Here is a 72,089-nt window from a genome sequence, read left to right on the forward strand (position 1 = left end):
AAATTCGTTGCCTCCAATTTTAAAATTTTTAAGTTTGAAAAAGAATTTATTAAAATAATATTATTTAACGTTCCTTGCTCTACAATATCTAATTCTAGACTCTTCCTTTTGGACGGCAAATTAACAAAAAATAAGATAAGACTTTTTTGTCATTGGCCTTGGGTAACAATTTTGTCATTTAGTTACCTTCATCATTAATCTTGACTCCAGGCTTACCCCTAAGTCTGATCCTGGCTGCCAAAGTTGGCCCCATTTACAGCCTATCATCCTACTTTTGAATATTGTCTCGAGGTGGGATGACTTTGAAAAAGAATAGTTTCTGTATAAAAGATTTTTTTGAATCTTATTTGAACCACTATTCGAAAATATGTGAAGATTAAACTTTCTCCTATTCATAAATGCTTCATGGAATTTTTTTTTTTTTAATTTCTATAATGTATTTTTTTTGTTACTTAATAGGCTTTAGAGTGATATTAATATTTAGGTTTGCAAAATGAGGGGGCTTATCTTTACAATTCATGTCCCAACAACAGCATTTATTGCAGTTAGCAATAGCACTCGTGGCATGCAGTGAGCAGTGGTGCAGTGTTCTTTTAATCATTGCACAAGCATTAATTTTTAAGTAAATAGTCCTGGTAGTACATGATTTTTTGAAATCAATTGATGCATTTGATACGATAAAAAATGGATAATTGATGTTCAAGCCTCTTGATGAGGTGATTGAAGAAATTGAAGAGGAGAATGTTGTACAAATTATTATTGATAATGCATCTAATTATGTGTTGTTCATTGCATAGATTTGATGTTAGAGGATATTGAGAAACTAAAGGTTCAAGCTAATACACTTTTACGAGCTAGGCAAGTGGTGAAGCTTATATATGAACATACTTGGGTTCTTAGTTTGATGAGATCATTTACAAAAAATCATAAACTTATTTGTCCAACAATTACACAGTTTACTATTACATTTCTTACTTTCTAAAGTCTTTATAAGCAAAAAACAAGCTCTTATAACAATGTTCTCCTCTAAAAATGGTGTTCTAGTACATGAGCCAAAAAGGTAGAAGGTGTAAAAGCTAAAAGTACAATGTCGTTTGATCCAAATGTTTTGCCTCATGTTGTTTTTTGTATTAAGACCACTAGTCCATTAGTAAGTGTTTTGAGAGAGTTTGATTTAGTGTAAAGACTAGCCATGGGTTATATTTGTGAGTTGATGGATTCAACCAAGGAGAAAATTGCATTTAATTTAATTGTGGGGGCATGGAGAGGAAATATGGCCCAATTTGGAGAAAAATAAATGCAAGGACTTTGCAACTTCATCGACCTTTACATGCAGTAGGTTATTATTTTAATCCTAAATTGTGCTATGAAAATAAGTTCTCTAATGTGGATGAGGTGAGGTAGGGATTATTTAAATGCATGAATAGGATGTTGGATTACCAAAAACATTTAAAAGCTAACATTCAATTGGACTCATATGACCAAGTAATGGGTGAATTCGGAAGTCGTATTGCAATTAATTCTTAAAAATTAAGAAGTCCTACAAGTTGGTGGATGCATTTTAGGGGTTTCACATTGGAGTTGCAGAAGTTTGTTGTTCGAGTTCTTACCCTTACTTATAGTGCTTCAAAATGTAAGAGAAATTGGAGCACTTTTGAATCAATAATACTTCTATTTTTTTTTAAAAAAAATAGCATATACATTTTTATTCTAATGTTAGAGAACTTTAATTTAATTTCAACATATAAATTTGTTTTTATTATTATTTATAAATTTCTACCAAAAAGAGAAATAGACTCAAACATAAGAGGTTAAATGCTCTAGTATATGTGAAGTACAACACTAGATTGAGAAAGTGAAGTCTACAAAAGAAACAAAATGTTGATCCGATTTTGGTAGATGAGATTGATTCGGATGATGAGTGGATTGCGGAGAAAGAAGATCCCCTTCTCTCGCTTGATCTTTGTTGGTTTAAAGATAATGAACTATTTAATGTTGATGCCATTAGAATTGTGTCATCCCAAGACTAAGAGACTCAAGTGTCATTGGACAAGATGGTTTCTTCACATTCCAACAAAAGAAAACATAATGAATTTGCAAGTAAGTAGTAAAAATTTTAAGTTATAAATTTTCTTAAATTTATTACTGAACTTGTAATATTTAGTCTTTCCTTGTTGGCCATGAAAGTTTTCTTTTTGGATTTAATTAGGTAATAATAACCTCTTTTCATCTTCTTCCCATGCATTTATTTGTCTTTCTTTTTATTAGCTTTTCTTCTCTACTTATATTGAGGAATATTGTATAAAATGTTTGGTTCAGACTAGGGGTAGGGGATGGACAAAACCATAATAATTTGGAAAAATTTTAGTTTTGGATTTCATTTACACAACTTAATCCTATGATAAAGGGATTTGAGAATGAGTTGCATTGGTTGCTTTTAATGAATTTATAATGCTAATAATTTTGTGTCTAAACTTGCTTCCTTGTCAAAAAAAAAAAAAAAAAAAAAAAAAAAAAAACTCTCTACTCTTACTCAAATATCTACATATTAACAACTAAGTATAGCTTAATTTCTTCATATTGATGCTCAGGTTTATCTAATTTAGTTGGTCATAACTAAGAATATCATCTTCCTAAAAAATGAAGAGAAAACAAAAAAAGAATAGAAAAAGATACAACACAGCACTAAGTAATTAGGGTTTTTTTTTATGTAATTAAGAATAAGATTTCATATAAAATAAGAGAGAAAGAGGAGAAGAAAAAATGATATGAGTATACTTAATTGTCCATTTGGTAATCTGAATCTCTTACCTTACTAATAAATGATAGATTGTGATAAAGAATATATACTTAAAGCATTTTGAATATAAGGTACATGGTTTGGTGTAATAGCCTCTTCGTTTCTAATGAAAGGCTCTTATGGATCTTCACATTTAATAACATAAAACCACTTGATTTGTCAATCACTGATCTTAGACTCGCTACATTTAGAAAAGCTTAATAAATTGAATTAACATTGCACCATAATCGAAAAAGAAAATACCAAAAAAAAATGTTTAGTTCATGAGAGAATAAAAACATTTACCTAACTCATCCTAAGTAGTCTTTTAAAATTTATCTAGTTTCAAGTTTATCTAGCTTCGAGTTCTTAGAGAAGAGATACTTGTACTTTGATGTTGATAATTTATCACACTAAAGTTGTTTGAAGGTTCTAATTACAATGAAAAGAAAGAAAGACTCGGAGAAATTTAGGATTAAAATGCTAGTCGATTGCTACTAAACTCATGAGTGTAAGTATATCTTATTCTTGAATTGGTTGTCTTTTATATTTAAATTGGAAGAACATTCATAGATTTATTTTTATTCTTTACTTTTATTTTCATCATCATAAGTGTCAGTGACTAGCAAATAACTAGTTAAGGGATGATGATCACTTAAAATTGCTACTTTTTATAGACATATTCATGAATAATTAGTTTTCTTCAACTCAAATTAGGTTAATCCTTTAGCGAAGGAATTTAATATTTTCTCTATGTTTTTACGTCTTTTAATGAGCTTTCATACATAAGAAGAATTTTATACTTAAGGCATTTGAAAGGTAAGCAAAAAATGTAATGAACTTTATATGAAGTGGTAGAAGAATGAATTAAGACATGCAAGCAACCAAATATAACAATTAACTAACTACCTACTGCTAAAATACATATTTGCTAAATAAGCTTATGCATTCACTAATGAAGATCATAATTTGCAGCCTTGATACTAAGTTGTCTAACTTACCATTTGATGGAATAATGTGAATCTCAACCTTCCAACTCAGGGAAGAGTTTCATTGATGGAATCTCAAAGGAAACAATAATGTTTTTAATTTGGATTTTGAGTTAATGTAAAGCTTCTTTTAGTTCAAATTTATCTCTAAATGATGTTATTCAATTCTTGATTGGACTAAGATTGTATTTAAACCACATTGATTTTTAATTTTCCTAAAATTGATTCAATAACTTTGAAATCTCTTTTTTAAAGAACCAAAATAATGATTTTCACAAAAAAGAAAAAAGAATGATAAAACTGAATTACAATCCAAGGCGGTGTTTATTTTTTCTTAAACCTAAAAATAGAACTCAATTTAACTTAAGAATAAGTAGTATTTAATAGTGTTAAATATTAAGTTGTTTATTTTTAATGTTTTATTTTTATTAAGTATTAAGTTGTTTGTTTTTTTATATTCTAAAAATCAACATTTTAATGCATTAAAAAATAATTATTACATCAATTCTTATTTGATCAAAAATGCAATTTAACATATTCCTAAAATTCTTAAAATAGTAAAATTATAAAATAAATAATTTATCATTATCCTCCTCATAAAAAAAGAAAAAAAAAAAAAAGCCATGATCTATGTACCTAAAAAAAAAAAAGGCAAGCAAACAAAAAACCCTCTCCTCTTATACAAACAAACTCAACACAATTTTCACTATTTCATTTCAGTATTGATGTAAACCAGCCATTTAGCTTTTTCACAATCTCTTTTTCTTTACCAAAAATACTTTGCAAAACTTACAAAAGAATCTCCAAAACGTTTTTTCTTTTCTCTTCTATTCTTTGGACTTTCTCTCCCTTGATCAAAATTCCTCTTTATTTTTTGTGAAAACCTTGAAAAAAAAAAAACTAAGTGTGAAAACCCTCTATAGTTCTCTTTTTCTCTTTCAAAAATAAAAAGCTTAGTCTCCTCCTTCATAGCTTCCCTTTTTGCATTCTTGCAGTTGCCCAAAAAGTTTACGTTCTCAATTATATTTACAATTGTTCATAACTAGAAGATGTTTTTGCAATTGTGAGTATTATCTAATAAGAAATTATATTCATCTACCTAATCTCTCTTCGTTATGATTTTTTTTTAAAGACAAAACTACTCTCAATGAAAAAGACCAAAATGCTCTTAAAGTTTTGTACACCCTCATATTCCTCATCTATTTCCTTCATTTAGTATTTCCAATTTCTCCAAAATCCTAACTGAATTTTAATTAGGCAAGTTGTGTTTTTTAAAGGATAGATAAACAAATAATCATCTCTAATAATGCTAGAAGTGCATTTTTACCTTTTTTTTTTTTTCAATTGTAGGAAAAAAAAATCCAATAGAATGTCTAGAGTTGTAGGATTTGATGATATTTAAAGTGTTCAACTCTATATTTCCGAGCATTTTTAAGGCATTTGACATTACCTTCGGATGGACACACTTAAGGGTGTCTCTTGTGTGTGAGTTCAATTTTTTTTTCATGTAACAAGAAATTAAATTTTTACTTTAACATTTAATAAATTAAATAAATTTAAAAAATGACTAATTATATTCAAATCTAAAACTTCTACTAAATTGAAAATAAAAATGGAATATAAAAAAAATAATGCTTTAAATAAAAAAGACTCAATTAACACAATAAATTAAAAACAAAATATGAAACAAACATCGATATATTCGCTACACAAAACAATCATGGAACAAAGATTAAAAAAATAATTAAAAGGAAAAAAAAAAACCACCCAAGCTTTGGGCAACTCATAGTGATTGATCACTTTAGCATTCGAGACATGAATAGTGAATGGTGTCTTGGTGAATATTTAGTAAAATTTAATACTTAATACTTAATTACTTAAATTGATTTTATGTTAAATTATTCTTAAGCTATTAACTTAATATTTATTACTTATTTTTTTGTTTTAAGAGGTAAAATTAATATAAAATTTATTTTAAGTTATCAAATTGATATCTTTACCCTTATTAATTGTAATTAATGTTTATCATAATTAATTTTAAATAATATTTATTTTAATCAATCTTAAGGAATAGATTTCTTTATTAAACATCTATATTAAAGTATTATAAATATATAAAATAGCCTTAAAAATAGTTTCTATAGAAAATGAACCATGAATATGAAGTGAGGATTGTTAAATATATTCTCATTTGATGTGGGTAAATAAGATAAAAAAGATTTGAGATTAAGAATAAGTTAACTATTTTGACTTAATACTTAAAATCATTTTAAACTTTAAGTTGTAACGAACATTTATCTTTGCAATTCATGTCCCAACAATAACATTTATTGCACCTAGCAATAGCACTTGTGGCATGCACAGTGCAATAAGCAGTGGTCCATTGTTCCTTTTAATCATTGCACAAACATTAATTTTTAAATAGTGTACACAACATATTTTTTAAATAATACATAACATTATTTTAAAATAGGCACACAACAATATGTTTTAAACAATGCACCAAACACTACTCTTTTAAATAGATGCACAAGACAATTTTTAAAATAGGGCACATGATAATATTTTTTAAACAATGCATGTAGTACTGCTCTACACCCAACATTGTTCTTTCACTCTTCCATGCTTTATTTTTATATTTTAATTGTTAATTTGATATTTCAATTATGTCTTTTTATTATTATATAATGAAACAAACATCAATATATTCGCTACACAAAACAATCATGGAACAAAGATTAAAAAAATAATTAAAAGAAGAAAAAAAAAAAAAAACCACCCAAGCTTTGGGCAACTCAAAATGATTGATCACTTTAGTATTTTATCGCATGAATACTAAACGGTGTCTTGGTGAATATCTAGTAAAATTTAATACTTAATATTTAATTACTTAAATTGATTTTATGTTAAATTATTCTTAAGCTATTAACTTAATATTTATTACTTATTTTTTTATCTTAAGTGGTAAAATTAACATAAAATTTATTTTAAGTTAATAAATTGATATCTTTACCCTTCTTAGTTGTAATTAATGTTTATCATCATTAATTTTAAATAATATTTATTTTCATTAATCTTAAGCAATAGATTTGTTATAAATATATAAGATAACCTTAAAATAGTTTCTATAAAAAATGAGCCGTGAATATGAAGTGATGGTTGTTAAATATTCTCATTTGATGTGGGCAAATAAGACAAAAAAGATTTGAGATTAAAAATAAGTTTAACTATTTTGACTTAATACTTAAAATCATTTAAAACTTTAAGTTGCAATATTAAATTATTTTATTAAACATACTTAATTTACTTAATAACTTAAGTTATTAAGTCATTAATTTAATGAGTATTTGATAAACCAACTTAATAACTTAAAGTGACTTGATAACTTAATTTAAGTCATTAAGTAAATTAAGTATGTTTGGTAAAATAATTTAATGGTATAACTTAAAAATAAAAAACACTTTAAGTAATAATTAAAAATAATTAACTTATTTTTAAGTTCATATATTCGTTTTATTTTTTATCCCTATTTACCCTAATTACATCCGCGATCTCTTTTAGTATTCCACGATCTCCATTATTACTCGACTTTCTTTTCCCTAGTTATAATTTATGTGAATAAATATGTCAATTTGATAATTTAAAATAAATTTTAAATTAATTTTATTAAACAATCTTAATACTTGAAGTAAGAATTAAGTAATAAGTTTTAAGTTAATAATTTAAGTATAATTTAACTTTAATTCAACTTAAAAATAAATATTAAGTTTTATTAAACACCCATTTTACTTTAAGTCATTAAATTGATTTACTAACCACCCTCTTAGTGTTACTAAGAGGTTCGACATTTAAGGTTTAGAAGGTAAATAACTGATAACCTTTTTTTTTAAGTTTTAAAAGTGTTTTCACTCTAAATCACGTTTAAATTATTCCTAAATATTTTACACTATTTTTATAACAACTTTTTTTCTTTTTTAAAATGACATAAATAATAAACTGCAAAATATATTCATATCGAACATACATTAAATTAATATATGAATTGAAAAATGCATAAAAGAAGTTGAAATTAATTTTGAAAGTAATTCAAATACTTTTTTTTTTTTTTACAAGCAAATTTTGGAAGAAAAAAGGTTTTGCATTATTTATTGACAAGAAGGAAAAAAAAATGAAAGAAAGAAAGAAAAAGAAGTGGTGTGAGAGGAAAGAATGAGAAAGACATTTTAGGTATATGAATAATATTTATGTAAATATATTAATAAAATCACATAAATAAATAAAATTTATGAATAGATACGATCAGATGGATGTATTTATAATTTCTCTTTTTGGTGGATGCATTAACCATAAACTTTTGTAGTTGACCATCATATGCTCCTTGTAACTTATTCAAAGCAAATCATGAGTGGATTGGAACTAAAGCCCCGTGATCCTCCCACTAACCAAGCACCCAATCCCTAAATCCGTGACCCAACATGGCTGAAGTCTAAATCACTGTGCGGACCGCCCGGTCCAAGCCGGTCGAGACCGGCCCAAACATTGGGAAAAGAGCACATATTTTCCAACTAGTCTTGGTCGACGAAAGGCATTTTCACATGGGAGGGATTTGGGGACCCAGATTTATATTCCGATTCCAAATCCAATTCCAACTCCAACCCATTGATCTTCTCCTGAATCAATTTCAATAGGTAGTGAGTGGTAGCATTGGTTTTGATCTTGATTTGTATTCAGAAGAAGCCGTGGGTTCATGTACCTTCAAGCTTGGGGACGCATTTTTTCTTTTTTCTGCGATGCCCTGCTACTGAAGAAATCGCATATATATCTTCTCCTTAATCTTCAGAGCTCCATGGCCAAAGGCTTTGCCGCATCAAACTTGTGAACAGGGGATGCAAGTGTCGTGGGAATTTGCTGGAGGAGAAGGTAAATGTTTCGACGTCTCAGATGGTTCATTGGCATGAATCATAGAGCTGCTGCTTCTCCGAAGAGATTGCCCAATGCGAAGCCCAAGCCGCCTCCTGCTATGTTGGAGACTGTACAAGAGATTGCAATCTACATTCATAGGTTCCACAACCTCGACCTTTTCCAGCAAGGGTAAAACATCTTCATTGCTTTTGCTTTTGTTCTAAAACAGCTCCTTTTCTTTTAGTGTTTTTATTTATTTATTAAATGAGATAGGATTTCAGGTGATTTCTTGTTGTTTTTGCTATGAATTTCAAAACCCAACTCATTTTTAATGGGTTTTGGGTTTTTGGGTTGATCCATTGTTGTTTTTTGCCATGATTTTTGAAAACCCGACTTTTCTTTGTATTCAATTCTTTTGCGTGGGTTTGAATTTTGGGTGAATTTTTCATCATTGTTGCTGTTGGAAATCTAGCTTCTTTTTGTTCCTTTCTTTTTAATGGGCTTAGTTTTTTATTGTTTGTTTATTTTCTTTTCCATAATAGATGGTATCAGATTAAGATTACTATGAGGTGGGAGGACGAGGAATTTGAGTTGCCGGGAACTCCGGCAAGAGTTGTTCAGTATGAAGGTACCTTTTTTTGTATTTTGATTTAAGTTGTAATGGGTATTTGTAGCTTAACACCATGTAAGTTGACGAGTTTTGGTTGACAAGTAAAGTTGCATTTGTTAGTATGGTTCATGTGGGATTGAATTGTGCCTTAGTTGATTGTTATTTGTTAGGGAACAGCTATGCTTTCAGAGTTTTATATAGAGTTCAAACTGTTAACTAGCTCAAAAGCATAAGCTTATAGCCAATGGGCTAACAATGTATGTAACACTCAACACTGCATCACTTCCCTCTTTAATATGGGGGTTTAACAAAGTGAGAATAAACAAATAGATGGGTAATGTGACATTATTATCTTCATTTACCTCCAGAAACACCATGTAAATCAGTTGTCTTGAAACATTAAATGGTTAGGTAATGAGACAATATTGTATAGGGAGCAGACTACCACTTAAGCATGGTAGTTTATGTTTTTAGATGGTTGCCTTTTTATGGCCTTTGATGGATATGAAATGCTACTATATTACTCAATGACTAAAGAAACATCATAATTTCATTTTACAAGTGTGGTTCTGATCAATGCTATAAATATTTAATCCAAGTACCTTAGGTTTGGTTAGATGAATCTTCTTTACCATTAATCACTATGACACCATCTATGTGCAGTGGATGATGGATGGAGTGTTCCAATATTTTAGTTGTTCATTGATTTGGCAAATATTTGGATAAGGAGCACTAAATTTGATTTAGCAAATATTTAGTTCCAATATTTTAAATAAACTTGTTTTATTTAAGATAATCTGTAAGCCTATAACTTCTAGCTTCTTAGGCATTGTTTGTATACTTTGTGTGTACTTTTCGCCGCTTCTAGGCATTGCTAATACAAACTCTTATTTACGTATCAAAAAAATCTGTAAGCCTATAATTATAGCTATTCAAGGAAACCTGGATTTATGAATCTTTGATAGCTTGGATAGATCAAAATTGCAGTTGAAAAATATTTTTGTGAACACTTTGTTTGAATGGTCTGGAAGATTAGTAGGGGATTGAAGGCTTTCATTTATAAATTTTTTTGATGTTTTAGGCTGTACTTAAGGAGTGAAGATATATTTATTTAGTTATTTTTCTTTTCTTTTGTCTTTTTGGTCTCTATACATGGGTTGAGCCTCATTCTGGTGCTTATTGTATAAAATTTTACTTATAAAAGAAACATATGAAAAATGCCATTCAATTTGCAACAAACATGTAAAGCTGATACTTTGAAGATGACATATAAAAACCTATATATCGATGTCATTTATTAATAAATGCATAGTTAGAATTTGGAACTAAGAATCATCGCTAAAAATTCAAAAAAATTATTTTTGTGGATTTTTGGCTGAACCTATATGCATTAAGCTTATATTTTGGTAAATTAAACTTTTAAAAACTATAGGATTCACTGTTTTCAAATGGTATAACATATTTTAAGTCTTTAAATTTTACTATCTTTTCATGAAAATGGTTATGTTACTCTCTACTTCATGTCTCCAATATATATGCATTTCAACTTAAGATACAAGATACATGATAGGGAAAAATAAAAAAAATGATAGATAATATAGTTCTAAGTTAACAACTGCAGTATCAATATTTGTTAAATTAATCAGCATCCTTTTAGAATCAATATTAATTTAAAAAGAAAATATGAAATTTGAGAGAATAAAGTTGAAACATGATGCCTATTTAATTTTCTTTTAAAAGCAAAACAGTATAAAAATAATATACTAACATGAGAAAATCATAAACTTCAATGGAAGAAAGCAAAAGAAAAATATAACCTTACCTTGTGAATACATGGTTGAGTGTTATTAGTAATTCTACCTTCCAAATTAGTAAACTCTTTTTTAAAAAAAAATGAAAAATTGGAAATAAAAAGTAAAACAAAATCTATAAAAAGAAACATGTCTTTTGAGTAGAAATGAGAGAATAGAGAAGCATGCAGAGTTTGAGACACTGATCTGTATTCAAATATGTTAGTAGCAGTTACATGTTAGCGACTGTGAAATGGGTGAAATGATAGGAGAGTTTGGGTAATTGCAAAAGACAGGATAGACATATGAGAGCGACTTTTTTTTGTGAAACTGTTGAAATTAACAACAGGTGGAGGGAGAGTTATTTGGTGTTCCAGAAGTTGAGAGAGCTTGAGAGTAGGAGGAAGAGCTTGTGGAGGGATATTTTAAGATAATGAATTGTTTAATTTGGTAAGGCAATTTTAATCTTCTTTTGGAAAAGTTTATCTGAAAGATTGTAAGAGACTAGGGTCTTGCTGATGCGGCAGTAACTTCCATTTAACTGATTTTTGGAAAGATGTGATCATGTGGAGTAAAAAAAGGGTTTTTATTTGATATTTATAATAAAAATAATTAAATATTGAAAACTCTTCCTGTAAACTTTTCTACAAAAGTATTTCATTTGTGTATGCATCTTTTTTCTATTTATTTTTATTATATAACTTCATTCTTACTATTTAGAGATGCACCCATTCATTCATGTATAAATCTTTTTTCTATTTATTTTTATTATGCAGCTTGTTGTATACAAGATGTAGTATGATATACCATATTGGAAAATAGTGGAATGATGCATGATTGGTTTCCATAAGACTGGTTAGCCACACCAAGAATACCAAGAATGAGGGAACTGCTAGCAACACATTTTCAAGAATCGATATGGAAACTATTTTTAGCCTAATTGGTCGCTTTTGGAATTTTTTTCAGTTTTCTTACTAGTAAGGACTCAGTATTAACAGTTGAAGTTCATTTAGTGTTGAAATAAATTATATAGGTTGAATTTTGCTTCTCTAGGAAGTAATCTAGTTGCTTCTTTTGGAAGTTACTCCCTTCTGCAGGGAGCTGGTGTTGAATTCTCTGAAAGCAATGTATAGTGTGTACAATAATTGGGATGTATAAATTTTGCCAAAATTTTTTGGAGTGAATGAAAGTTTAGTCCATTTAAGGGCATGTTTGGAATGCTAAAATAGAGAATGGGAATGAGAAATTCATTCTATTTCCCACCCATTACTGTGTGGATTATTTTTTAGAATGAGAATAGGAATGAAAATAACATTTTTATCAAAATAAAATCCTACCCTTACTTTTGATTCCTCTTTTCCACATGTTATCGTGATTTACCTCTATTTCCATCTTTTTTCCGTTCCTAATCCCGTGTACCAGATGCATCCTAAGAGTTATCAGGTTATCTGTTCCTCTCTTTCTCATTAATTTCCTATGTGTTCCTCTCTTTCTCACTAATTTCCACTTTAACTCTTTTTTTCCCCCCCCTTGTTCTTCTATCTGAATTCTGCCTAATCATGCTTTTCTCCATTCTACTCACACACTCGAACCAATTTTTCCTTATTGATAACCCTCTTCCACTTAAATTACTTAATTCTCATTATTCTCTTTCAGGCAAATCGTTTTTATTTTTATTTTTATCAAACTTTTTTGGGCAAACCTTGCATTTTTCCTCCTCCTTTTATAGAATTGATGCTTTGTTGGATTTTAAACACATATGGTTTGCATATCCAACCTGCAGCAAGACATAGGAACACCACTACTTACATTCATACCCACCCTTGTTTTTTGTTTTTCTTTTCTTTTGTTTTCCTTTTTCTTCTTTCTCTTTCTTTCTTTCTTTTCCTAAGCTATATGACATATAGGTTAGCTTAACTTAATAAATTAAAGTTATGCTTTGTTTTAATAAACTACTGTTTAATAGTTTAACATGTGAATGGATTTTTCTTATAAATGTAAACTGAGTACGAGCAGTCTATATATTTGTTAAGTTTAATGGGTTATATTTCTTATTTGAATAAGATATAGTATTTGATGGTTGAATTGATTCATGATGTTATAATATTGGTTAATAATCTTTATACACTTACTGTTGCTCACTAGTTTTGCATCCTACAAATCGTGTGCTTGTCATCTATGTATGTCATTACATTTGACTCCAAATAATGCATTGCTCTGTTGGCATTTTCCAAAGTTTCATTCAAATTTCCTCATTTTACTATGAATTTTTTGTTATTTTTCTTGCCAAGTCGAAATCAACAGTGAAAAATTTTATGTTTGTTAAATCTATTAAACTAAGTACACTAAAAATGTAAAAACATAACTAACAAACAACCAATAAATAAAATAAAGTATTTCAACATTTCATTAAAGGAAAAAACATGACTAATTTTCTCAAAATTAATAAAATACTACATATATTATAAATAATGAAAGATTCTTATTAATAAAATAAAATAAAATCTCAGTTGGACTTGTGGTAGTAATATGATGATTAGCAGACTGAATATGGAAAATAAATGCGATACATTCTTAAGGGATCCACTCTTAGCTTGGTCTACATTGTTGGTCCAATCCCTAAAAGCTTAAGCTATTGGGAGAAATAGTAGTTTAATTGTATCAGCACTGTGGCTAATAGGTCTCATGTTCAAATCCTCTATCTATTTATTCTCTTGTTTATTTTTTGGTGATTAGTTTTTAGTTTAATATACATTATTGGTTGATTACCTACAAAGCTTAATCTTTTGGGATGATTGATAAGTTTGTCATGGTACCATAGTTTTGGTTTCCCAAGGGCCTCATGTTGAAACCTCTTTATCTATTTGTTTCCTTTGTTGTTTGTTTATGATTGGTTACTATCATTTGATGTGTGAGTTAATGTGTCACAGGGGGAATGTCTTAACTTGATACACGTTATTGGCACACTTAACAACTTGAGCATTTTTAGGGCAAGTATTAAACTTCTAGTTATGCTAGAAGCTTAAGCTTTTAGAAATGAGCAAACACCAACCTGCACAAGGAGTGCAGATGACCAATAATAAAAAACAAATAGGGAATAATAAATCGGGTGATCTGAACTAGAGACCTCTGGAACTGTAGCTTTGATATCCTATTAAACTACTGCTTGCCCAAAATGTCAGCTTTCATGGAAGGGATTTACAATATATATCAAGTCAAGCCAACACGCTAATCTCAAAATATATATCAAGCTAACACTAACCTAGAAATATCTTATCCAAATGTAACATGGCAATAGACCTAGGTTGGAGTGGATGTTATATAAGGGTACATTGCATAGTTTAGACTTGTTTATTTTTGCTAGATTCTTGCTTTTAGGTAACATATTCAATGTTTTGGAAGTTTTAATTGATGTTTCTTTCAAATGAATGCAAAGCTAAGAATAGTGGTGTCTTTGTTCAAGCTGCAGCTCCTGAATTGGGTCCAGAGGATGCATATGGAGTTTGGAGGATTGATGATACAGACAACAGTTTTTCAACACAACCTTTTCGCATCAGATATGCTAGACAGGATGTTCTTCTATCTCTCATGATCTCTTTCAATCTATCTCTCAGAAAATATGAGGTTCCTCTCTCTCTCTCTCTCTGGGGGTATGTGTGTGTGTGCGCATGTGCACACACAGGTGTGGGGGGTTTTGTGGGATGAGAAATTGACCATGTTTAAAAAGGAAACAGATATACACTTGAAAGAAATGAAGGATGTCCTTTTCAAGAGCAAATAAACTCAAGACAAAAAAAAAGGAAAAAAAAAAAGGATGAGATCAGCAAAAAAGGAAAAGTGGTATTGGCATATAGTTTCCAGGAAAACCTTCAATATCAGGCTAGGTCCTCTTAGCAAGAATTTGGGCTCAGTGGATGGTCTTTGCACCCAGGAAATAGGGTCCCCAGTGACAAGAGCAAGATTATCTCTTGGAAAAGGTGCTTGTATGTCCATAGGCACCCAAGCCCCTTGCTTTCATGCAATAGCAGCAGCATTGTTGTAGTTTACATCAATATCACAAAGATGTCTGAATGATATAATTGTGTTCTTATGGTATTTTTTTTTTGATAGGAAACGACAAAGGAATAAATTAATAGAAAAAAGAAGTACAAGAGAAGGATGAGGAATCCTCCCACCAAAGAAAACTAGACTACAAGAATACGAAAACAAAGAAATACAATGTAATAACGAACAAACACTCTAGACTAGACCAACCCAAAGGAATTACACGCCACTAGCCAATCAAGTTGTAACACAATAAAGGGAGTCCCCTTAAAGACCTTGGAACAAAAAGCCCAAAGAGAAGCAAGAAAATGAATAGAATCCCAAAGATTCTCTAAATTCCTTACTTTATCCTCAAAGATCCTCACGTTTCTTTCCCTCCACACAACCCAAATTATAGCTATGCACGCAGCTTGCCGCGTATGAGAACACCTATGATTTTATTTTCAGGTGTTGTTATAGTATTTGACCTCTTACTTCAAGAGAACACCTATGAGAAAGCTAGTGATTATCTGTCTCATCTTTGTAGCATATTCCCATTTGTCTTTAGATTGTGATACTGTTGATTTTATGTCTTGTCAACTGATATGATTTTATTTTCAGGGCTTATCAACATCAGCTATTATTTTGAAGTTTGAGCTTATGTATGCTCCCATGTTGGAGAATGGGTTAGTTGTCATAACATATTTTTTGGTATTTTTTTATTAATATAGTTAAGTTAGAAGTTACTATTTTTTCTGTGCCTGCTTGGTAACTTGGACAGTGGTATTAGATATCGAATTGAATTAACATCTTAATGCAAGAATAACAATCATAACACACTGCACAGGTCTGAGTTACAGGCTTCTCTGGATGCATGCCCTGCTTCAGTTCATGAATTTCGGATTCCTCCTAAAGCTCTTCTTGGATTGCATTCATATTGCCCCGTTCATTTTGATTCTTTCCATGCTGTGCTTGTTGATATAAGCATACATATCACTCTGTTGAGAGCTGGTATTCATGCGCCTTCATCGAAGGTACCCAGGTTTGTTACATATTCCAGTTCAAGATGGATAATCTTGTCACAATCACATTCTTGATAAGTCAGCTTTTAGTTTTGATTGCCAATCTATCTTGCATGGACTTGGATATGATGCAATACAGACATCAACACGGAAGTTTTTTTGAAGAAAAAAAGACATGAACCAGTGGGGACATGTCAATTAATGAAGCTAATTGATGTATGTAAGCATCATATCATCCTGTCTCATTAAAAATTTTCGTGTTGTCAATTATAATTTATTTATTTATAGAATGAAGTAAAACAGTTTTGTCTCAATCAGTCCACTTTGTTATGTTTCTAATATTTGTCAATTTGTTACCTGGTACAACTCAAAAGATTTATGTAAAGTTCTGCTGAAAGGCATGTCTAATTCTTGTCCTGGTGTTTTGGAGGAGTGTTGTCTTGGCACTATATGTTTAGGAGACAAGGCTTCTATTTAGAAGTCCCTTTGCCTTTTAAGTTCTCATCCAACTATGGTGCAACATTAATTTGTCAAACTAAAATGGTAAATGGAACCATTTCAGCAATTTTCATGCTGTTGAAGATGTTGCCGGAGAGAATCTTGACGGATCAATTCAAGTAAGTTTTTACACAACCAATTCTGTTTTTTTGCCGGACATTTTCATTTGAATTTCTTGGTCACTGTACATTTAAATTGCACACCTGTTTGGATTTTCTATGTCATTTTGTTTGTGGTTTCTGTTTTCATGAATAATAGGTGTCTTGCACATCTGCACCATCTCAGAATATTTTATTTCTCTATTAATACTTTATGTGCTTGTATGGAGTGCTTGTTTGAAGAAGTGCATATATCCAGGTAGTAAATGTCAGTGAAGACTAGGTTGAGATTTCTCCATGTTGTTTTCACATTGTACTGTCTGCATAAGCAGTAGGTTCACTGAATAACTTGCGATGTGGTTTTTGATCTCTAGGGCTATGTTTGGTTCCCAAAAAGTACTAAGGAAAGAAAAAAACACAAAGGAAAATGATTTTCTTATGTTTGGTTGTGTTATAGAAAATATCAAAGAAAATCAAATGTAATAAAAATTAGTGAAAAACTTGAGCATTTTCAAATTATTTCATTTTGTATTGAAGAATTAAAATGAGTGAAATAAGTTGGAAGTAGAATATAAAAATAATTTATTGACTTTAAATCCATTTTCTATTTTTCTTCATTTTTTCCTTCTTTCTACTTTTCCTCTTTATTTTCTTTTTCTTGTGTTTTCCCCCAAATTTTCTATGAACCAAACATAGTCTAAAGAAATAAGAAACCAAGTTACCCAAGTATTGAATCATAATGGAGGACAAAATTTCTATCTGATTGACTAAGGGACATTGCATCAGCATTGCAAGACCTGCCTTCTTTATGCCATAGATATGATGAGCATTTTTTAATAGTTGTGGTGAACTGAACAGTATGCCATCACTTATCAAAAAAGAAAAAAAAAGAAAAAAAGAAAAAAAAAACTGAACTATGCCATCTCCATTAAGAGCATTTTTTGACATCTGTGGTATGTTGGACAGCCTTCTACAATTTGTGTAAAGATTGTATAATGTGTGCATCAGTTCCCTTATCTTTTCTCCCCCAAATAATAAAATTGTAAAATTTTACACAATGAACACCAAAAGGCAACTGACGTACTCGGGAAGTATACAAAAACCAAGAAGACTGAAAAAAGGAAAAGAAAACCTCTTTTCACTGGTTGATCACCGCCTAAAACATCAATGGAATCTATAAAAGAAAAGCTTCCATCTCCTTCTTGATCTTCCAGCCCATTCAAACAAAGAATTCATAAAAACATTTTACAGCTGCTATTCAGATCCCATCAAAGATCCTTCTATTGCAGTTCCTTCCAATAAGAGAAAAAAAAAAAACCAAAATAAGCATAGTGGGCTGTAAGTTTACTTTCCTTTTCCCCTTCCTCACCACCACCCCTCTGCCAACCTCTCAAGTGGCCTTAATTGTTTTAAGAAGCACCAAAGAAATATGAAATGTTGAGAATAATGAAGACCATAAACTATGTGTCATCTAAACGAAGAAGTAAATGGTTGGTTGATTCTTCTGGCTGCTTACACAGACAAAACCGATCAGCTAAAATCCTTTCCTTTTGCATAAGCTGGTCCAAAATATGAATCTTTTTTCCAGATTGCTTCTCATAGAAAGAAACCAAATTTGTAGCGGGTAAGTAAACTTCTTGTTCTATGAACTAACATTGCTGAGCTATGTGATCTAAAGCATTCTGTTAGGTAGCTGCTCGATTTTGTATTTTTTCTTTACCTCTTTTTGTGGCTGCTCTTCAAACTTAGTTCTTTCATGTATCAAATGGTTGAATTTAATAATTGACCAGGGGATGGGTCATGTGGCTGATTTAAAACAGGTCTTTAAAGCATTATTTGCTGCCCGTGACAGACTTCTTGAAGAGCTCCAGAAACTTAGCAAAGAGATTAATCAGACAATTGATTTGACTGATTTCATTTCCAAACTGAATGATACAAAGTTAATTCATACTTCTCTGCAAGCAGATGTAGTTACTACAGATGCTCAAGCTTCAGGACAAGTATCAGGCGAGCCACAAAGTGGTCTTGAGGTACTTGCTTGATCTTAGGCAGCAGAGTATTCTTCATCCATTTTTCAAATTTGATGCTTTTATGTCTTTATTTGAATGATGTTTTCTTCTATCCTTGGCCAGAAAGCAAATGGTATTGTTGAATTGCGAAGTGATGGACCACTTAACTCCTTATCTAAGGATGATTTGCTGAACTCTTTCCATTTACTTGGCAATCAAATTTTATATTTATGGAACACATTTCTGAATTTCCACAGGTTTGTTTCTTACTCTATCAGTTGAGATTTTGATTTGGAAGTTTACTTTTCTCAATCTTTATATGCATATGGGTAATGATCAGTGACAACAGAGGAATTGTATGTAAGGTGGCCTTGGTGACTAGCTGACCTTTGCCTTTTGTTTTGGTAATATTTGAGCTTTGCTTTGCATCTCATATTTCTGAACAGTCAAGTTTACAATTTTTTTCACAAGTTAACTTTACTATTTTAAAAGGTAATCAAACTTTAGAAGTAATCATTTTGTGCCAATAGAAGAATTCTGAAGACGGATTTGTGTGGATATTTAAGAAGGGGGGGTGGTATGGTCCCTCTTGTGGGAGAGATAGAGAGGGCTTATGAGTGGAGTTGGGACCCACTAAGGGTCTTTGGAATGATCCGTGGTGCATTGGAGGTGACTTTAATTTAGATTTCTAGGGGAGCGAAGTGGTGTCAATAGGTTTTATGTAGCCATGAGAAGATTTTCAGAAGTCATTGAGGATCTTCAATTGTGAGACCTTCCTTTACATGGGGGGCTCTTCACATGGAGTGGGAATTTAAATAAACAGTCCCGGTCGAGGTTGGATCAGTTGCTAGTTTCAGAGGGGTGGGAAGGCCATTTCAGTGGGGTAATTCAATGTATTTTACCTAGACCTATCTTAGATCATTCATCGATTCTTTTGGATGGGGGTGGTCTGAGACGAGGTGCTACTCTTTTCAGATTCAAAAATATGTGGCTTAAGGAGGAAGGAGTTAAAGATTTAATGAAGAGATGGTGGATGAGGTTTAGTGTTAGGGGTTCTTATAGATTCATTCTGGCAGAGGTATTGAAAATGATGAAATTTAATTTAAAGAGCTGGAACAAAGAGGATTTGGGTAATGTGGCAATTAGAAAGTATTTGGCTCTTTCTTATGTGAAGTTTTGGGATACTAAAGGGAGGATGGGTGCCTTATCCTAAGAGGAGGTGGTTGCTAGAGAGGAATCAAGGGTGAAGTTTCATAAATGGGCTCTTATGGAAGAAATGAGTTGGAGGCAGAAATCAAGGGAGGTTAGGTTAAAAGAAGGTGATAGAAATACTAATTTCTTTCATAAAATGGAGAATACAAACATAAGAAGGAACTTTTTGGTTCAGGTTAAAATTAATGGGGTTTGCTTGACGGAGGAGACCGAGATTAAGGAGGGGATTGTCTGGGCTTTCTAGAATCTCTTGTTAGAGCCAGGGGAGTGGCGCCCCAATATAAGGAATGTGAATTTTGGCACGTTAATTGGGTAGGATGCAGCAAAGTTGGAGGAGCCTTTTTTTAAGGAGGAGGTGTTTAATTGGAAAGATCTAATTAGGGACAAAGCTTAAGGCCAAACGGTTTCTTAATGACATTTTGGTAGTTTAATTGGGACTTTGTAAAGGATGAGGTGATGTGTTTTGTTAATGACTTTCATGAGTAGGGTAGACTTGTGAAAATTTTTAGTGCGACTTTTTTGGTTTTGGTTCCAAAGAAAATGAAGGGGGAGACAAAAGATCTTAAAGATTCCAGGCCTATAAGTTTGGTGATTAACATTTGTAAGTTATTACCTAAAGTGTTGGGGAATAGGCTTAAGAAGATGGTGAGCAAAGTGTTCTCTAAATTCCATAATGCTTTTATGGAAGGAAGGCAAATTTTAAATGACATGCATATAGTAAATGAGGTAATGGACTCGTTGAAAAGCAATAATTCTTAGGTGTTTTGTAAGTTTTACATTGAGAAGGCCTATGATCATGTTAATTGGGACTTCCTGTTTACAATTTTGGATAAGATAGGGTTTGTTCAAAAGTGGATCAACTAGATTAGATGATGTATTTCAACAGCTAGTTTCTTGGTTCTTGTGAACAACACCTCTTCTAGCTTTTTTCCAAGCTCTAGGGGCCTTTAGCAAGGTGATCCACTTTCACCATACTTGTTTGTTCTAGCCATGGAGGCGGTCAATTGCCTTTTGAGGAAGGTTAGGGACGGTGACTTTTTGTTTGGTTTCAAGGTGAATGGGAGAGATGAATTGGAGGTCTCTCACCTATTGTTTGGTGACAATACTTTGGTGCTCTATGAGGCCTCTTTAGCCCAAATGACTGACTTAAGCTGGCTACTTATGTGGTTTAAAGTCATTTCAAGCTTGAAAATAAATCTAATCAAGAGCAAGCTCATTCCTGTGGGGAGAATGGAGAACTTGGATGGGTTGGCTTTTGAATCAACAACGTTCTATAAGATTTAGGTGCCTCTCATAACCCTTTGGCTGCTTGGGATGGGGTGGAAGAGAGGTTTCATAAAAGATTGACAATGTGGAAAAGACATTATATCTCCAAAGGGGAAGACTCAATCTAATTATGAGCACTTTGTCTAACTTGCCTATCTACTTTATATCATTGTTTGGGATGCCAAAGATAATGTGTTTGAGGTTGCAATAGATTCAAGGGCTCTTCCTTTAGGGTGGTGGGATTTTAGAGAGAAAGTCGCATTTAGTAAACTGGGCTACTATTTTAGACAAGAATAAGGGGCACTTGGGTGTTAGACGTCTTTTCTCTTTCAATAAGGCCCTTCTTTGGAAATGGAGCTAGTGTTTTGCAATTGAAGGAGAGATTTTTTGGAAGCAAATTATTAGTGGTAAATATGAGGAGTTTGAAGAGGGTTGGTCTTCTAAGGGAGTGAGAGACAAGTACAAAGTGTTGGAAGGCCATAAGGAGATTGGGGGAGGTAGTCAACAATAGAGTCTCCTTCTCTATGGACAACATGAGGGTACAATCTTGGAAGGATATTTGGTGTGGGGATGAACTCTAGTGTATTTCCTTTCCTTATTTGCCACAGCTAGTTCAAAAGAGTCATGGGTGGTGAATTTATGGTTCCAATTTGGTGAAAGGGGTGTTTAGACTCTTGGATTCTCTAGGCAGCTAAATGATTGGGAGATCAAGATTGTGGAACATTTCTTTTCAAGGCTGCATGCTAAGATGGTGAATGGGAGAAGACATGGTGGTTTGGTTGGAGACAAAAAGTGGAACTTTCTCCGTTAAGTCTCTCTACTTTGTTCTAGAGCATGGGAGATAAGAGCCTTTTCCTATAGGGTCTGTTTGGAATGGGTGGGCTCCACTTAATGCGAGTTTTTTTTTTTTTGCTTGGGAGGCATCTTGGGAAAAGCTTTGACCCTAGATCAGCTTCAAAAGAGGAATTGGATGTTGGCTACTAGATGTTTCCTTTGTAATATCCAGGAGGAGACACTTGACAACATTTTGCTACATTTGTGGCATGTTTTGTTCTCCCTTTTTGGTGTCTCTTGGGTGTTACTTTCCTTAGTAAGAGAGACTTTGCTAGGTTGGCATGGTTCCTTTGTTGGGAGGAAACAGAAAAAAGTGTGGGGAGCAACCCCTTTGTGCTTCTTTTTGACAATTTGGAAGGAGAAAAATAGAAGATCCCTTGATGACGAGGAGTTTTTTTACCAAGGGCGCAAAACTATGTTTCTTTGTAACTTGTCTTGAACCAAGTTGTATATAGCTGAAGGTCCAATGCCCTTATTGACTTCATTGATTGTTTGGGTTCTTGTTTTGGGGGGGTGGGGTTTAGTTTTTAGTTTTTTGTTTTCCCTTGTTCATTTTTAAGTGCCTTATTACAGTTGGTGTATATGTTGTGTGTGCTTTGGCATGCCCTCTTTGGCATTTTATTTATACTATTTCATCTTACCTATCAAAAAAAAATATTTGGTTGCATTATTTTACATAATATTGAACTTATGATTTGGCCTATTGTAGATTTAAAATATGTAAATATCTCCATTATTTATTAGTATCTATATATATTTCTTAACCTTTTACCCAAATTTCCATGTTCTAGTACTAATTTCTTCGATCTTTTTCCTATTGGTATTGATCTGGTTGCAATATCTCTTGGTATTTCCATGTTTTTAGAACAATTTTTCTATTTCTACTTTAGATTCTGCTTTTATCAAAATAATTTAATTTTCTAATAATGTTTGATTTTATGTGTGAATAGTTGGATTCTTTAATGAAAGGAAAAAAAAAAAATGCTCTTCTAAAGCTTTTATTTGTGGTTTCATCTTTGATTACTTAATGCTTGATTGGAAAAACAGTGTTCTAATTATTGAAATTTCATATCAGTAATATATATATATATATATATATATATATATATATAAGTGTATATATAAAAAGGGGCATCAAAAGAGCATCCCAAAGCATATAGGAATTATACATTAGTCACCTAAAGTCATAACGAAAAGCAAAGAGCGGCTACAAAAAACAACACTTGACATCACCTAGAGCTTAACCAATAAAAAAAAATGGTTAAAAGCAAAGAACCGCCATCTATAACAGCTTAGTGTAAGACTACAAATTACAAACAAGAGAGATTTTTAGCCTTTGGATCGAAAGCTCCTTATTTCAAAAGCAATTCTATTTCTTTCCTTTCAAACTATCCAAAAGATACATAATGGAGTTGAAATGTTGACATCCAACTGAAATTTATGATGGAAAGTTGATAAATTTATTGATATGAACAAAAGGAGAGAATTCCAAGAAGAACAAGAGATCCTCCATGTTCGGGGAAGAAAAGAGATACCAAGTTTGGCATTGACAAAGACAGGTTATTGACAACCTATGTCATTAATTTTCTCTTCATCAATCAAACAGTATTCTGGAAGAGACCATATTTGTTTGGGTGAAAGATCTTGCATTTTATGAGAAGACCTGGCATCAGTGCATCTAAAACATAGGCAGCTAAAAGTTTGCTTTAAAAATTTGAAGATTTTCGTCAAGATACTAAAATTTCTTCTTATTCTCCTTTCTTTTTGTTTTGTTTTGTTTTTTATAAAGACAATGAGAGCATCGCCAAGAAAAGAATATGCCTGCCTCTAACAACTTATTGGACAATTAACAAAGAATAAGGTTTCTGATAATATCCCACATAAACTCCCTTAAACAAATTTAAAAATGAACAAACATAGCCCACATACTGTTTTACTGTTTACTAATCCTAGGCAATTCTACCCTGTGACTTGATAATTTCCAAATCCTAATCCATTTCTAACGCATACCAGAACCTTCATTCTGTGTTATTACCATGAGAATTTTTGAACATTGGGATGTGTAAGAACAAAGGAATTCAGAATCTTGTGATCTGTTAAATATATTGTTCTTCTATCTTTTAAAGATTAAATTTTTATTGAGTTGAAGTTATGATCTACGTTATATAGGAGGTATGTACTTTTGGAGTGAGTCACAGATCAAAGTTAAAACCAACTAAAATCAATCTGACTCACAGTGTGCTTTTATTTTTGTGATTTTAATCATATCAGTACCTTTTGTCTGCATGATGGATGAGACCAAACCCTCTTGTGACTTTGAGACCCTCAAACAAAGCATTTAATCTTGCCTTCATGATCTTCAATGACTCCTCCAATATCAACCTTTTTGTGCCTAATAACAAACAAGGCCCTTTGAACTTCATTTCTGCCAAAGATTGTAACCTTCCAGTCTCTGGATCCGATTACTCAATGAATTGAACCTGCTCAATTCTCATGATTATCCAGATGCTAGAGGTTGATTAGCATAGTTCTCCTAGAAACTCTGGTATTGAGAAACTATTTTAGATTGTGATATGAAATTAATTACAAGAGTCTTTTTAATTTTTAGGCAAATCTTCACTACGACACTCTCTACCCTTCTAGTTTTAAAGGCTGAACCATGGGGCTTGTGATAAAATGTTAAGAAAAAGATTTCTGTCTGTTCTTGTTTTGAATTTTTATGTTTAAAATGTTCATATTTCTGTACTTTGTTATGTACCCCTGTAATTATGTAGGTTTTCCTTTTTCACATTATTATATTTAGATTCTGTCTCTCTATGTGTCTCTGTTTTTGAATGGCATCAAAATGAATAACTTCTGCCTTAGGACTTGTAAATTTGTAATATTTGATTTAGTCATTCATTCATTTTTAGGTTATCCAATTCTTTCCCTGTTCATGTTAAAGCTCAAGTTGATAAATGTATAAGAACATATCTAAGCTGTTAATAGGAACTAACGGAATTATGTTCTAGCAACTACTTAGGCCTCATTTGGGATAGCTCCATCTAATTTGAAAGGGGCAATCCTAATATAATGAAAGTTTAATTAAACATGAAACAACTTCCGCATGGGCTAAAAAAGGACTTCTACAAGAACCAACATTGTTTTGATTAAGCTCTTTTTAAGCCATAAATCCTTTTAGTAAAACTATCCAAACATGTCTGGAAGCTTTTATTGAGCATCAAAAAGAGCTTTTACTTCTTAGAAGTCAATCCAAACAGGGTTGTAGTTCCTCTTACTGGAGAGTGTCATGGTTTTCTAAGGTGCTGCACAAAACAAAGCTCAGTTCCAGATCTGGCATTTCTAAAGAACAAACTCTTGATTGGAGAAAAAGATGTATAGCTCCTTGTAGGAATATGAACTATTTATGTCTAAGATAATGGAATTATTTAGAAAATTGTCTTAAAAGTTTATCATAAAAGAAAAGCCTGCAGGGTTCATAAAAAAGGGAGAAATAGTTGAGCATGTGGATTTTGCACTACATGATTTGTGCTTATTTTTCTGTGCCATTAATTCAAATGCTGATGTTATACTTTGTTCCAGGGCTAACAAAAAAAAGATACTGGAATTTCTGATTGATGCATGGGCGAATGATCGGAGAGCTGAATGGTCAATATGGATGGTATACTCTAAGGTCGAGATGCCTCATCATTATTTAAACAGTGTGATTGATGAGTCTTCCTTCCAGGGTGGCCGTGGAAAAGTTCTCAGTTTGAAGAAGTTGACTGATGATGTAATTATTTCAAATCTCCAATTTGCTTGTTTTATTTATTATTTTTTTTTCCAATCAAAATGTTACTTTTTCTAATCTGTAGGTTAGAACTAAGAATTTTTCGGCCACCACATAACACTTCCAGTTATGAGCACCAATAGATTATTTTTTTGATAGGTAGCATCAATAGATTCTTGAACCCTGAAACTAGAGTATTTTTCTTGTATCCTGTACAGCCTTCCCATACTGCAGCTATGCGTGCGGAACTTCATCGACGAAGTATTGCACAAATGAAGGTGACTTATAACTATCACACGGAGCATTATCCAATATTCCATATAGATTGGAGCTTATGAACAGACATCTTTTCCATGCAGATCAACAACCAGTCAATTCAAGACATGCACATATTTGGAGATCCTTCCCGTATTCCTATTATAATTGTAGAACGTGTTGTGAATGTGCCACGGCGTACTACCAGTGGAAATTCCTACTTCAGTCAACTGGACCAGAAAGATACACCTAACTTACTCACTGCCCCTCTCTTTAATGCTGTAAACAAGTCATCAGTTGCTAGCCCACAACAAAATGGACGTGTCTTGAAGATTGTTGTCTTTGTGCACGGGTTTCAGGTGTGTTCTCTTCTGAATGTTTGCATAAATTTATTTATTTATTTGTTTATAGGAAACTGTACAGGAATCGTGTTAGAAAGAAAGAATTTGTACAAAGAAAAAGGATGAAAAATCCTAGAAAAGGAATTTGCATAGTAAATATAGAAGAGAGATTAAAAAAGTCCAAAGACAGGAAACCTTTGCCTTCCGACTCCCAAGGAATTAGACTTCCGAAGACCTCAAGGGGGCATGAGATCCTTAATAAGAGGCTCCTCTCCTAGCCAACCTATCAGTTTCATGGTTTGCCTGTAGGCTTCCACCCTAAAAGAGCAATCCAACACCTTACCAGGGTCAGCAATCTTCCACATCTAATGAATGATGTCCAAGACCTTTCCAACTGCTAGCCACCTAAGACAAGATTGTCATTGAATCCTACTCAACCAGGATATTAGTGACACCTAACTTCTTGTAATTTTTTTTTTTTTTGATAGGCAAACACACAAAAAGCATATATTAGAATAGGGCACCTTGAGGCTGACCCAAAAGCATACAGGGAGTATACAAGAGGCGCCAAAGGGCACAAAAAGAAGAGGAAATACAAAACCAGCCCTCAACTAGCATTTAGCCAATAAAAAAAACTGAGTAAAGGAAGAGGACCATCATTTACAACCGACTTAGTCCACAACCAAAGGTTACATACAAAAGAATTTTTTAACCTATGAATCGAAAGCTCCTCATTATCAAAAGCAATCCTGTTTCTTTCCTTCCAAACCGCCCAAAAAATACACAAGGGGCTGCCTTCCACACCTTTCTACGCTTCTTGCCCAAGTTAAAGCCACACCAACCACTAAGGGTATCTTTAACCGAAAAAGGAAGGACCCAAGTAACACCAAAAAGAGCAAACAGTAACTCCCATAACACTCTTGCCCTAGAGCATTGAATAAGAATATGATCAATTGACTCTTCTTCCTCACAGCAAAGGAAGCATTTGTTAGCTAGAAACCGGCCCCTCTTTTTGAGTTGATCCAAAGTTAGCACCTTACCCCAAGAAGCTTCCCAAGCAAAGAAACACACTTTAGTAGGCACACAAGGACTCCAAATAATACTATTAGGGAACTGAACAACTCTTCTTGAAGCTAGAGTACTATAAAGAGGTTTAACTGAGAAAAACCCATCCTTAGTCTCTTTCCACAGCATTCTATCTTCCAAAAGAGGATTAAGCCTCCTACCCCGGATTGTCAAAAGTAATCTCTCCTCCTCCTCCACCTCCCAGTCATTAAAGGGCCTAGAGAAGCTAGGACTCCAAACCCCTTCTTCTCCCGAATGATCCCACAACTCCTCTAACCAAGCCTCTTTATATGATGCAAAGGCATACAAAGAGGGAAAGGAGTTACAGAGAGTGAAATTCCCACACCAATTATCTTTCCAAAATTTCACTCTTCTACCATTCCCCACAGAAAAGACCACTTTGTTTTGCAACAGAGCGCCTTCCTTCCTAATGTCCTTCCAAAAGCCTACTCCAAATCCCTCCCTAACATCTCTAGTATACCAACCCCCTTCTTCCTCCCCTTCTTGCTACTAATGACGCGCCTCCAAAGAGTCTCCCTTTCATTCACAAAGCGCCAGTTCCACTTACATAAAAGGGCCCTATTGAGAGTAGACAAACGTCTAACTCCCAAGCCAACCTTCCTTTTGTCCAAACACATGGTATCCCATTTTACTAGATGAGGCTTCCTTTTCAAAGCTCCCCTTCCCCACAAAAAATCCCTTTGAATTTTTTCCAATCTTAAACTAACTACACTAGGTATTCGTAGTAAAGACATCAAGTATATGGGCATACTTGACAAGGTGCTACAAATTAGAGTAATTCTCCTGCCTTTGGAGATAAATTGCCTTTTCTACATGGCAAGCCTTTTCCGAAATCTCTCTTCCACCCCATCCCAAACGGCCATGAACTTGTGATTCGCCCCCAAAGGGATCCCCAAGTAAGAAGTTGGCAGCCTTCCCACTTTACAACCAACCTCGAGCCAAAACCTCCAGATTCTCTACTCTCCCAACCAACAAAATTTTGCTCTTATCCAAATTGATTCTCAAACCTGATATGGCTTCAAACCACATCAACACCCAGCTTAAATAAGCCATTTGATATTGGGATGCATCACAAAAAACTAAACTATCGTCAGCGAATAGCAAATGAGATACCGCAGCCCCGTCTCCACTTCTTCCTTTTATCCTGCAGCCTGAAAGAAACCCCCCTCTCACTGCTCTAAGGATGAGCCTACTTAGGGCCTCCATCCCAATCACAAAAAGATAGGGAGAAAGTGGATCCCCCTTACGCAAACCCCTTGAACTGTTGAAGAAACCTGCTAGAGTGCCATTGATTAAAACAGAAAATGTTGCTGTGGAAATGCACCAGGAAATCCAACCAGTCCACTTCTCCCCGAAACCCATTCTTTGCAATACCAACAACAAGAAATTCCAGTTTAAGTGATCGTAAGCCTTCTCTATATCTAGCTTGCACAACACCTCACTCTCATTTCTCTTCAACATCGAGTCTATTGCCTCATTGGCAATTAGGGCAGTGTCAAGAATTTGTCTTTCTTCAACGAAAGCATTTTGAGCTGAAGACACCACCTTTCCCACAACCTTTTTAAGCCTATTAGCTAACACTTTTGCCAACAGTTTATACAACCCCCTTACCAAACTAATCGGTCTGAAATCTCTAAGGTCCTCCGCACCCGCCTTTTTAGGGACAAGGATCAGGAAAGTAGAATTCAGACTCCTTACGAATCTGCCATGCTCATGGAACTCCTTCAAAAAGCCCATAATCTCTTCTTTCGCAAAATCCCAGCTAAATTGCCAAAAGCTGAGAGAAAAACCGTCTAGACCAGGAGCCTTGTCCCCGTTCAGATTTGAGAGGGCAGAGAAGACCTCTTCCTCTGTAAAAGCCTCCTCCAATCTAGTTGCAACCTCACCATCAATCCTATTAAAATCCAACCCTTCCATAGATGGGTGCCATTCACCCGGATCTGTCAGAAGGTTCTTGAAAGCTCCAACCACCCCCCCCCCCCTCTTAATTTCCTGCTCTTCTGTTAACCAGGTTCCGTTAATCTTTATCTTAGATAAACAATTTCTCCTTCTATGGGAGTTGGCCATCTTATGAAAGAAACTAGTATTTCTATCATCCTCCCTCAACCACACTTCTCTTGATTTTTGCCTCCTAGAAATCTCCTCCATAAGAGCCCATTTCTCAAAATCCCCCTTTGCTTCCTTTCTAGCTTCCAGCTCCTCCATAGATAAAAGACGCATCTTCTCCTGAGAATCCCAGAAAGCCACTTTGTCCAAGGCCAATCTCTTATTCACTCCCACCTTCCCAAAAACATCCTTGTTCCAAATTTTTAAGATGGCCTTCAAAGCCTTCAATTTCTCTGCAAGGATGAAACTAAAGGATCCACTGAAACTTAAACCTTGCCACCACCCCTTCAATAGATCCTTGAATCCCTCCTCCTTAAGCCACATGTTTTCAAACCGGAAGGGGACATGCCCCCTCCTCACCCTTCCCCCATCCAATAGGATGGGAAAGTGATTCGACATTGGTCTAGGAAGAGTACTCTGCACCACCCCATTAAAATGGCTCTCCCAGTCCTCCGACACCAAAAAAGATCAAGTCTTGACATGGTTTGATTGTTCAATCCTCCACTCCAGGTAAACGAACCCCCCTGAAGAGGGAGATCCGTCAAGTCCAGGTCATCGATCACCTCCGAGAATCTTCTCATTGAAGAAGACACCCTCCCTCCTCTTCTACGCTTATTCGGAAACCTGATTATATTAAAATCTTCTCCAATACACCATGGGTCATTTCAAAGCCCGCGGATGGCCCCTAATTCTTCCCAAAAAAATTCTCTATATCTTCTCAAAGTAGGACCATACACTCCTGAAAAAGTCCCTCTGAATTCATTTTCACAATTCTTGAAATGACAAGAAATGGAAAAAAGACCCACCTCCATCCCCATTAGCTCTAACACTTTATTATCCCAGAAAACTACCACCCCTCCAGCTGCACCCTTGGCATTCAAAGCTCCCCACACCTAGGCTTCGCACCACCCCTAAAGACATCTCAGTCATTTTAGTCTCCTGAAGGCAAACTAAATCCACTTTTTGGGATTTAATTAAGGCTTTAATTAATTTCCTCTTATTTCTGTCATTCACCTCTCGAACATTCCAAGATAAAATCTTAATCTTCATTTAAAACACAAACCTCTGTCCCCTCCTCTTCTGTTCGACCCTTTCTTTATGCTCTCTTCATCATAATTAATCGAACATTCTAATTTTTTGACTTCTGGATCAAACCTAGTCAGTCCTAAAGTTCCCTTTTTCTTGCCTTGATCTCTTTAGGTTTTCAATCTTAGCAGCAATTTTAGGATTTCCCCTTCAACACCTTCTGTCGAAACCCCAACGACTTACTGAACTTCACCAAGCTACTTTCATCCCAATTACTACCAAGAACTTCCCTTTCTTGCATTTCCTCAACAGCATCCAGCTTATTACCTTTAGACTTTTCCTCCTCTGAGTCCATCACCCACGGACTACCATCATTCAACACTGCGCACAACGGAGCTTGAAAACCAACACCTTCAACAGTCTCTTCCAATCCTGAAGTGCCCCTCACCACCAAAGCCTGATCACACCCAGAAGAAGGAGTAGAAGAGAAGAAGTCCCGGACTCCCCCAAAGTCAACGAGATATGGCTCGTACCTGGATGCCTTGGCTGTCAACGCTTCGTCAGTTATTAGCGCTCTAGCTTTCGTCGGAAGAGCCTATGAAACCCTCCAATCCCCTCCGTGACAGCAGGCGACTCCCGCGACCTCTCTAACACGAGCACGCGAAGCCTCCTCTGTAGCCCTAGCTTCCATCTCCGCTACCTCAAAAAGGGAATGAGCCCTAACTCCATTTATCCCCTCTATCGCATGTCCTAAGCCCATTTCGGACATACCCTCACAGCCCTCAAACGAGCCCTTAATGTAAAAGGGTCTCTCTTCACAGCCCGACTGCCAACCTTTTAACATAATAGGCCTTGATTCCACCGGCCCTTGCAACTGGGCTACCTCACAAGCAATCTTATAACTTCCCTCCCCAAGCCCGCTTCTAAACCGGGCCTCCCCAAGAACAGGCCAACTTTAAGAAATTCGGGCCCCAAACCAAATCCACCCCCTTTGACCACTTTTCCTGCACCTTGACCCCTATTCCCTAGCCTATCTTCCTCATCAGTCGCCTCCACACCAGGCCCCCTTACAGCGGGGTCAGAGAAGAAAACTATAGCTCCTTTTGAAGAGCTTCCACAGGACGGCTCACCCTGTACTCTAGCCTCACCATGGGCTGCGCCTCCTTTTCCAACACTCTTCCTCTACACACGGCACGTGATCCACTCCATGTTTCTTCTTCATTCTCTGTATCTCCCTTCCCATAAACACTTCCCGCCGGCACCACTTGAGAAAACCAAGGCGGGGTTTCCCACCACAGCTGGACTGAAAAACACCCCAACCCCACCACTAACTGGACGGAGGTAGGTAAATCCCTGCTGACCACCTTCACCAACAATCTAACCCATTGCAATTCAACCATAAAATCCGTATTTTCATCCATTGCAATGAGACCACCACAACCATCACCTATCAATTTAAACACCTCGCAGCTCCATAGATGAAGAGGAAGACCCACCACTCTCACCCAAGCCTCGTTAGAATTGGCTCCATTACAAAAACACCCCACCTCCGGGTGCCATTTTTCCAAAAATAAGACATTGTCTTTCACCCTTCTCTTCCCTCTTAACAAAACACGCTTGGCTTCACTTAACAATTCAAACTCAAAGAGCAAAAGCCCTTTTCCCAAAACAACTATGTTCAATTTTCCTTTGAGGAGCCAAGCGTGACCAGCCCAATGTTTTAGAAAATCCAGCTCAGGGGGTGGGGTCGCACCATTTTCCCAACTGCCCACTAAACAGCGATCCAACTGCTCAAGTCTTTCTGGCTTCACCCTCCTTCCCAACTCCAGCCAGACCTTATCTCCTAACCTACCCGTTTTCGATTTTGCGACATCCGCATAGGTCCTTGGTTCTAGTTCCTTTTCCTTCTTCAACACCTTAATGAACAGAGGATTCTTTAAGCCTCCAATGGGAACTACCCCAACCTCTCTCAACTTCTCTGCCAAAATATTCCACCCTCCAGACAACCCCTTCCCTTCTGGAAAAATTAAGCAAAAACATTTTGCCTCTAAATCACGAATAGAGCAAAGGAGAAATCTTCCCGCCTCATTTGAACGACGCTCCAACCTGTACTTCCTTCCCTCCTCCTCCCAGACGAGGGACCAGCCTCTATCATCTCTACCTCAGCAGCAAGTCTCAATTCCAGCCAGCAACCTACTGAGACTTACATCCCCAAATCTGATCCAAGATGTTATTCCTTTGCATCTCTCCCAAATGCACCCTCTCAGCTTACCTCCTACTTCATCAATCAAGATTTCAAAAGATTTTGACTCCACAGCAAACCAACTTCTTCCACCCCTAGGAACTTCCTTCATTCTGGAGAAGGACTATACTTAAGCCCCACCTCTTCTCAACACATTCGCGATAACATTCATATTACTTGCACAAGGAGAAAATATGGAGTTCCACCTTTCTTCTTGTAATTTTAAGACCCTTAAGCAAGAATCTTTGCTATAATGGCTAGCCCAAAACCATATATTTATAGATTCTGTCTTGCTTATATAAGATGCATTTGGTTGTATTTTATTTTTTTATTTTTATTTTAAATTTAAAAAAAAAAAAATTAAGTTTATGTAACCTGTTTCCACTTTTTTGTTTTTGTAAAATTTGAAAGCAAAAATTAAAAGGATAAGGTATAAGAAATATTTTCATTCCAAAGTTATTTTAAACAAATATTAGTATGGGAAATTAGCACCCAGACTCACCCACATTTCATTTTTCTCTACCAAATGAACACACTTGGTCTCACTTGTGAAGGTTTGAAAATTGCCAAAAATAATGGGAAAAGGCAGAAAATCGTTTTTTAAAGTTTATTTTTTGTTATATAATTACCAAACATATTTTTGTTTTTTTGCTTTAAAAAACAAGAATCAAAATTAAAACTACCAAAGGTGTTTGATATTTGATAAAAGTAAAAACATAACTGAAAAAAGCATTTGTATTTTTTGCTTTTCAAAATTAGTGAAAACAAAAGTGTATTCAAATGACACCTTAGTTGTTGATAATTTTTCTTTTATCATTTTTAGGGCTTGGAATATCTTTTAGTTGCCTCCTTAGATATACCTTTATGTTAAGAAAACACACGTTTTGCTACTGTTTTTAAAAATAGTGAAAATAAAAGTGTATCCAGATGACACCTTAGTTGTTGATGTGTATATATATAATCATTTTCAGGGCTTGGAATATCTTTTAGTTGCCTCCATAGATGTACCTTTATGTTAAGAAAACACACATTTTGCTAGTTTTTAGGTTTAGGTAATTCTCCCCCTAAAAGATAAGACCATCTTCTGAGGTTCTACCTGCTTACATGAATACTTCAAAGTATGTGAAGTGCTCGTGATTGATGTGAACGCGATAAGGGTTTAGGTACAGGATATGTCTTTCAAATTCCTACTGATCAATTATTTACATAAAAGGTGCATCCAACAACAAAGGAAAGAAAAAAAAATGAGGAACAAATTCAAGTTTTGTTCTAAGTAACCTTAGACTTTTGAACATTCTTAGTTATACACTTCAATTTGGTCTAGAGATAGAAAAAAAGAATGGACCAATTGGTTATATTCCATGTCCTAAGATTTGAGGATTAAACAAATTTGACACTTGGACACACTCTAACCCAATTCCATGCACATGGGTTTCTATTGGTTGTTCATAATGTGTTTTTTGTTGAATTATTTATGTTACCATAGTATACATTGCAGGCCTAAATCCTAACTGCTTCATCTTTTAAGAAAGTTGTAACTTACCATGGTATCAAAGCTAGAGGTCTCGGTACAAGTCTCTACGACTGACCCTATTTATCCATCTATTGCTATTGTTGATTTGTCTCTCCACTAATATTAAGCTCTCTTTTGGTAGCTTAATAATTAGGTTTAGATTCAACCCTAGTGATGCAACTATTCAGATAATTTTTATAGAGCAATTAGATGCTTCTATAGTAAAGCAATTAGATTCTTGTATGGTGCTTCAATTGAAAGTATCTATTGAGCTTCATTTGATGGTTGTGGAAGCAATTGGAAGTAGCTTTTTTTCCTAAAATTGAAAATATTGAAGCTATATTAAAAAGTTCTATGGCATTTATCAAAAAAAAAAAAAAAAAAAACATTAAAAAGTTCTATGGTTTTTATGTTCAATAAGCTTTTTATCAATGCCGCCTAAAGCTTTAAAATTGAACCCTAGTTGATTAGTACTTTTTCTTTTACCATAAACAAAATAATTCATTGCATTGAACCTGATAAGTAGTGTATAAAATTAAGAAAAATCCTTATAAAATTTACAAAAGATTGATAAAATAGAAAATATGTCTATGCCTCGAAAAGAGAACGACAAATTCCTCATCTTATAAGGCACTGCATATTTCAAAGGGGTATAGAGTCTTGGACAAAGGACACCTAGTTTATGAGCCCCTTGGCTAAATCATCCACTTCTTGGGTAGCAACATGCAGAGCCCAAAAAAGGAACATCTCAAATTGCTCGCTACATCAATAATTTGTCAAATGCACCTATTATACTTTCATGGACCTCTTTCCTTCTTAACACCCATGAAATGGTAATAGCAGAGTTGCACTCAACCCATAAATCTGAAAATCTAAAATTTCTAACCTGCAACAATCTCCAAAAGGAGTTTGCTACAATGAATCCTCTAAAGGAGTTTGAATCTTTGTCTCGGTAGTTGTTCCTTCCCACAGGTTTGGATAACACTCCAAGTACTGTACCACAATCTCTAAACACTCCTCGAATTCCAAGTTGTCCAAGGTTATCCAAGGAGCATCTGTCAAAATTAAACTTTATAGAGCCCATTGCAGGTGGAAACCACTTAGGCTGAATCTCTCCATCTAACTTTTTGGATTGAAAAATATTATTCCATCTCAGCATTAACAAGCTCAAAGGGTAAGAACAATGGCACCTGAAAGGTTATTATATAAAATTGCAATTCTGCAAAGGAGGAAAGAGGCCTAAGAAAGAAGGAATTAAAGAACCTGGAGTTCTTACAAGTTACAACCTTGAAGATACTTGAAAATTGAAAATTGAAAGGATGCTCACCTCACCAAATGTCTTCTCACAAAGTGGATGATCGGTGCATTCCCCATAGAGAAACAAATAAAACAAGAAAAAACTGAGAAAAACAAGTGCTAGCCTTCCAAGAACATCGACGCCACCACTTGATAACCATGTTGGCATCGCATCCATTGGAGTGTGACCCATATGTACTCAAAATAACATTATACCATAAAACACCATTTTCTCTTGGAAATCTCCACAAACACTTTCTTCTTAACAGTTTAACAGTGCTTTACTTTGCAAGAATAACCTCCCTAAACCCAAACCTTCCCCCCTCCCCCTACACCTTTTCCCAACCTATGAGTGAATAAAAATAATTTATTCAAAAAATTGCCAAGGAGAGAGCAAACTCCAATATACCGGATGTATCCAATGAGCACCTAACAGAGGCCAACCCTGATCCCTTAAGCTGTCCTCATTATATCAGTAATCTAATTCTCAGAATGTTAATTTACTTTTTCTGAAATTTATTTACTCACTGCAGTTCTAAGCATATGTCAGTTGGTTTAATGCTACTCATCTTGACTCAAACATGAATAGGGACATCATCTGGACTTACGCCTTGTTCGGAATCAATGGCTATTGATAGATCCCAAGGCAGAGTTTCTTATGTCAGAGGAAAATGAAGACAAAACATCTGGGGACTTCAGAGAAATGGGACAAAGGCTGGCTCAGGAAGTGGTTTCTTTTGTTAAAAGGAAAATGGATAAAGTCTCACGACATGGAACCTTAAGAAATATCAAGCTTAGCTTTGTTGGGCATTCCATCGGAAATATTATTATTAGAACTGCATTGGCAGGTAGGTACTCTAGTTTTGATTCTTGAATGCCATGTTCTTAGGTTAGTCTGTGATATATTGCTGATGTCTGTTGCTTTGTTTTGGCAGAGAGCTCTATGGAACCTTACCTAAGATACTTGCATACATATGTTTCTATATCTGGCCCACACTTGGGATATCTGTATAGTTCAAACTCTCTATTTAATTCTGGCTTGTGGATCTTGAAGAAGTTTAAAGGCACACAGTGTATTCATCAACTCACACTCACGGATGATCCAGATCTTCAAAATACATTTTTCTACAAACTCTGCAAGGTATTAGTATCCCCTAAATCTTGTTTGTTGGCATAAGTGGTTTCTTTACCTTTTTCCTTTCTTTTACATGGAAAGGGAGAGGTTGCAGTGGGTTTCAAAATAAATATATGCCCATTAGACACCCTACTTGGGAACAGAAAATTTATGTAATATAACTCATAATACAAGTGGTCTGATATTGTGCACATCTTAGTATAGCTGTCTTTCAAATAGAGAGAAACAATTGCTGCTTTCTTATTCTTGACTGAAGTTCTAAAACAATTATATTCCTGTTTCAGCAAAAGACATTGGACAACTTCCAGAATATAATTTTGTTGTCTTCACCACAGGTATTTCCTCCTCTTTCTCAAGCTTTTTTTCAGAAGGATATCTTTCAAAATTGTTGGTGCTTATTTTACAATTTTAATTATGCTAGCATTTCAATGTTATTCATTTTTTTCACTGCTGGGCTGTGAAATTGAAATGTCATGATTGAAGATCTATTTATATGATTTATAGGCTTTTATTAGATTATATAAGAATTATTGGGTGATTAGTCAACCAACAATTTCTCTTGCAAGGGAGAAATTCACACTTGATCAATAGGCAACAGTTCCTCAGACAATGAAGAAGTCATACTCGATTTAACAACGTTTCTATATTGGATGATCAAGAAATGTATTGTTTCTCAAACTTGAATGGAATAAACTTGTACAACTTATATCTCAGTCTGATGTCCATATTGAGTGAAAATCTCAGTTTAGAAGGATCTAACTCAAGATTTGAAGTACAGTTGAAGATATGAACAGAATATTGAAATAGAAGTAAGTAAAATACTTGACAAATGTTTGAACCAACATTTCTCTGAGTGTAGAAATCGACTATAGACTAAATTTATTGTGTGTAATGAATATCTTTAAGTAACTTACTATGCCTAAAACTGTGTTGGCTGCACTAGAAAATCTTCCAACTATGTCAAATACTTGGTTGTCTCAACTGCATTGAAGTGGGAATCTAGAAAATGTGTGATGCAGTCCTTAACATGATTAGTTTTTGTGGACACTAAATTCCCCATCTAATAAAATCTCATGATCCTTTTTCTTTTTCTTTTTTTTTGCCTGGATACTAGAATGTTTTTGTAGGTTTTTCAAGTTAAAAGAATTCCTTTGAGGGTTTTTTTCTCTTTGGATATTTTCCTTTCTGTCTTTTATTTTAGGAAGGGCTTATTGTGTGCCTGGGAATGAAAGTAGGGGTGTAAAAACTGAATAACAGGATTAATTGAGCTTGTTGCGTAAATTAATAGGCGTGCCTTTTTTTCTTTTTTTTTTGTGAAACTCTTACGCATCTACAGAAATTCAGGTGTAAAGGCCACTCAACTGTTGATCAGACAATGCTGGTGATTTATTATTTGCTAACTATTTCTTAATGTGTTTCATTTGAGTAAGTTTATTTTGGGATTGTGTTACACAATTACATAATATCTACTTCATTGTTTATGAAGTTAACAAGCCAAGCTTTATAGGTATTTGACTATTTCTTTAAGTGTTTTTATAGTGTGCGGGTATGGTGTTGCCCATGAAGGAGGATGTTGGAGTGGATGATATGGATTGTGGGCCAAAATCCTACAAGCTTAAGCTTTGAGGAAAACTGGTAATTTAACAGGGTTGTGTAACCATAACTCCGTAATACCTGCCTTCTAATGTTTATGAGCCAGCCAAGCTTCGAATTGCTCCAGATTGGCTCATTAACAAATTGAGCTTGAGCTTCACTGATAATTACCGAGAAACAACAAAGCTTGAGAGTTCCTAATGAGCTGTATGCAAGCAGTTTAAGGCTCCCTATTGAGGAATAGTTCATCTTCAAAAAGCTGAACTATTTTGAGTAGTGTTAGATGGAAACAAAGAAACAGTGTCGTTTCAAGGTTTGCAAGTGTTCTCTCCCACTCAGAGAAGAAGCTCAGGCTTTAAAATTAGCAAATAACACAATTGACACCAGAATTAAATTTCAAAAGTTACCATTAAGTACATTTAGGAAGAAAAGTGAGTTCTATTGTAACATTGGTTGTTTGATTATTTTGAAGTTTCCTCCATCAAGCAATTGATAGTTCCCATTGTGCTTGCTTTGTTTTTTTTTGTTTTTTCCCTTGAATGTTATGTTTGCTCTGCTAACTCCAGTTCTTATATTGCTACTGTGTCTCAGGATGGTTATGTTCCATATCATTCTGCCAGAATCGAATTGTGCCAGGGAGCTTCATGGGACTACTCAAAGAAGGGCAAAGTGTTTCTGGAGATGCTGAACGAGTGCTTGGATCAGATACGAGGCCCCTCTGAGGGTCGAGTATTCATGCGGTGTGATGTCAACTTTGATACCTCCAATCAAGGGAGGAACTTGAATACCATTATTGGGCGAGCTGCTCATATTGAGTTCCTTGAAACTGACATCTTTGCAAGGTTCATAATGTGGTCTTTCCCAGAACTATTTCGATAGGTCATTGTGAGAAGCCACATCTTTGGCCAGTTGTTGGTCTCTGAGCTTTTCTCCAGCCTGTCTTCAGCTAGGCATCCTCACCCCATCTCTTAAAATTGGGGAACATGCAGGGAAGGGTGGGGTTGGGGCTGGGGCCGGTTGGGTTGCCTAAGAATGGCAACCCCCATGCCTACCTAACATTTAGGATGGTGGGGCATTGTAAATTATAGGCTTTGAAGCTGATTCAATTAGGAGAAATTCTAGAGATGTAATTATTTTCTAGGTGTTTGTTGTTTGGCCAGTGTCTTCTTTTCTTTCCTTTTTTTTTTTTTCAATTAGAGAACCAGGACGCTATACATTTTAGGAACTCTAAACTAAAGAACCATGTACTATTATTATATACCCAAAAAAGGTTGGGGGTTGGAATGGATTCTGCATTCAATTTCTATGCAGTAATAAAATTTGGGTTAAATATCTTCTTTCCTTCTTCTCCTCCCTACAAGCTTATTTTGATGTGATCAAAGGGACTCTCAATCTCCCTATCCTTTCCCCATTTTTATACCTGACAGTTCACCACTTATCACAGGGCAATTCTGCATGATGGCCTATTTGACAGTGACAGTTCAAACCCACTTGCCAGTGTGACTTCTTTTGAGAGCTACTGCGCTTGCTTTTGTTCCAATAGAATTTCATTGATTCCACAAGATCCAAAATTGAGAAGAAAGATCTTTACCTTCACAAGTCAATTTGCTTTCAAAACAATATGGCAAGCCTAAAAGATGAAAAAAAAAAAAATATGGAATCAATGGCTACCATTTTTAAAAGTGAGAACCTGCAGATTGCGTAACATTTGAAGCCAACATTGGAGTTCCAGTGTCAACTCCATCACATGTTTCCTTCTCAAACCTGGAAATGCCCTTTCCAGTTAGTTTAGTAGATGCACCAAATCATTGGGTTGTTAGCTGGAAATGGGTCCTCCAGCGCTCAATAATAAAGTAGGCCCCCCCAACCAATTGGTCCTCACCAGCAAGATTGGCCAACCTTCTGAGTTGTAATGCATTTTAGCCAAGCATGAAATTTCAACTGCCTAATACAAAGGAGTTGATAAAAAGAAGACCTGTTCATTATGTGAATTCCTTTGCTCGTATCTTACATCAACCATTTCTAATAAAACTACAATTAAATATAAGCAGAAAAAAAAAGAGAGTACAAACCCATCTTCATTTTTTAGAGTAAAAATAACTAAACTACTCTCAAGTTAGTTGAGCCTTCTTTCAGTAACAAAGCAATCAAAATCAAAAGAGCATGTGTCAATACTCAATCATCAACCACTATAGAAAGCATTTTGTACATAAGATTACCGATAAATGAGGATGAGATCAGCAAATTCAGCACCCAACAGGGCCAACACCCAATGTATTAAGATGACAAAAAGTTACAGAGTTCAGTTGGCTTTGAAGCCTTCTAACACAGAGAACCAAACAAATTCCAAGCAATTTTAACTCTTCTCTCACTAGTTGTTCCAATAACATATCCGGGCACCACATGGTTAGGCAGTTGTTGTTTCAGTTAGACAAATGCAATGCCTTTCTACACCTAACAACTGTACTAAACCCTTTGCTAGTCCTTAAAACATATTATCACAATAAAAACTTTCTTTTTGATAGGCCTAATGGACCTATTCATTAGCTCTAAACGAGTATTTCAGTCCTCAATAGTATTTTTTTGCCCCTCAATTTTCAAATCATTAAGATACCATGTCGTATTGAACCCTGCTGTCGTTACAGTTTGTAAACAAAAAAAATACAAAATTACCTGCCCCTAAAAGCCTTACTTCCATAAAGTCGATCATCCAATTTATAGAATGTAATATTCTTCAATTCAAATCATGCAATGAATCATTTTGCGCTCTAGCATATTTGTTACCATCCATGGATTCTAGTTTCCAGAATTTGCCAAATCTACCAATCTGTAGCCATTACAAGACACCTATCCTTGTAACAACACAAAACGAAAATGCTTGCATCCATGATAGAGATAGAGCAAAATATTATCAGACACCTATAATTTGCAGCAGTAGCTGGCAGAATTAATGGTGGCCTTCAGGTATGCCTTAACTTTGTTCCAACGATGTTTTCTTGTCTCTATTTTCTTTTCTGAACAAATCGAAGAATCTAAGGGATTGAAAATAAGGAGTTGAAAGAAATGATTCTCTTTTGAGACCAATCATTGAGATAGATGGGGATAAATTAATGAGCTTGAATATTAATGAACTCTAAAGAAGAGTTATCTACTGGAAAAATGCTCTTACCAATCTATTAACAAGAAGTAAATCTACACCAGGGGAATTAGTAATGTGCAGGAGAAATTGGTACACATGAATGGTTGTAGGCTTACCACTGGACTAAACATCTCATTGAAGGCATAGATGCCAAACAAACCTGACCCCTATCTATGTCTTAGAAGCTGCTCCTAGGAAAGATTATGATTCTTGGGTATCAAAAAAGAATTTAGGAGATGAAATCCTGATTACATTAACACAGGCCAAAATTGGTCCTGGAAGTATGGTTCAAACTTCAACATCAATCTCCAGTCCAGGCCATAAAAGATAAGTGATACCAACAGGGACTTCTTAACCACATAGAATGATACCAACAGGGACTTCTTAACCACATGGAATGATATGAACAAGGACTTCTTAGCCACATAGAATGATACCAACAAGGACTTCTTAACCACATCGACTGACTCATAAACATGGCCACTAGGGCCATTTGAATGAAAGAACAACTACAAGTCAGGTTCCATGAAAACCTGATACCTTTGCCATACATTCTAAGACTTTTGAATGGTTTCCTATATTTGAGACGTAGTGAAGGATTTTTTCCATCCACCTCCAACAGTCACCACTTTTTCCAGAAAGACATCCTGAATTTTGATGCCTACATGTTATAAGTCCATCTACATTGTTCAGTGAAGGCCCAAAATGTAAGTTCAAATACAATGTTGACAACAATAGAAAACATCAGTTCCAACCCAAAAAGACTATATTGACACAATCAATCAAAATAAAATATAACATAAATGCTTCCAGGTGAATTATGAATTACTAAGAGAAATGACAAAAAATATACCAAATCAAAACCAACTGGGAAACATCACCATAAAACAAAAGGATCCAATATAAAATACTATGTTCTTTACAGAAGGTATTGAGATAAATACAATAGATGTATACCTGCCCAACCATTTATTGTTGCCAATCTTTTCAAGTCAGTCTTCTCCCTCATAATATGCTGGCAAAACCTAGAACAACAACATATTCGCAAATTTGTACATTTGATGCTCACTAGAAGTTTACCAATGTGAATTACTCAGGCTTGTTCACACTGCCCAAGAATTCAAGACCCTCTGTTCGGCCATTCATGATCTTACGGAATACTTCTCTCACTTGGCGCTCCAATGGATCCAGTCCATTCTTCAATGCTTCGCAAACCAGTGTTACCTCCTGCACTTGCTGTCCTGCTTCTGTCTTAAGTTCATCCGTCAGAGGAAAGTGAACTGAATCCACTAAGTCTGTCATGTGAGATGCACACCTTTCCATCTGATTGATCTCCTTCAACAATCCGCTAGAATTCCGCCGCTCCCGCTTCTTTGATTCCTCCGTAATCCTTTCTTGAAGCAAGATAAATGGAGCACCCCATGAGAAATGCCGGGGGACTGAACAATGAATCTGGAGGCCCCTGTCCTGACAAGGAATGGCAGCAACCAGAGCCCACAGTACAAACATGAGCACATAGCTCATGGCAAAAACAGGGACTGCAAGCCCATTAGTAGCAGAGATATCATTTCCACGAGGTGGGACCAAGTTGTTTGCAATTGATTGGAGCTGCTTAGCTGCAGACCAAGAGCGAGATACACTCCATGAGAGAGATCGAGAATGCCCAGGCAGGTGATGTCGCTGATCCTTGCTTGACTGATGACGCCCAAATGACCGGTTACGGTGTGAGAAAATAGACCCAGTTTCCTTCTCATCCAGCATTGCTATGGCCAAGTCCATCAAAGCTTTTCTTGCTCGACGGAACTGCCCTTCACCCATCGTCCTCTGGCGAGAATCCATGGCAGACAAAACAATTTCCAACTGCTTTTCCCATTGCCGAATCTTCTCAATTCCATCACGAGTTGCATTACAAATATCAAGAGCCTTCAGACATCGGTCAAAGAACTCAGCAACCAGACGGTCCAAAGGTGGTTTGCAGACCTGAACTTTGTTGTTCAACAAGATAACCCTGAATTCCTCATGGCAACAAATGAATGCATCCAACAGTTTCCACATCCAAGCAAGAGACAGCAATTCATCAGCACTAACAACTGAGAGATCATGAAATCGTTTAGAAATCAGTTGCAGAAACAATTCAATCTCTGACTCCTGAGTATTAGGGTCATGATTTGCTTCCATGGAATGAATCTGTTCACGCCTAATACTCAAAATTGAGCGACCAAATGACACAAAAGGTGAGGCAGATCCCTGATTCTCTGTTGATGGCATTGTGACAATTATATCAGAAAGCCGAACCTCCTCAAAATCCTGAATACAGAACAGCTCACAAAATCAACAAGAACCCACCAAAAATTCTACCAAATTCATCAATCCAAGACCCCAAATTCACAAGTTTCTTCAAGCTCACCAATAATTCAAACAAGATTTGTAAACAAAAAACTCATGAATGTTCAAACCCAGACTGACAAATTTAAAATACACAAAACAGAATTGCTCGAAAATCAACAATGCAATTGAAACGCTAAATCTAAAAAGTTTACAAGATCAACGTCAGCACACCTATAATTCAATCTGATTCATCCACTAGAACCCCAAAACCCGTGCATATCCACAACCCAGATCCACAGATTTTCAACCAGTCCGATCAACTATTCACAAAATCATAATTCAACATGATTCATCAGCCCAATACCCTCTAAAAGCAATGAAACCCAAATCCAATATGTCCAAAACTCCCAAAAAAAAAAAAAAAAAACAAGTGATGACAACAGAAATTTTTTTTTCGAAAAACAGATGCACCCGAAAAAAAACCCCCAAAAACAAAATTCAACCTGAATCATCAACCCAAAACCCTAAAACCCATGAAGCCCAGATCCCACATATCCAAGACCCCCAAAACATCAAAACATAAAAGAAAAAGGAAGAAGGCCCAGCCAAGGCAACAACAACAGAATTTAAGAAAATGCCGAAAAGAGAGCGGCTTTAACTCCCAAACATACACAAAAGTTAAAGGCAAAAAAGCTTGGTGAATAAGAAACAGAAAAGGGTGAGAAAGGTACCTGAAGGTGACAAAAATAGAGAGAAACAATGGGAGGGCAGCGGATGAGCTGCGCCCCGCCCTTTGCCCCACCCCCAAATTGCAGACCGGAAGGCAAATATATAAAATATTAATAATAAATCCCAAATAAAAAATATTTCATACAGACAAGTGAAAATCTATTATCTGTTTCTGTTGGATTTTAGGCCTGCTTTCGTCTCCCTGCTGTCTCCATGTCTTTCACTCTTTGATTTTTTTTTTTTTTTTTCTAAATTATATTTAAATTAATTAATTAAAAATAATAATTTACGGCCATCAGACCATCCGTCTTATCATTGTCCTGTAAATCAATAATTTGTTCAATTCAATGATAATTTCTTCGATTCAATGATTAATTCAATTTTTAAAACATCAATAATAAATATTCAACACATGTTTTAAGAAGCATTTATAACAATTTTAAAAATATTATGGGCAAGTTTCTAGAATTTCTAAATTAAATAATAACACTAACCAATTTACTATATAATAATAATAATAATAATAATAATAAAATAATCATTCATAGTATAAATTAGGTTATTATGTTGTATTCTACACCTCATGCTTACCTTTTTTAGAATGCCACTTCCTGGGCATGATGTAGGAAGACAGGTTGTAGCTTAGTGGGATGGACAAAATTTGTTCTTACCTAATATTTTATTTCTACATTTTGTTCCAAAATTATTCCTCTTCTTAAGTCATAAATAGGTTGAGTATTAGAGTTCTTAAAAAAATAAAATAATAAAATTCATAATGTTAATTAAATTATTATATTACCTTCTATTTTGTGTTTGTTTGTAATATTTTATAATATCATTTTTCATGTTTGGTATTTGGAAAGTGTTAAGAAAAAAAGTATAAAAAAAAAAACAATTTCAAATGGTTGTAATATGAAAAATATTAATAAAAATAAAAAAAAATTTAAATGAGTTTGAAGTAACGTATAAAAATAATTTGTTAATTTTAATTATTTTTCGTTCTTTTCCTTCTATTTTTCAAGCATAACCTCTGTTTTAAATTATAAATATTTAGTTAAAAATGATGAAAATAATCCTTAAATTACAAATCTAACTTTTTCCATGTTTTTATTTGAAAAGTAACTTATTTTTTATATAAATGTCCTTTACCATTTCAGGAATTTACATGTAGGTCTTCAAAGAAACAATTATTTTTATAAGAAAACAACAAAGGCATTTTTATCAAAATGAGATGACAAAAAAAAAAAAAGAAAACAAAAGGATCGAAGGTTAAATTTCAAAAATTGGGCTTTCATTGACCATTTTAATCAAATAAGCCTTTAAGTTATAAATTGTAAATACCAAAAGTTACAGTTTTTCTTGGAATTGAATTTTAAATATTGAAAAGAAAAATGAGATTATTATGGATAAAAAAAATTGTCCATCTAGTGAATTAATTTCAAACAAAGATCATCCTTTCATTGAACTACAAGATTGCTTAGGTTTGTTTTCACAATCAAGAGTATGATAAGCCAACTTTTATATATAATATTTTTTTTATCTATTTTGTCAAATGAAATTAAATTTTAAAGATAGTGAAAAGGTATCAAGAGGTCACATATCACACCATGAATGAATGGACTTGTTAGACCATAATGAATTTGAATTTTATTTTCATTTATGTTTGAATATAGTTGAAGTGTCCCATTGGGTGATCGTAAGGACTTGTAATCATGAAATTTATGGTATCGCAATAATTCCTTTAATGGAATTTGAAATATGCTCTTGGTAAGTTAGAGTATATCAGTTGATCACACAATTGTAGAGATCTTTAAAGAATGATAACATTTACCTTGTTAGATTACACTCACCAATTTATAGGAAATTTACATGCAATGGATAGTAGGATATTGGAGTCCGATTTACTCTTTTTAGTAGAATGTTAAATCAACTTTAGAATTGGATTTTAAGAGAACTAGTATTTTCATATGGGTCTAAGTGATCCCTGCTTGAACTAACATTCCTTGGTGGCACATCATTTGAGGAATAGATGAATTTCTTATTTATAAGTGTATATAAGGGCATTTTGTTAAAACTGTAAAGTTACATAATAACTTATGAATGATCTTTCTAGATTGGGTTAATTAATTAATTAAAGTTTATTAGGGTTTCATAAGTGTTTCTTATTCATAAATGTACATAAGGGCATTTTGGTAAAAATATAAGATTGTATTGGAGCTTGTAAATGGTTGTTCTGGATTAGATTAATTAATTAATTAATTAATACCCAATGGGCTAGATTTAGTAACATAAGAATATGAGCTTAAGTCATTGTAGACTCCTATTTTTGGACCAGTAGACACTGGTATTTTTATTGCTATTATTTATCATATTTGATTTTATTCTCTTCTCTCTCACCACCTGCTTGCCACTTAGAGCTTTGTCTTTTTGCAAGATAGCGGAGACCTTCTCTACAGAAGGGAGTAAGCGACCAAAAAGTAGGGGGATATTTTGTAGGGGGATTCATTTTTGGATTAATTAGGGAGAAAGAATGTAGGTCATGGAGAAAGGGACACGTGGAAAGGTTTTTAGTAGGTTATTTCTTTAGAGAGAGAGAAAGTGAGGTGCAAAGGGGATAATAGGGAGTATTCTGGAAGGGATTTTCTTGTAGGAGGAAAGGAGAAAATGAAGACAAAAAAAAAAAAGAAAAAAAACGTAGACAGAGAGATTGGGAAAGAAAGATAGAGGTAGTTGTTTTGTCCATAGAAAACCATTGAAGAAATCATTGGAACTCCAAGGGAGCTACCATCCTTCTAAATTTTCATCTGGATAGTTTTTTTTTTTTTTTTTGCTCAATCCACCAAAGAACCATCAATAGAGAATATTGAAGATGAATATTGGCATAATTCCGTAGAGAATGAGCTCCAAGGCATGCTAAATTTCCAAAGTGCCTAGTGAAGGTTATGCTTTATGCCTATATGATATCAAGACACCTAGTTGCAGCTTCTGATGTCGTTACCAGTTGAGACCTGATTCACCATTGTTTGCTTTGAAGTTAAATCTTGTGAAGGCCTAGAAAAGTGTTGGAGTGGGTGGAAATATGGTCGATGTTGTAGGAAGATTTAAGATAATGAACCTCAATTTTGGACAAAAAGAAGAGCATGAAATGGGTTGATCTTAGCCTGTCAAGGAGTACTAGAAAGTCAATAGCACTACCACCACAAGTGTAGTCCCAGTTGCACCCTAGGCTCCACTCTTGCATGGCCACCCACCTGTGCACCACCTTGCCTCACCTTGATTGGTAGATACCTCATTATAGGGCTTAGAGGGGTGTTACAGTTTTTCACCATACCTTCCCAATAGGTAACTTGACCCTCTAATCCGACTCTGTTTTCACATACCATCTTTCCTTTCAAGAATCACATTTAGGGTTTTTTTTTTCTTATTTTATTTTTCCTTTAAAAATAAAACAAAAATAAGTGGAGACTCCAAGTCTTTTCTAAAAATGAAAATTTTCACAAATAAAAAAGTTAGTCACGCCATCGAGTGGGAACACATTGTGAAAAATGCGAAGTCTACAATCACTTACGCCCACAAGCAAGAGTATAAGAAAAACCCCTTACGATTTAGGGTTTGCAACTTCAGTCATTCTGTTTTCCAAAGAGAAAGAAAGAGAGTCCTAGCTTCCATTTCTATGGCAAGGATTCCATAATGCTCACATGCCAAGGTCTAGGAGGGAGCCATCAGGCAGAAAATCGCGAGGCTTTGAGATCTTTAGTGGCAAATAATATGGGTTTGAAAACATTCAATCCTCATTTATAATTTATAGCACACCTTATGGAGGCAAATATTTATTTCTTTATTACTTTGATTATGCTTAAGATCTTAGATGCATGCACTCTAAAGGCCAAATGTATATTAAGTCGCCCAACAATTACCCCTAGTAAATAATGGAACCTCTTTTAGTGAAATAAAGCTTAACTAAGGATGAGATAAAATAGACAATGAAAGAGTTGAGATGAATACCAATGTCCTTTTTTGTATTTTCAATGTTACAAGTCCTGACACAAAATTACAACTCGCAAATATGTTCAACGCGCTTGGGATATCTTAATAATAACTCATGAGGGCACTTCCACTATTAAGTTATTTAAACTCCAAATGTTGATTGCTAAGTTTGAAAGTATTAGGATGAAAGATGACAAGACCTTCTTTGAGGTTTATGTTGAACTTAGTAACATTGTTATTCCTTGTTTTAACCGAGGAGAAACAATCTTTGGCTCTAAAGTGGTAAGAAAAATTTTGAGATCTCTTCTTAAGAGATTTATACCTATAATGATTTCAATAGATGAAATAAAAATTTGGACTCAATTAGAAAGGATGAACTTGTAAGTTCTTTACAAACCTATGAGATGACTACCATCAACTAGGAGACTTAAATAGGCAGCCTTAAAGGCCTTCTTAAAAGAAAAGGTTGAGTTTGAAGATGAGAGTGAACAAGTTCTCACTCAATTTGTAATTTATATGTTTGTCAAAAGGTTTTAAACTTTTATGAAATTACAAAAGAGGGAAAATATAAAAGATGAGAAAATAAGATGAAATCTTTATTCAAGAAAAATAAAGAAAGAGGATCATCTAAATCATCACAAGTTGAGTGTTTTAACTATGGAGGGAAATGACATTTTATTATCGATTACCTACTCCTAAAAAGATAAGAAAGCAATGCAAGTGTCTTGAAGTGATTATATTTTGGCTTATTCTATTCAACCAAAAAACAAACACCACCTAAGTCTGATGACAATGAGTCAACAAGCTTAATTAAAAGCGAAGATAATAATAATCTTGTTGTTTTCACAACTATCTCATTATCTTATTGATGATAATTGAACAATTAGAATAAAAATTTGTAACAATGGCAATAATTGCTTAGACGACCTATTCTCTCTTCCTCCCTTGAGGTACTTTCATATCAAGAAAAAAAATCTTTTGGTAATAATTTGATTTAAAAAAAAAGTAATTTAATGTATTTCTAAACATCAAAATATCAAAATTGATCATTTGATTATGCAATGTTTCGACAAAGCACTAAAAAAAATTATAACAATTAATTAGGCTAAGGTACAAAAATTAATATTTAATATTATTCAAGTTTCTCCTTTATCTATCCTTATTCCATGCATTATATTTTATAAGGGTTTAGGTATAGCATTTATGGCATTTTATATAACTTGAGTCCATTAGGAGTTGCATGGAAAATCCAAATCAAGGGTTCCTTACAAGTAGATGATTTGTTCATAGTCAGTTCATGGACTTAGGTAATCCATTTAAGATTATAGTATATTACCTCCTAATTGGAGGGATTGTTGGTCTTGGCCATTAGGATGGGGTACCTATGGTTAGTACACTAGTGTGGACAGTTACATATTAGACAACACCTACCATGAGTCATGACATATGGCTATTAGGTAGTCATAACTTTACCAATCTACTATATTGTATGGTCGCTCAACCTTAAGAGATTATTAAGCTTGTGTCAAAGCTTGTAGTGGTTTTGACTTACAAGTGAGATCTTAAAATGACCATATATTCCCTTTAGATTGGGTTAATGTTAATGGAAACTAATAGAAACAAGTATTCTTATAAAGGCACCATGATATTTAATGGAGTTTGAGATAGTGTGTCCCCTTGGGTGATCCTAAGGAAGTGTGTTCAAATAAAGTTTGGTCATAGTAGTTACTTAATTGGAACTTGACATAAACTCTTTATGAGCTAGGACATGTCAATTGATCAAACAATTAGAGGACTTATAACTCAAGGATGGTAGATGTAATCTTAAGAGATTGATAGCATTCACTTTGTCAAATTATGGACCCTAATTCATGGGGAGACTACAGACAATGGATAGTAAGTCATAGACTTAAACACTTTATGTCTAGTTGTTATTTACATAAGGTATTTTAGCACAATTAACTTTCTGTTGTGGGATATTGAGTCAACTTTAGAATTAGATTTTGAGGAAGTTAATATTGTCCTATGGGTACCAATGGTCTCTACTTGAACTCATATTCTTTGATGACACGATTTATAAGAGTTAGATTGGTTCTTATTTCACATACGTGCATAAGGGCATTTTAATAAATACATAAGGTTGCATAGAAATTAATAAATGACATCTCTTGACTGAGTTAATTGATTAATTAGAGCCTAATTAGGTTAATTAATCAATTAAGATCCTTTTTAGGCTAGATTAAGTGACCCAACTCCAAGATGGACTCAAGCCACTTAAGCTCATGGGAAGCCTATCATACCTTATTATGGCTTACTCTTCTTACATTCTCTTTTCTTTCTTGTGCATTCTAGAAAGTCCATGGCTACCATTTCCCAAACTTCCACCATTTGAGTGCCAAGATTCAATGAGAAGTCATTAAATGGAAGATTGTTGAGTTTTTTAGACCATCTACATTTCTACAATAATCTTCACCGACAAGAATCGATCTAGAAACATTCAAATCATTGGTAAGCACATCTAAGTTGTAAATGCTAGATCCTATAAAAAAATTATATTTGTTTTGTTTTTGTTGCAAGGATAGTAGCCTTAAGGAAAGTTGCATGCACCTAATCAAATCCAAGGCTAAGGAACAAAGTTATCCGGTTTTCCGAGCAACTTCCTCCATATGAAAGAAGTACAAAGCATATCTTTAGCTAACATCCTTCCATAGGCAAATTTTAGTTCAACCTCACCACTTCCAAGTACTTGAATAGTGTATCAATCTCCAAGGACTAAAATATGTCTTAAACCAATCTTTCTCATAAAAGACATACTTATTGGCACAAGAATATGTCCACTATTCTTCAACACTTGCAACCATGTAAATATTAGCAATCATAGCCATAAATGGCTCCTTGATAAGGAGTTGTAGGTTCAATTTGAATAATATACCCACTTTTTTCATAAACAAAACGAAATTTAGAATATTGTTCATTTTTTTAAGGAAGTTGTTGATTTTTATTCATTTGATTTGGATGTCCTCTTTATTTTGGTAAACTTTACCATTTTTCTTTTATTTTTTTCATATTCCTTCTATTAGGTTTAATTGAGAATTTTTAAAAAGGGATCATCAAGTAAATTATTAGTTAAAGAAACTAAATTTACTTTGATGACAGTATCATTGCTCTCTTGTATGAGTACCTCATCCTTTAGGTGGATTCACATTATTAAAGTTACACCTGTGGTGCATGCTTTTTTGAAACTATCTTCATGATGGTGATAACTTTTCAATAATGTCAATCACAGTCAAATTGTCACTAATTTTGATTCCTTTATAAATAACTTCTGGTACTATTATTTGGAAGTCTTAAACTTAAAGGGTGCATGTTTCTTTAGCTTTTTGTTGAAAACAATTTGCTTTCAAACTTTAAGTTATTTGTTTTTTACTTTTCTATGACTTATAATAAAATTTTTGTTGAATAGAAAAAACCAAAATATTTGATTTTTTTCTAAATGGAAAAAATTACATGTTGATTTTCTTTACTTTTTAATGTTTAATATAAATAAAATATTATAAAAACAAACAACCTAATACTTAACAATATTAAGCACTATTTAGTTTCAAGTTCTATTTAGAATTAAGTAAAAACCAAAAACAAAAACCACCTTACTCTACAACAGATTTTCCATTTATCATTTGATTCTAGAAAAATCGGCCAGTTCCATATTTCTTGACATCTATTTCCTCAATCTCATATTTGCTCTTAAGGCCTTCCAAATTTTCTTTGTAGAAAATAGGTAATATCATAGTCATAAGAAAAATGATCAACAAAAAGAGTTCAAGAAATAATACTGACAATTATACTTATCCTTTTCATATTGTTTAACCTTCTCTTTGTGCTCATAGAGTTCATCTTAATTCATATTGTCAATAGGAATCCTTTTCAAGTTCTTCTCAATGAGAAGAAAGCAACTTTGAGAAGATTGAGGCATTAAAAGGATTTTTTTATTTTTTTATTTTTTTGTCTTTCTAGCTTTTGAAATGAGAGGGCTTATTGAGATCTCCAACATTCTTATTTCACTTTTCAATAATGGGCTCCATTTGAGTCTCTTTAGAATGGTTGGAGCTAGGATTTCAAATACATGAAAAGAAATTGAGATGACATTCAAATGTCTTTATTGTAAGAGAAATTATAATAATTAAAAAATAAAAATGGCCACAATTAAAGTGATGAGACACAAAAATCTCATTCTCTTCAAGAAAAACTAAAGCCCCTTGCAATTTGACAACTTGAGAAACTAGTAATGAAACTATATAATACCCTTCTCATTTGGTAATGCCCCCTAGCCTATGTATAGTTTTTTTCCTTGATTTTTACCTTTTTTGTCTTTCTTTCTTTCAAACCTTAATTTAATATAGCTTATTAGCTTATACTATTGCTTTTTGACTTTGGATTGCATTCAAGTTGTTAGGAAGTTTTGAATCTTTAATTCACAAGGTGGGTAGGTTCAAATTTACAAACAAGCTCAAAATTACCAAAAAAAAAAAAAAAAAAACAATTATAAAGGAGAAAATACACAATATTCCAAAGAACTCGTATAAATTGTTGCCTTGGTTATGTGAGCGGTTAGTGGACATTAATCCTAGGATGATTGATGAATAAGTTACTTCTTTTGCCCCTTCTTTCAAGATGTTATATATTAATGAACGTAGAATACAAGGATAGTACTTGTTTTAATAGCTCAAACCAAAACAAAATCCCTAATGCAGCCCTTTGCAAGCCCCTTATATTGGCTTCAACCTGGTATGGTGCATTGCCCTTAGCTTGAACCAAGCGCAAGCAAATGTAGCCATGTAGGCGCCCATCCAAAAGCAATAGCTCAAAAGAGGTGCAAGTGATGAAGCTTTTCAGATTCCCTTTTTAACTTGTAAATAAGCCTGCTCATGGCCACCATCGTAGGTCTCCCCTTTCTTAACTAATAGGCAAACATTTCGTACAAGCCTGCAAGCCTTGCATTGGTAAAGAAACAGGCGAAATGATTAAGTTATACTCCTAATAAAAAAAATGTATTTTTTGGTAGCTACTCTTTTGATGTCTTTTGAAAAAAGAAGTTCAGCATGATTGAACACGTGGAACAATTCTTTCCAGTCTAGAAGGTAAGTTGAATCAAATTTCAAAATATACAAAGGGCATTTCTAAGGGGGGAAATCAAACCCTACAAATTGAAATAAGAGTAAAGGAATTTTATTTTATTTTATTTTATTTTTTGAGAAAAAATGGTTCCCCTACAAAGGTAATTGATCGAAGAAAATGAAAAGGTGAATAGAGATGACGAGATCAATGTCCTTTCTATAAAAAAAGAAAAGGGTCTTCCGAACTTCCCCACAAGATTGTTCATGACAAAGAGGGATAAGAAGGTCAATAACCATAACAAATTTTGTTGTGGTAATTTTCTCACTCTCACAATCTTATTTTTAAATGTCACACATGGCTTATTAGTTTACATAAGAAATCGATAAAAAAAAAATTAAAAAGGTAAAATTATCTCCTCACAAGTTCAATTTCGATAGGAATTCTTAAAATAGGTGACCCTTTAGCAATGTTTTCAAAATCAGATCAATTGTTTAACTAAAAAAATTACTAATTCATAATTCAATTGTCAAACAAATGGTTGAATCGTAATCAAACAAATAACATCATAAATATATAATTTATATGTTATATAAAATAATATATATAATATTAAATTTTTTTAATGATATTTCAATTAAATCATAAAAAATAAATATAAATATATTAATATTTTAAATTTTATCAAATAGAATATATATAATATTTAAGTTTGAATATATATTTAAGATAAAAATTATAATATTTAATTTTATCTCTATGTCTACTTATTTTATTATTTTAAAATTCAAAAAATGATTATATTAATTAATTTATACTATTTTCATAATTATCATCATATAATTATAATAAAAATAAATGTGAATATAAATATTTATATTTATTTGATGGTTTTATATAACAATATTATTATATATTATTGTACAAAAATAGCACAGAAATTCATACTTAGCATCTTGGTTGAGCTATTGCATTTCCACTAGGAAGATCAGGACTCAAATCCCTTTCAGTGCAAAGATATTTTTCTCTCTAATAAATCCCAATCCCACATCGGAAGCGACGTAGACTTAAAGTGCTCGTAATATACCTTGAACACAACTTGCCTTGCAAGCTTATTTGCGGGCTTAACGTCAAATTGTGAATCCCAGCTGTCTAATAAAGCAATGCGAATTGACATAAAGAAACTTGTATTCAAGTTGTGCGATGTTTCATGTGTCATTTTGAAACCGTCAGCCTGAGTGATGTCCAACCCGGCCTTTACGATAAAGTGGCTCGAATCTATCCCTTTTCACATTGAAACGAGATTGGTCAAAAAAGTGCAGTAGTCTTGAAAGGAAGTCTACTTAGAAAACTTGAGCATGGCCGGTGGTAGAAAGTCCTTTCAACCTTCTTTTTAACCTTCTTCGCAGTATGAAAGATTATTCTGATAACAATTCTTATAGAGTTGAATAATTGATCGACATAAGGGATCCAAAGCGTTGACGTGCTAATACAGGGCCAAAATTTCTCACCCTTTTTCTCCTCTATAGTTTTTCATTGGAGCACACGTTGCTCTCCACAATCTACGGCCACCAGCTCTCTACCCTATAATGCCATGCCGCTCACCATTCCACCACCAGCCCACCAGACCTTAGGCCTATTAAGTCTTGAGCAGAGACCTCGTCAAAGTGACTGTTCTGAGCTGCGAAGGCCTATGGAACCAATTAGTAAAGCAATGCCTTGGTAGAGCAGCAAAACCAAATAAATAAGCAGATTCAGAAGGTTTAGAATGCAGTTAAATTTCATGATAAATGACAAAAAGAAAGGCAGACGAGAAGACTGAGTTTTACAATTGTGTGATACCGGTTATCTCGGCCGATTCAGTTACAATTGAGTTTACAGCAACAGAATAACATTTTAACAACAATCTCCTATCCTAGTGGCAATACAAATTAGATGAAGCAAACCCAAAAAAAAAAAAAAAAAGGAAAAAAAGAAAAAGAAAAGACAGAATGAGTAAGAAAACATAGCATTTCTCTGCTTTTCTCACCATCTTTTTGTCTATTATCTTTTTCCCCCTCCTATTCACAAGCTAATTTGGTGTCAAAGCTGCTCAAGCAGATGGCAAATGCCTGAAAGGCAGACAGAGGGTAGCGATAATCCATAGTGAACATGTCTTTCCCGACTTTTCCAAACTGGAGAATGATCTTGTCATGCTCTGGTGGGGCTGGTTGAGATGGCGTGGGTGCACCGGCGGCTGGCTGTGTGGCTGCAATCAACTGAAAGTTCTTCACTGATGCAACTGTTACTCGCCCCCGGAAGTTCAGGCACCAGCATTGTAATTGCTCGTGCCATCTTGGAGCCTTGTTTTTAAGAACCAAGGGCCTCGCTTTTCCCTCTTCGTCATCACATGGTCCACAAACCTCGGAAAATCGAGAGCTGCTGAACTCAACAGAGTGGTCCAGTGAATTTGAGAAGGAGATGCTCCTGAACGAGTCTTCAAGAGCACGGGGAAGGAGCTCTGGCTGACCTGGAACACTTCCTCCTGCATCTAGTGATGAGGCCGGGATTGAGTGCATAGTGCAATGCATCCGCCGTGGGCCACGGGTGCCCAGCACATTTAGTTCATAAGTGATATGGGCAATGTTGTAGCTGCCAGTTGGAACTTTTGGCGAGACCTTCTTGGAATAAAATCTTTTGCTTGTTCTCCCTGGAGGAGGAATATGTGCACAGGTATGTGGAGGCTGTGTGTCATATATTATGAATTTTGTTCCAAGGAAATTCGACCTGATACAAGTAATATATTAGAAGTCTTAACATGACTAAAGAAACCAGCATTTAGAGAAGACTCAAGAGTACCAATAAAAAAAAACAGATTCTAATCTATAGTAAATGCACAAACCTCACTTAGGAAATCAATCAAAGGGTTGGTTGATAATCAAATGGAAATAAAGAAAGGGAAATGAATTTGTAGAGTTTGAGGTTGATTTGTGCAGATCATCCATGCAGATAAAAACATTTAGAAATATATATTCACAACAAACCTATTAAGCATGGGTTTTGAATATCTTGTTCTATCTAAAAGATAAGGAGGAATACTACCCCCCCCCCCCCCACCCCCCCCCCCCCCCCTTCCTTGAGTGCCACACATTTGCATGGTTGGAAGGAATTGGATAATTCCTGATTCCACATGGTCATAACCAACCCTTCTGAAAGCAAGGAGGGAAGGGACATTGCTTGTGTTCCAAAGCAATAGTCTTCATTTGGCTTGTAAGGATGTTCTACAGTTCTACTAAGATTTAGATTACTTTGAAATGGTGATGTCTCATTCTGGCCCATCATAAAATGTTCCCCTAGAAGTTAAGATGATGCATGTGCTGTTAAGGAGTGAATCTTCTTTTGACTGGCTAGAAGTGAGTTTCACAACCCATTCAATCCTGTCAAAAGATGTTATTCATGTTCCAAAGTAGTAGCCTTCCTTCCTTACACAAAAAAATCTATGAAGAGAGTTTTGCTTGAAGAGTATTCCTAGAAGTGCCATGGACCATGTACCCGATAAAGGTAAATACAATACAACAGAAAGGAAGTCAAGGATTTGTTATGTTCGCATATAATTGTATTACCTCAGTTTTCCAATGTAAGTGCTGCTTGACCTTGAAATGTTCTCAGCATCCATGGAGATAACATACTCTGTGCAAGTTGTCCGGCGATTCCTTTTTGCAGAAAGAAGGAACTTCCCATTTTCAACTAGCAAAGCTGCAAAAATTGTAACCACAAAATAAAACACAGCAGCAGATTCAGCAGGAAAGCAAAGAACTATAAAATAGTGAATCATGTTTAATTCAGTGTTTTAAAATCAAAGCCCCAAAATATAAAAGCGGTACTAAGTTTGCGGACAGATAGACAAGAATTGGTTAAATAAAACAGCTTCACATGGAAAAATGTCAACAATGACCACAATTAACTAACTGCAAGAAAGAATTTGAATATAGCATGTTTGTGATTTACAGTATGCGTATAATTCAATATCTCCAATGGATCTAAACATATCTGTAAGAACTTTATCCAAAATTTCCATGTGTTTCTATTAGTTTTACAATCTTTTCAAATAAACATTTCTGCCAATATATCCATATTGTCAGAATGATTTTATTACTGAGACAAACAAATATTTTAGAATATACTATAAGAAACATGCAACTTAAGAAAACTGGATGAAAATTAACCATTGAAACAGCTGAGGGCAATAAACGTCTTGATATCAATATAAAACAGTCGGATAACATTACGTCAGGCAAGCACAAGTAGGCATTCAAGGGTGAAACAAATTTATGCATCAAAGATACTTAGAAATAATCATACATCAAAATGCATCCTTTAATTAACTACACATTAACATGATTTAAGAAAAAACAACTAAAACGAATGTTTAACTTTAACCCAAAAAGAAAAAGAAAAAGAAAAGAACATGCAAGGAAAACTTTATAAAACTGCCAAAAATTAACAAACTAAGGTTACCGAAAAAGCAAAAAAAAGAAGATTACCAGGGCTAAGACATAGAAAAAGGTGGTAAGTTAAGTTAGATTTATCCCTTTTGATGAAGCATTGGATAGTCCCATCACGTGGCCCTGGCTGAAAATACAAATGGAAAGAATTTAGTATTTGTTGCCCATAACTTCATTACGGAACTGAAAAAAAAAAAAACAAATAAAGCAGAGCAAATGGATCCTACCTGCTTCAGGGACACTGGAAAGGTAAGTTTGGCACAAAACTCTGGACTTCTAACAATTTCTTTACACATAGTCCTCCATGACCGGCAAACAGCAGCGCATGAAACAACATGTTTTCGAGATGGCCATGTACTCTCACTCTCCTCCAGCCTCTTAATAATATCATAAAGCAGCTCTGGAGGCAGGTTAGCCCAACGGCTATTTTGAATTACCAGAGGCTGATCATGCATCTCGTGAAATGAACCAATAGATTTCCCCCTACTATGCCCCAGCAACCTGACATCAAAACTCCTCCGAGATAAGCTGCCAAACCCATCCCTCACATCACGAACTATGCTGCGGAACGACATTTAAGCCACTAAAACAGCAGATGAATCACTTCCAAGCAGGTGAATTATCTCTCTCCAGAAAAATCCTCCGATGAATTATATTCAACTTATGGCTGGCGGTTAGCTGCAAATAGAGCCAGGAGAAACTCAGGTTCCCGCCATAAAGCTTGATGAGCAAGAATAAAATAAAGGAAAGAAACCACAAGAAAAAAAGCACCCATAAAGAGAAAAAGAAAAGAAATGGAAAAGAGACAATAAGCATAAAAGGGCAGATTCACATGGGCTTCAAAGTAGCCTAAATTACCAAACTTTTGCTAGAGACAACCTTTTTAGGTCCATAAACCCTATTTTCCTCCCATACCAATCTTCTTTCCTAAAACACCAAACCAACTAAGAAAATTTATGAAACTCTCTGTGTATATAGCTTTGGCTCAACCAAGGCCTAGATCAAAACCATTTGGATCAGCTATGCCAATCTTTAAAAAATGTTTTGGTTTACTTAATGCAATTGGCCTCATTTTTTGGGACTTGGAACTGGCTGGTCAAAGGATGAATTTTCTGCGTATTTCTTGGTAAAATAATGGAGAAACGAAAGCAAAAAGAAACAAAACAAACCCAGATAGAAAAATAAAAATAAAATAATTCGGAGTGCCGATCAAGTTAAAGCTACCCAGAGTATAGAATTCGCATTTTTCTTCTGTAAATTGTATGTGATTGAGGAGAAAGCAACAAAAAATCATGGAAGAGAAAACTTTACATCTAAGACAAACCTGCCCGCAAAGAGAACGTAGATAATCAGAAACCAATAGCTGATCGGAGCTCCACAGCTTCAAAGAAAGACAACCAAGATCTGCAAAAACCTCACAACTTAGAAATCCGCCAGACCCTAACCCTAATCCTCAACTTAAGACTAACCCTAACCCCAAACCTACCGTTTGGTTGCGAAGAAAATTCAGGAAGAAGAAAAGGAAAACAGAGTTTAAATTCGACATTTGTGTTGCTAAAAAGTTAAAAACAACTCAATCCATACAAGTAATACCACAAAAACCTAACAGCCCCTTTTTTTGTTGTCTTAGAAAATGTCTAAACTCCAAATTTCCTTCTCTTTCTCGGCAACCAAACACACCACAAAACTTCCTCAACACTTCCTTCACAGAACCCAATAAAACAACTAGCAGAAAGAAAAAAAAACTCCAAACAAACTAATTTTTTAAAAAAGTAAATGCAACTTGACACTTGCTTTAAGCATCATCCACACAAGCACATTAAAATGGAAAAAAAGGAGGAAAAGAAAAACCACATAAATAACCAGAAAAAATTATAAAAAAAATAAATGAATAAATAAACATCTGCAAAGAGAAGAAGAAACTCAGAACCAGACCTCAGCGCTCATTTCCGGGAAAATCCAGGCTTGACGGGTAAAACACCCCAAGGAAAATGGAAAAAAAAAGAAAAAAAACGGTGAGAGTGAGCAATGGGGGAGATCTGTAGGAGAAAAAGCAAAAAGGAAGAGAATCAGAAGAAGAGGGGGTGCTGAATCATCAAGAGCTCTTTCTCTCTCTAGACCTGCTCTTTCTCTCTCTCATCCGGACTCCAAAGCCCGGTTAAATCCAGTTGATGACCACATGAAAAAAGTTATGTTTTTTTATTATTATTGTTTTAATAATAATTTATTAATTTTGATGAGTAATTATTTAATTTATTTAATAAATTTATTGCCACTATGCGACCAATCCTTGGCTTTCAGCCACGACCAAATGATGTTTGACTTTTCCTCACGGAAGTTGCAATGTTAGGACACTATGAGTTTTGTTCCTCTACACTCACGCCCTACTCCCTTCCCATGGACCTCCACTCTTTGCTTCGTCCCTCCTTCCCACCTTCCCATCTCAGTAAAGCAAAAATAAAAGAAAAATAATTGAAAAATTATAATAAAGTAAAAAGTAAAAAAATAATAATAATAATAAATTTAAAATTATTAAATTATTTTCTATATGCTATTTCAAACTTATTTTAATTTTTTCATATAATTAAATAATTTAAAATATATAAATTTTAATAATATATTTTTGTAATAAATCAAACATTAAAAAATTAATTTTTTAACATTTTCTTCATTTTGTATATTTGCATTAAACCAATAAATGGCATAATAATGATTATTTTAAAAAAAATTAATTCTCAAATAATTATTAAGGGTCTATTTAATAACATTTTTTTAAAACAATTCTAAAACACAGGTATAGTTTATAAAAACTATTATATAATGTTTTGTAAAACAAAAGTCTACTCATAGAATAATTTTTTAAAATTATTCTAAAAAAATAAAAACAATTAAAGGATATTATCTGAAATTGTTGTAAACGTGTTATTTTTTGTTTTGAAAAATAAAAAATTATTATAAAAAATCAGAATACCCTAAATTATTTTTAGAATATTATTTGATTGATTGATTGATTAAATATTAAATATCATAAGTGGCCCACATAATTATATGAATGAATGGCATGTAATAATAAAAGAATTAATCATGAATTATAAGAGACTTGTTTATTAGTGTAACATGAAAAATATTCACTGCAATTTTTTTTTTAATAAAAATAAATTATTTGATTGAATGCCAACAAAATTCAATGTAATCTAGGAATTTTTCTAGATTTTTTTTTTTTTTTTTTTTTGAATGATATGATTGATGGCTGCTTTTGGATGGTGCTGAAACCTAGTTGGGCCAATAATGGCATATGCTTTGCACCAATTTAAAACAAAAAGTCCAAAATAAAATAATTTCATGGTATATTGATTCTAGACTTGCTTTCTAATCACTATGATTGACAAATACTTTGAACTCATCCCTAAAATTTCCATTTGTTTTTTTATTAAAATATCCTTTTGAAATTTAACCCACTATCTTTTTGATTTAGATAAAAATGTTTCATTCTTTATTGACAAAAATAATCTTTTTAAAAAAATCCTACACATAAATATATAAAATAGTAAATGATATTTATATTAAAAATGAGTTATTTTTTAAGAAAAAATACAGGAAAAATAACATTCACAAATATAAAGATTATTTCACCCATTTTAATTAATTAATTAGTTAAAAATAATAATATTAAATGTCTATTGAATATTTTTTAAATTCACAAGTATAGATTTATTTCATATTTTAAAAAATTATTTTCAAAATTTTTAAATTTAATATAACAAAAAAATTTATATCTCAATTTTTTAAATAATTTTTTTAGTTTATACGAAGGATGACATCAGTGGATTGAGATAGCTCTATCTCAACCCTGTCTCATTTATTCAAAATAATTATCATCCCTTTCCCATTAAAAGAATTAAATAGGTAGGATAGGTGAGAGAAATTCTTATACTCGTCCCTTATCCTTTTAACTTTTTTTGAAAAAATTTAATTTTTTTAAAATTTTTAATTACATTAAAATAAATATATTTTATAAATAATTAAATTATTATAATTTTATTACCTATGTATTAAAAATTAAAATTAAATTTTATATATAATCAGAGTAAGATGGGACAAGACAATGCTTAAGCCTACCTCAAATTGTCTAGGGTTTTAAAAAATATCTCAAATTCATTTATTTAAATTTCAAACAACTTTCATCATAGCGTTGACACCCAAAAAAATAGGCTCCTTAGTCATCCCTAGTTTATACATTAAATAAAAATAATTACTATTTTCTAATTTTAAAAAACAGAAAATAATATCCAAACTAATACTAATTATTTTGAATTTGAAAATTATTATAAAATTTTTATTATATTTCATTTTATGTCATATTTTTTGTAATAATTTAAATATAAAAATTTCTCTTTTTTCATAATTTTTAATAATTTTCATTTATAAATAATTGTTCGATCAAGTCAAATATGTAAAAATAATTTCCAACACAACCCCATTTGGTGAATTAGACGTAATTGAGACGAATAGGGTTTGCTTCTATGAGGGTTAAAACCCACCTAAGTTGAGTGAGGTTTAAACCATACAATCTCATTATTCCATTATAATTAAAAAATAAATAAATTTTTATTGTCCAAAAGTATGATTAAGAATCATGATTTTTGGTGTACAGATTTTTATTTTTATTTTTGAATTTTTTTTATGTGGTGGTAAAATTTGGGAATTTGGTCATGGTCAAAGCTGTACAACGCGTTCTTAAGTAGCTTCTAAGGAAAGTGTGGTGGGATGTTAATGTAGTGATCTGGTATTTTTCAATGTACCTCATTATCTTACCTACCATTTGACTTACTCCTTGGGGATTGGTCCTTTTCATGCCCTTTTTTTTTTAATCTTTTTCCTTTTCCCTTTTTGCTCGTCGCCTGATGGTGGCCGTTCAGGTCATACATCCGACGGCTGTACTTTGACATTGACTTCTAGTGGGTGGGTTCAAGTGAGGTGAATTATGGCCGAGGCGAGGCACGCCTCTCATCATTGGAGGCAGCTGCCTTTTCTTGAAATGACGGCTTTGCCCTTGTATGGTGGGCCCAAAAATGATGGATTGGGCTGGGGTTTAAATTTCAGCCCCTGAAGGAATGGGCTGCAATCCAACCAGGCCCAACCCAATTGCATTTTTTTAGGTTCTTCTAGGTTAGAAAGCTAACTTGAATCTAACCCGTCTTTCAATATTTTCGCTCGATGTCAAACCTAACATTGACTTTGGATTTTCCAATCAACATCTCAACGGCTAGTCTAGATTTCCCGTTTCATTTGATTGACATAGAATATATATATATATATATATATATATATATATTATTTTTAAGTATTTAAAATAAAAATTATTTCACATTATAATATTTTTATTTTAAAAAATAAAAAATTATCTTATATTTAATAATATTTTATGATTAAAATATTCAAACTTTATAAATAAAAAATTTATAAATACTATATATTAAATAATACATATATTAGTATTATTTTATATTTTTAAAATTTTTATTTTTTAAACACAAATTTAATTTTAATAATAAAAAGTTTCATTTTACAAAATAAGTAATATAAAAACACAAAAAATTAATTGAAAATCATTTATAATACATATGCATATTTTATATTTTAATTTAAAATTAACATACCTTATGTAAAAGGAATATAAAAAAGACAATAGATAATATAGTCATCATTAATCCTATCATAGGATAGGTTAAACGATAAGATAAATTATCATATCTCATCATCAATCAAATATAGAATAAGATATGATATTCTTTCTCTTATTCTTTCGTCGTAACCAACCAAAAATAATCTATAAGTTAGAGCAAAAAGATCTTGAATGCATTCTTTTGATAAATAAAATTTTTATTTTAAAATGATAAAATATAAAACATGCTATGGAATAAAAAAGTTACGAAGTTAAAATGTTTTGGAGGCCATAAAATATATGTAGTTGCTAATCTAACAAAAATAACAATCTCAAACTCAAGGTCGAGCATTTTAAAAATACTTTTAATGATTAAATAAAAGTGGTATTTTATTACTCTAGCATAATTAAAAATAAAAATAAAAGTTAAAATTTTTTCATATTTTTTTTTAAAAAAACTAATAACAATTGATAATATATAAGTTTTTGATTAAAAATAAGGCTTCCCGATTACCTTTTAAAATGTTCAAAAATCTCGATTTAATGTTTTACTGATCAATTTTCTAGTCTCAGGTCATAAATAGAACTACAAATACGAGAACCATTTTTTGATAATATATAAGTTTTTGATTAAAAATAAGGTTTTCGAATTACCTTTTAAAATGTTCAAGAATCTCGATTTATTGTTTTACTGATTAATTTTCTCATCTCAAGTCATAAATAGAACTACAAATACGAGAACCATTTTTTTCTTATATCATAAGCGAATCGATCTTCATTTCCATGGAGAAAAGCATGAAAAACTCCGAGAAATGATTCTTTTTTCTTTAAAAATAAAATTTATGTTATTCCTTTTTGTTTTTTTAGAGAGATAAAGAGAAAATGTGTTATTTCTCTCTCTAGTGTTTTTTAAGGGAGAGATAGTTATATGAATGAAAAAAAAAAGTTTTTTATTTTTATTTAATAGTGGTAATTTTTGGGTAGTTTTAAAATTCCTAAAAATTGTTCTTCTCATTTCTCTTATTTATTGGGTCATATAACGAAATAACCACCTCATCTTCCATACTAACCATAATAACTTGGAATTATATATATTCTCCTAATCTAGACTGGATTCCAATCCGTGCAACCTTTTAAAGTCAACCCAAATTTGACCACACCCATCATATTTGACCCAAACTGATTTTAGATCTATTCCAACCCAAATTTGACCAAAACCCCTAGTGTTTGACCCAAATTCAACGTTTGGCACATATTTGGTGGATTGTTGATGAGGACACTCAAAATATGAAAGAATGTTTTGTTAAAAGGAGATAGTAATTCTTACATGTCTAACTTGAACGGTTAACCAATGCAATTTGATCCAACCCAATTTTTGGATGGATTTAGACAAATATTTTTAAATACTTGGATTAAATTTTTTCAATGCAATTTTAATTTGGATTGGATTCATACCAAAATTGAATCAAATTGAGAATACATTGAAACCAATTTAATATTTTTATAATATTCGTAGTGTTGTAATGTCCCAAACCCAATTTAGAGGTAAAATTATAATTTAAAAATTATTAATTAATTAAAGTAACTTAATAAAGGTAAAAAGGTCTTTTTGTATATAATATCCCTAGATATAAATTATATTTTTCCTATATTCTCTATTTAGAAAACCCTTTTACACAGAAATCAGAAAGATCAGAGATGATAGAGTTGAAGATTTGAAAGTTTAAGATTTGAATATCAATTTTTCAGGTAAGATTTTTAATCCTTAAATTAATATTTTATATTCGTTTAATTAATTTTGAATACTTTAGATATTCTTTAAAATATTTCAATTTTGATTAGAGTTCGTTTAATTAATTTATAGGTCAAAAATATTAAAAATTTATGAACATAGTTTGATTTATTAATGGAGATTGACAGATTTTGATTACTCAAATGAATAGATCTAGAAAAAAATAATAAATAAATAAAATAAGAGTAGTCTGATTTTTTGGAACGGTGAAGAGAAATAATAATAATAATAATAATGTAGATGTGTGTCGTGTAGTAGAGGTTTAAAAGAAAAAAAACAAACAAGGATACGTGTGGATGTCGAAGAAGGAAGAAACAAAAGAAGAAAAAAAAAAGTGTTATTATTATAATAATAATAATGGGTGTAGTTGGTGGCTTGGAGTAATGGTGTTTCAGGTCTTTGAAAGTAGTAATAATAATAATTATATATATATAATGGGGTATGGGGGTGGAAATGTGGTTAAGTGGCAATTGGATTATGGGAACAATAATAATAATAATAATAATAATAATAATAATAATAATAATAATAATAGTTTCTTGTATAGGTTTTAATTTAATTTAAGTATATAAAGAGATAAATAGTGAGGGTAAGATTAGGAAGAAAATGAATTTTATAATAATTTGAAAACTCAGTAAATTAATTTATTATTGTTTAGTAAGTTAAAAATAATATTGGGTAGTAATAATATTAACATGAGAAATTAATTAGGATTTCTAATACTAAATAAAATATTTTTAGGATTGTCAAATTTTTATCTTTAGATAATTGTGTATGATATTATGTTAGGTAAGAAGTAAATTTGTCAAGTTAAATACTTCAAGTTTTTGAGCATTTCTTCAAGGTAAGGGAAATTAATACAGATTTTTATAAAAGAAAATAATTTTCTTTTTATATTGTATTTAGAAATGTGTAAAAATATTATTTTTATCTTTCCGCATTGATCAAATATATGTTTTGTATGTAAAATATATTAGAACATTTTCTTTGTTTATGAAAAATGAAAAATGAAGGAGATATGGTGTTTTGTTTTGTAAGTTTGAATTAATGAAATAAAGTGTTTGACTTTAGATTATATGACCTTAGTGTAGACCCCTCCTTGCATGTTTTGGCTGCCACCACCCGAGAGAGGGGATTTTTTTTTCTTTTCTCTTTTCTTTTTTTTGGTCGAATGGGGGGACCCCTTTTGAAAAAGGAGGTCAGCTTCATAAACAGCAGGAGACGTGGGCAGCCAGGCGAGTAGGTGGAGGAACCCATGCTGCTGACAGGTGAACAGAAAAAAGAAACAAGTAGTGGCTTGTTGAAGAAGATATGGGGGAAAAAAAACGCAGAAAAAAAAGGAGGAAGAAAGGGGTGTCGGGCGGGAGAGCAGGAAGCGAGTTGAAGGATCTTTGCTTGGAGACTCAGGTATGGCCATTATGAATGCTCTTCACCCTGTATTTTTTCGACTCTTCCCTCGCTTGGCATTGTCCACATTAGGCATGGTTTGATAGGTATTGTTAATATATTTGCTTTGCTTTGTATTTTCTCTGTTTTCTCTGTATTCTCTCTTAAATAACTGAGATATGGTTTGCTTCCTTTGAGCCTGATGTTTGATCAAACATCTAAAAGCTTGCTGCTCGTTCCACCAATTGACATTTCGTTCATCACTCATAAAACAAAATAATGCCTGATAGTTTCTTGAGTCTCTCATCTTTACTCTGTTTTAGCTTTTTTTATCCCCTTATACGTTTATGCTCATGTGCTTAACTGTGATAACGCCCTGGACTGAGCATCACCCTTTGAGAAAACCTTGGCTGCTCCCAATCTGGAAGATGATGGTCGTTCGAATTTATTTGGGCTGAAAATAAGGTTTTGGTTGGCATGGTTATTGGTTTTCATATGAGCCTGTGTCCAGGAATGCAAGAGCTTTGGGCAACTGGGTGGATTCATAACAGAATAAAAGTGATCATAACTTTCCATCCTCAACCCCATCACCATTCTCATCCACCACGGGTGTCCCCATCTACCATATCCATCACTTTCAACTTCATCCCATTATCTCCATGCACGTATCCATGTTGATACCCATTTTTTCCATTACCACCACATGCCAACATCTCCATCTCACATACCTATCATCTTGAATCTCTTCAACCGGTCCACCTCTCCCCGCATCCTGTTATTGGTGCACCTCGCTAGTCATCTCTTACTCCACCCCGCCCATCATTCACCTATCCAACTCATCTCTCCCTCTCCGCGGTCGGCGACTTCGACTCCGTCGCCATCTCCGGTGCTCTGCCGCCTCCCAACTTCAACGTCGGCGACAGTTGCAGCAGCGGCAGCTCCTCAAGTTCCCATGCCACGAGATACTCCGCTCAGAGACCGAGTCTCGCCCAGGGAAGTGTGAGCAGCCACTCGCTTCAGCACAACGACCGCCATCTTCCGCACCTATCTCCTCTGAAGCTGCCGTAAGTGCTCCAAGCCTCTCTTCTTCTCGTCGTCTTCACTCTTCACATCGCAGAATGAAGTCCTGGGTTGAAGCATGCCGTGGTGGTGAGAGTTATGGGTCATCTTTGGCTCCACTCCCATGTTCGGATGGGTGCCCTATGAGTTTTTTTTTTCAGTTTCAAGCTGATAGTTTTGGTTTCTTTTAAATTAAAATGCTATTGGAAGATGAGTTTTGAACCCACCCATGCTAGCATTGGACTCGGGCTTGGGTTGGAGCACCAAGCCCAAGTTTGAGATCCAGCTGGCCCATTGGGCTTGCCCCTAGTATCATATAAGGGTTTGTTTTTGGAGCCCAGCCTAGGTCCATGATAAGTGAACCCATATAGCTACCTCATGTCCTAACTAAATCTTCAGCTTTAGTAAGTTATTCATTTATTCATGCCTTTTTTTTATTTTTTATTTTTTATTTTTTATTTTTTTTTATTTTTATTTTTCTCACCAATTTAGTTAGCCCAAACTTAAAGGCAAACTATTAATTATATTTTTATCTCGAAATTTATACTATTCAACTTCACCAGCTTAAATATTATGATTATTAATTATTATTATTATCCCGTATGTATCTATTTATCACATTTTAAAATCTCATTCGCTAAAACCTAATTCTAATTCTTCAAAATATTTGTTTAAATCATATTTTCATAAATCGAATCATTACCCCGTATTATTATTTATTCAAAGTCCAAGAAAATCAAGTTCACATTTTTTAATTTAATTCTTCAAATACTCTTTTAAATCTTATATTTATCGACTATAATTATTATCTTATATTCTCCTATCTATCCATGTCAATCCCTCAAAAAGCCTAGGTTCAATTTAATATTTCAAAATATTTGCCCGAATCATATTTTCATAATTCGAATCATTACCCCGTATTATTATTTATTCAAAGTCCAAGAAAATCAAGTTCACATTTTTTTAATTTAATTCTTCAAATACTCTTTTAAATCTTATATTTATCGACTATAATTATTATCTTATATTCTCCTATCTATCCATGTCAATCCCTCAAAAAGCCTAGGTTCAATTTAATATTTCAAAATATTTGCCCGAATCATATTTTCATAATTCGAATCATTACCCCGTATTATTATTTATTCTAAGTCCAAGAAAATCAAGTTCACATTTTTTTAATTTAATTCTTCAAATACTCTTTTAAATCTTATATTTATCGACTATAATTATTATCTTATATTCTCCTATCTATCCATGTCAATCCCTCAAAAAGCCTAGGTTCAATTTAATATTTCAAAATATTTGCCCGAATCATATTTTCATAATTCGAATCATTACCCCGTATTATTATTTATCCAAAGTCCAAGAAAATCAAGTTCGAATTTTTTAATTTAATTCTTCAAATATTCTTTTAAATCTTATATTTATCAGCTATAATTATTATCTTATATTCTCCTATCTATCCATGTCAATCCCTCAAAAAGCCTAGGTTCAATTTAATATTTCAAAATGTTTGCTCAAATCATATTTTCATAATTCGAATTATTATTCCCGTGTTTATTATTTATTCAAAGTTCAATTTATAAAAGAAAATCAAGTTCATTTGTTTTAATTTAATTCTTCAAATACTCTTTTAAATCACACATTTATCAACTAGAATTATTATCCTATATTATTCGTTTAGTTATCTATACCAATCCTCCAAAAATTTCATGCTTTAATTTAATTCTTCAAGTACGTGTTTAAATTTCATTCCTATAAATCGAATCATCACCCCCGTATTATTAGTTGTCCGAAGTCTAGTCCATAAAGAAAATCCCATGCTGTAATTTAACTCTTCAAATACTCGTTTAAATCTTATGTCCATCAATGGGAATTATTACCTTATACATTCATTTATTTATCTAGCCTAACCCTTCAAAAAAAAATCCCACGTTTTTTTTTAATTTAATTCTTCAAATACTTGTTTAAATCATACTTTCATAAATCGAATTATTATCCTATATTTATTTAGTTATTCAAAGTCTAATCCCTCAAAAATCCCCTGTCTTAATTTAGTTTCTCAGTAATTCGTTTAAATCTTATTTTCGTCGATCAAGATTATTATCTCATACTCATCTATTTATTTAAAACCTAGTTCTTCAAAAATCTCATGTCTTAATTTAATTTTTCAATCCTAAAAATTCTATAATTCGTCTAAATTTTATCCTCACCCATTAGAATCATTATTCCATATCTATTCCAAGTCCAATCTTTTGAAAACCCCCTGTCTTAATTCAATTTTCGATCCCAGAAATTCCATTATTCGCCTAAATATTATTCTCATTAATTAGTATTATAATCTCGTACCTACCTATCTATTCAAAGCCTAATCCTTTAAAAATCCAACGCCCTAAATTCAAATTTTCAATTATAAAAATTCCACTATTTTATTCGTTTGCATATTTGTTCATTTATTTATTTCAATCATTAAAATTCAACTCTTCAAAACCGGATTTCCAAATTTTTCCATCATTCCCATTTATTCATTTAAGCATCATCTTTGTTATCATTATAAATTCCACGTTTACTCGTTTCTTTCTTCTAAATATTCCAACAATTAGAGTTCAATTATTCAAAGGCTCGACTTTCGAAATTAATTTTCAAAATCCCACTATTCGCTATTCATCCGTCTAAATATCGTTTTGATTAATTAGCAACATTATTCCATACTTACCCATTTATTTCTCTTATAAATTTCAACGATTAAAGTCTAATTCTTCAAAATTCCGATTCCTAAGTTTAGCTATTCGAAATTCTAATCGTCCTATCTCCGAACTTCATTTTCAGTTTCTCGTGCTCCAATTCCCATATTTATCCCGCTACTTATCATTATCATTGTCACTATTGTTTTATTCATTATAAATTTTGCCTTCAAACAATTTTCAAGATTGCCAACTTTTTATAAATTGACTCTCATAATCTCTACTTCTCAAATAACTCACAATTCTGTTTTATTTCAAAATTTAATTCCCAAAGCCCCGATTTTCGCAACTTAGTTTTCCTCAAAGATCCTGAACTTTCAAATAATCCCTCGAAATCCCAATCTCTTCCAAATTTAATTTCCAAAATTCCCATTCTTACATTTAATTTCTACGCATCCAATTTTCAGATAAATTTTAAAGCTCCAATTTTCGAATAAATTTTCAAATGAATTTCAGAAATCCAGCTTTCCTTCGAACAATTTTAATCCCTGTTTAGTGATGCATGTGATATGTTTTGTACTCTATATGGTGTACTAACCCTCTCTATTGGTAGCACATGGCCCAGGTATGTACCCATTTTCCCTCTAATCGTTGTCTATGCATGTCTCGACTCTTACGTGTGCATGATCGATTTGAGCGTCCATTGTTTTCCTTATCGATTGCCACATCCGCTTCACTTCATTAGTAGAGACCCAACTTTAGGGACTTAGCGGGGTGCTACGGTTCGTACCGTACCTTCCCGATGAGTAACCTGACCCCCGAGCCCGATTGGGTTTTTCATAGACCGCCTTTTCTAAAATAAGGAGTCACACTTAGGGTTTTTCTTTCTTATTTTGTTTACCCTTTTAAAAATAAAACAAAAATAAGTGGCGACTCCAAGTCATTTTCTTAATAAATAAAAATCATTTTCCAAATCGAAATCGAGCTCGCCATCGAGTGGGAAACGCATGAGCCGAAATGCGGGGTCCACACTTAGTCAACGGGTTATAATTGTTGACATTTTCAGCCTTAGTCAACGGATTATAATAGTTGATATTATATGGTCCTAGTTAATGGGTTATAATAGTTAACTTTATGGCCTTAGTCAACGGGTTATAATAGTTGACCTTATGACCCATTGTCAACATGTTATAATTGTTGACTTTTGGTTTTGTTCACCTTAAATGGAACAAATTTGAAACTAGCCACTCATTTGTGAAGTCCTACCTAATTGGACACCATTTATTATTTGATAACTAGAGTAAAGATATTTTGAATGTATTTGATTTGG

At 33.4% G+C, this 72,089-nt stretch overlaps 3 protein-coding genes across 9 annotated transcripts; 1 reads left to right on the forward strand and 2 right to left on the reverse strand.

The window, feature by feature from the left end:
- The first annotated feature begins 8,303 nt into the window (after positions 1-8,303).
- On the forward strand, positions 8,304-39,728 carry LOC117926537 (protein FAM135B-like). Of its 4 annotated transcripts, none has more exons than XM_034845657.1 (15): positions 8,304-8,859; positions 9,213-9,298; positions 14,534-14,694; positions 15,715-15,779; positions 15,941-16,135; positions 16,678-16,732; positions 18,502-18,741; positions 18,844-18,977; positions 25,615-25,804; positions 26,020-26,079; positions 26,161-26,415; positions 36,256-36,514; positions 36,602-36,807; positions 37,086-37,136; positions 38,986-39,728. In XM_034845657.1, exons 1-15 carry the CDS (start codon positions 8,693-8,695, stop codon positions 39,271-39,273), a joined length of 2,412 nt encoding a protein of 803 aa, XP_034701548.1. In that variant the 5' UTR covers positions 8,304-8,692; the 3' UTR covers positions 39,274-39,728. The 4 variants fall into 4 exon arrangements, with proteins under 4 accessions (XP_034701548.1, XP_034701549.1, XP_034701551.1 ...); XM_034845658.1 differs by having other exon boundaries at positions 8,305-8,859; positions 14,540-14,694; XM_034845659.1 differs by having other exon boundaries at positions 8,307-8,859; positions 18,532-18,741.
- A 2,655-nt stretch (positions 39,729-42,383) lies between these two features.
- On the reverse strand, positions 42,384-44,698 carry LOC117927227. Of its 2 annotated transcripts, none has more exons than XM_034846677.1 (2): positions 44,593-44,698; positions 42,384-43,840 (listed from the first exon to the last, which is right to left on the reverse strand). In XM_034846677.1, the coding sequence occupies exon 2, from the start codon at positions 43,799-43,801 to the stop codon at positions 42,623-42,625; it is 1,179 nt and encodes a 392-aa protein (XP_034702568.1). In that variant the 5' UTR covers positions 43,802-43,840; positions 44,593-44,698; the 3' UTR covers positions 42,384-42,622. The 2 variants fall into 2 exon arrangements, with proteins under 2 accessions (XP_034702568.1, XP_034702569.1); XM_034846678.1 differs by lacking the exon at positions 44,593-44,698 and adding an exon at positions 44,093-44,532.
- A 10,742-nt stretch (positions 44,699-55,440) lies between these two features.
- LOC117926890 (tubby-like F-box protein 8) lies at positions 55,441-60,325 on the reverse strand. Of its 3 annotated transcripts, none has more exons than XM_034846193.1 (6): positions 60,109-60,325; positions 59,498-59,577; positions 58,401-58,851; positions 58,213-58,300; positions 57,292-57,424; positions 55,441-56,455 (listed from the first exon to the last, which is right to left on the reverse strand). In XM_034846193.1, the coding sequence occupies exons 3-6, from the start codon at positions 58,746-58,748 to the stop codon at positions 55,750-55,752; spliced, it is 1,275 nt and encodes a 424-aa protein (XP_034702084.1). In that variant the 5' UTR covers positions 58,749-58,851; positions 59,498-59,577; positions 60,109-60,325; the 3' UTR covers positions 55,441-55,749. The 3 variants fall into 3 exon arrangements, with proteins under 3 accessions (XP_034702084.1, XP_034702085.1, XP_034702086.1); XM_034846194.1 differs by having other exon boundaries at positions 59,485-59,577; XM_034846195.1 differs by lacking the exon at positions 59,498-59,577.
- Positions 60,326-72,089: the final 11,764 nt, after the last annotated feature.

This window comes from Vitis riparia, chromosome 12, assembly GCF_004353265.1.
Source record: "Vitis riparia cultivar Riparia Gloire de Montpellier isolate 1030 chromosome 12, EGFV_Vit.rip_1.0, whole genome shotgun sequence".
Lineage (NCBI taxonomy): Eukaryota > Viridiplantae > Streptophyta > Magnoliopsida > Vitales > Vitaceae > Vitis > Vitis riparia.

Coding starts and splice junctions, on each gene's coding strand:
- LOC117926537 (XM_034845657.1), top strand. CDS start 8,693: ATGTTTCGACGTCTCAGATGGTTCATTGGCATGAATCATAGAGCTGCT. Junction 16,733..18,501: donor ATCTTGACGGATCAATTCAA/GTAAGTTTTTAC, acceptor ATAATTGACCAG/GGGATGGGTCATGTGGCTGA. Junction 37,137..38,985: donor TTTTGTTGTCTTCACCACAG/GTATTTCCTCCT, acceptor ACTGTGTCTCAG/GATGGTTATGTTCCATATCA.
- LOC117927227 (XM_034846677.1), bottom strand. CDS start 43,801: ATGCCATCAACAGAGAATCAGGGATCTGCCTCACCTTTTGTGTCATTT.
- LOC117926890 (XM_034846195.1), bottom strand. CDS start 58,748: ATGTCGTTCCGCAGCATAGTTCGTGATGTGAGGGATGGGTTTGGCAGC. Junction 57,425..58,212: donor TTTTCTATGTCTTAGCCCTG/GTAATCTTCTTT, acceptor CAATTTTTGCAG/CTTTGCTAGTTGAAAATGGG. Junction 56,456..57,291: donor ACTTACATTGGAAAACTGAG/GTAATACAATTA, acceptor TACTTGTATCAG/GTCGAATTTCCTTGGAACAA.